General features: G+C 47.3%; 1 protein-coding gene across 3 annotated transcripts; it reads right to left on the minus strand.

Moving 5' to 3' along the window:
- Positions 1-33,247: 33,247 nt before the first annotated feature.
- Positions 33,248-60,676, minus strand: TNS4 (tensin 4). Of its 3 annotated transcripts, XM_019550358.1 has the most exons (14): positions 60,460-60,676; positions 59,089-59,229; positions 49,774-50,445; positions 43,232-43,682; positions 42,339-42,769; positions 41,032-41,118; positions 39,633-39,752; positions 39,098-39,190; positions 38,573-38,650; positions 37,758-37,829; positions 36,417-36,585; positions 35,523-35,591; positions 35,143-35,169; positions 33,248-34,565 (listed from the first exon to the last, which is right to left on the minus strand). In XM_019550358.1, exons 3-14 carry the CDS (start codon positions 50,297-50,299, stop codon positions 34,436-34,438), a joined length of 2,253 nt encoding a protein of 750 aa, XP_019405903.1. In that variant the 5' UTR covers positions 50,300-50,445; positions 59,089-59,229; positions 60,460-60,676; the 3' UTR covers positions 33,248-34,435. The 3 variants fall into 3 exon arrangements, with proteins under 3 accessions (XP_019405903.1, XP_019405904.1, XP_019405902.1); XM_019550359.1 differs by lacking the exon at positions 60,460-60,676 and having other exon boundaries at positions 59,089-59,815; XM_019550357.1 differs by lacking the exons at positions 59,089-59,229; positions 60,460-60,676 and adding an exon at positions 58,122-58,539.
- Between the last annotated feature and the right edge of the window lie 5,961 nt (positions 60,677-66,637).

Below are 66,637 nucleotides of genomic sequence, written 5' to 3' on the forward strand. Positions count from 1 at the left end.
AATGGTGAATTAATCAAGTCCTTCTACAGTAGCAAAATGCTAGTCATTTTTTAAAACCATAGTTTTCTGGGGAGGCTTGTCACTGACACAAGGATAATTACAGAGCTGTTTGACTTTAGAGAACATGCTTATAATGTTCCATGGGCATTTAATCACAAATAAACCCCATGTTCCATAAAGATTAAAAAGGTATCAGAGCTGTTGAAATGGATGCATAACAAAGAAGCCACAAGGCTTTGTTTATTTATTTATTTTTATTTTTCCCAGACAAGGGAGCATATCCTCTTGACAATACGGTAATCTGGGTTTGGATGGGCTTCTGGGGAAGCATGCCCACCTCGAATGTCAATCTGGCAGAGTTTCCAAAGGACAAGGCGTCTCTTTGAGAAATTACGGCCTGCTGTTGTTTTCCAGATGCTCAAACCACAGAAGGTTTTGCAGAGTTCAGTAAGGCAGCCAAATCAGTTCCATACTTCTTGTGGCAGGCTGTAAAAATGCAGAAAGGAGCCCTCGCCTGACCTTCTCCATAGGGATCTGATTGCCTGAGAGGAGATTGAGTGGGAACAATAATCCGCTGGATGGGTAGGCTATCAGGCCACTGCAGCCTGGAGCCATCTGCCTCTCCTTCCCCAGATTACTGCATTCCCCCCAGTTTTGCTTTTTCTGTTGGAACCAGAAACCAGGAGAGTTCCTGGGCCGACAGGCTTGGCTGCTTTATTGTGCTGGACTTGGCCCAGGGAGCAGCTGAGAGCAGATGAGTTTGGGATGGCAACTCCTGTCCAGGAAAAGAGGGTGCATGAAGATGGGAGAGTAGCCCTAGGGGCAACATGTTATTCCCTGAGTCCTCTCCACTCCCACTCATTTTATTTACCTGAACAACTGGGTTTTTTTTTTTTTTTTACAAAATCTATTGGGAATGATATGGTGCCAGGTCTGTCACTTTTTGCCCCCATGGCTCCAGCTTGGCATTTCACAATTAGGACACAGTCAGGGAAGTCATCCACAGGGCACAGATCACTCAGGTTTGGTTTGGCTTGGGCATATGGATGCTTGAGAAACCAAAGAGCATTTTTTTCAGCAAATAAAAGGCCAGCCCTCCCTAGTGCAATGGCAGAATGGCTTTTGCTGCTATCCCTTTAGAAGGCTTCTGTGCTCAGAAGGAGTTAGCGAATGCGGGTGACCAGAGAAGGGCCTGGTTTGCCTTTCATGCTCTCCATTTAAGGGTTTTGGATTTCCCAAACTTGAAGCTTTTCTGATCACTAATAGGCACTTCTGAATGTGAATACCAAATGAGCTTTCCCCCCTACCCATTGCTGAAAGTCAATCCCTTTTGGAGAGTAATGTAGCAGCTGTTTAACCGCGCAGATTAAGACAGGAAGTAAAGATAGTCAGGATGTTGAACTTTGGCCAGCATATGGGAGCTCATGTTCTTGCAAAGAAAGCCATATAGTAACGAGCGACCTAAACTTGCTTTCAAGCCTCATCCAAAATACAGCACCTCCAGCCACAGCTGCACCCCCCCCACTCTCTAGATCCAAACTGGTGTGCTGGGTTCAGTCCCAACTCAGAGGTAAGGGTACCCTACGAGCCAAGTGACCAACTCCATCTTTTGCAGCACCTAGGGATACCAGCACCCGAGGAATGACCTAGCTGAGTAAGAGACGTCAAGCAGGGTTCTAGTATAAGGTGGCGGGGTCAGTCGCATTGGCGAGCTTCTAGTTATATCTTGGTTACAGTGACACTGGTAGAGGGTGGGGAAGGCTGCTAGTCTCACATGCACCTCTCTTGCCCCAGCGTCTATCCCGTTTGCTGAAATCCTGCAACTAGAACGGGAATGGAACAGAGGTGCTCAGGGGCAGAAACCTGTCACGGTGCTGCACCAGTATGTTAGGTTATTTGAAGTTTTATGCTATAGCAGTACCTCCCCCCCATGCTGCCTCTCCTATATCCCTTAGCTACCCATGTCAGACTGACCAATATGATCTCCTGACTTCTCTGTAGTTCCTTGTCTGTATTCATTTCTTGTCTGATCATTAGATTATGAAGACTTTGGGGCTAGAACTGTCTTTCCATCCTGTACCCAGACAGTGCTGGTGGGCTTCTGTTTCACACCAAGGGCTCCTAGATGTTACAATTATACAGACAGCAAACGATAAGAATAATCTCCCCCTTTACCTTGGAAGGAATTCTACACTGTGGGAATGTTAGGCTACTGATTGGAACCATATGGGCTTCCTTTAGAGCTGGCATGTGGCATTTATTATTTGTATTAGCTTAAAAACACAGCAGCCTCTTACCCTGGGGCAATAGATGGAAGAAAGCAGGTATGAAGAATGCCTGCAGGGAGAGATTTGTGGGAAGTTTATAGAATTATAGAAAATTAGGGTTGGAAGGAACCTCAGGAGGCCATTTAGTCCCACCCTCTGCTCAAAGCAGGACCATCCCCAGCTAGATCATCCTGCCCAAGGCTTTGTCTAGCTGGGTCTTAGAAGTCTCCAAGGATTCTGCAACCTCTCTGGGTAACCTGTTTCACTGCTTTACTATCCTTCAAGGAGAAACCTTTTCCTAATATCTAAACTAAACTTCCCCTGCTGCAACTTGAGAGCATTGCACCTTGTTCTGTCATCTGCCACCAGTGAGAACAGTCTAGCTCAATCTTTCTTGGAACCACCATTCAGGCAGTTGAAGGCTATTATTATTAAATCCCCTCTCAATCTTCTCTTCTCTAGACTACATACCCTCAGCCTGTTCTCATAAGTCATGTGCCCCAGCCCCCTCACCATTTTCATTGCCTTCTGCTGGACTCTCCAACTTGTCCACATCCTTTCCATAGCATGTGTGTGTGTGTGTGTGTGGGGGGGGGTGCCATACAGGACACAATACTCCAGATGTGGCCTGATCAGTGCTGAATAGAGGGGAAGAATCATTTGACTCGATCTGCTGGCAACACTCCTACTAATGTAGCTCAGTATGCAGTTAATCTTCTTGGCAAGATTCCTGTTGGCTCATATTCAACTTATTGTCCACTATGACCCCCAGGTCCTTTTCTGCAGAACTGCTGCTTAGCCAGTTGGTCCCCAGCCTATACCAGTGCAAGGGATTGGTCCATCCTAAGTGCAGGACTTTGCACTTGTCTTTATTGGATCTTATGAGATTTCTTTTGTTCCAGTCCTCCAATCTGTTGAGGTCTTTCTGAATTCTCCTAGCCCTGTTCTCCAGTGTATCTACTACTCCCCACAGCTTGGTGTCACTTGCAGACTTCCTGAGGGTGCACTCCATTCCATTTTCCAGGTTGTTGATGAAGGTATTGAACAAAATCGGCCTCAGGACCAACCTCTGGGGCACTCCACTTGATACATGTTGCCAAACAGACATTGAGACATTGATTACAGGTTACAAGTTGTTGGCTGGAAAAGGGACAGCCAAAGGCACAGATACCCATGGATAGGGGACCACAGGCCTGAATGCAATGGGAAAAACAATTAACTGGACACTGGAACCATGGGTGGATCTAGGATTTTGAAAAGGAGGGGTGCAGGTCATGTGGTGCATTACATGTACCACAAGGCAGGCAAGATTCTTTGGGTTGACGTGATATCTTTTCTTAGACCAACTAAAATGTTGGAAAAGTTATTTGCAAGTTTTCAGGAACAAACACCCTTCCTCAGGCATAGGAAGTCTCTGCAAAGAACTTTTTCCCAACTTTTTAGTTGATCTAAGAAAAGATACCACATCTACTCAAAGAACCTCGCCTGCCTGTGTCCTTAGACCAACACAGCTACAATCAACAATCCTGCATATAACACAACACATTTTTCTCCAGGTAAAAAGAAACCAGAAGCTTTACACTAGAGGCCTAGGGCTGGATTATTCCATTTAAAACCAAAACCAAAACCAAATATAGCTGTATTGGAATGTGCATTCATTTGTTAGATTATATATTATATATTAAAAAGGACAACAAATTGACTCAGCAAAAATAATCAAAAGATGTTGTTTCTTTAGTCCCGTATAGTTTAGTCCTGTACTCATTTGAACTAAATATACATCTCTCTCAGATTCCTGTAACACAATCAAGCCTTCTTGAGCATCTTGACAATGCATCCCATACCTCACCAAAATTTATTTCCTTACCTGAGTTAATGCTTCTACACCTGATTTAATGTTTTTAGCTAAATTTAAAACAGTCCACAGGGCTGTGAAATAGGAGCTACATTACCAGGAGTAGCTAACAGACCGGAGAATTGCAGAAGAAAGAACAGTTTGATTAATGGGGCATTAAGACCATTAAAAAAAGGAGAGAGGGTCTAGAATGAGGAGTTTAAAAGAAATCAGGTAGATTATAATGAGCCATGGAGTCAAGTGACTCTCTCACTGCTGCTTGAATAGAAATGATGCTGCAACTGCCAGGCAGTTTGCTGGGTGGCCCAGGAATCAAAGTAGGGGGAGTTACAACTGCACCACTGCACTGCCCTTCCCCGCTCTTCCCTGGCCCACCCTGGGTCTATCCCTAACTGAAGCTAGAGACATGCCTAAAGGAACATCTGATGGATTCAGTGTTGTGTGGCCTCAAGTTGTCTGATGGGAAGCGATACTAGAATGACTGGGCAGCGTTAACAGATTTCATAGGGGGGTTAAACCCCTGTGCTGTGCTGTGTATTAGAGAAAGGCTAAGGACATCCTGCCCTTTGAAGCACAATAAGCATTGGCGATGTGTAGGGGGTGCACGCAGGTGGACGTGCACCCCCTGAGATTGGTGGTGCACCCCCTGCAAAAATTGCTGCCAACGCTGCTGGTGGTGCTTGAGGGCGGTCACCACTTTTCCACCCCCATCCCCCATCATCGCTGACACTGCTGGGGGCTGTCCACATTACTGGTGGCATCTGCGGGTGGTCACTGACCACTGATTGGCGCTTGCCACCCCCCGCCCCCACAGCCAACAGCACTGTGGCTGCCTGTGGGAGCTCGCCACTCGCCGCTGCCACGCTCCTGCCACTGACAGTGCCACCACCACCTGCGGGAGCCCTCCTTGCCCCCCCAGCCTCCAGGGGCACGCGGCGTTCATGAGAGTAAGAGTTTTCTCACAGCCAAACTCCATCACAGTATGCTGGTGCATGGCTCACTATGGGAGGACAGCTCTCTTGCTTGTACAGTGACCTCTGTTGTGGGATTGCTCATGGCAGATCGATTCCTTCCCATCCTCCCCACGCGGCAGAGGTGGGATTTTTTTCCCCCTAGTCCTGACTCTCGCAGGCGAATTCAACCACCTCACTTAGACCGTGCCTGGGGTCCTTCATGAATGTCCTCAGGCCCTGGGTTAGGGAGAGAAGGCCAGGCTCTGATGAGGGGCTCATGGCTTGGCTTAACACTGCCCTGTGTCAGGCGAGGCTGGTGGGCCCTGCCACATTCAAGAGCAGGGCCAGGAAGAGCCCCAGCTGTCCTGGGGAGTGGAGCTGTCAAAGGATGATGAAGGAGACTGGGAGGAGTGCAGACAAGTCAATTACATAGCTCCTTGATGAGCCAAGTCAGAACAAATTAGGGAGCTGCAGTAGCCCATTCCCTAATTAGCAGCTTCTAGGAGCCAGTAATTGGCCTGCCTCCAGCCTGCATGTCCTCAGTGAAGGGGGCAGGCTGAGGCAGGGCCTTGATTGCTGGCTGGGAGGCAGAGGAACAATCTGGGCAGTACTTGTGGGCTGCAGAAATGTCTGTATCAGACAAAGGTCCTGGGGAGGCACTCCTGTCTTTGTATGTGGGGGCCAAGTCCTCAGCTGGTATAAAACAGCACGGTTCTGCTTTACGCTTCATAGATCACACCTGTATAGTTTAGAATAGGGGTTTTCACCTTTTTGGGTCAGTGTACTCCTGGCAGCTGGTGGAGAAGGAGGAGTCCCCCAGTGGCCAGTTGGCGAGCTGGGGACGGGGGGCCCCAGCAGCCGATCAGTGACTGTGGATGGGGGGGATCTCCTGTGGCTGATCAGCAAGTGTGCTGGTGGTGGAAGTGGCGGCGGCGACGCCCATTGCCGAGTACCACCTGAGGCCATCCAAAGTACCCCCAGGGGTACACATACCCCCTGTTGAAAACCTCTGGCTTTGAACATCTTCCTTTGCCTAGTGCTGGTTTTGGGCCGGAGCCTGCATGTGGAGTGAAAACCCGGTGTGGGGTGGGCGCAGGGCTGAAGGGGTCCACCCAGGCCTGAGACAAGGGTGGGCGACACCGGCAGCTAGCTGGCAGAAAGGAAGTCAGATCTTCTAGCTCCCAATTCAGGGAAGGCTAACCACCAGACCACACCCCAGTTATCTTCCTTTTCTCAGCATGCGAGACCACAGGCCACACACAAGCCTGCTAAGCATAATTGCCCCTAAACCTTTGGTCACCAGAGGCCCCCCACAACTCTACAATCTCACACTGATGAGAAACAGTGGCCTGTAGGGCTTTGAGGCTCAGGCACAAGCTGGTTCTCTGGGGATACTTGATGAATGGTAACCCAGGGGGTCCAGCGGCCAGGCTGATAAAGGCTTTATCTCAAGGTGGATCGAGGTATTTCTTCCTGAAAACCATGCTCAGGGTCTGTTTGCTGTAGTTACAGGAGGCTGGCAACAAAGTGGCTGCAGATGGCTCGGGCGCTGGAGCAGCCAGCAAAAATATTTTACAGTTTATTTCCATTTGGTGATGACTATCTGTGCTGGAGGGAGCCGCGTCTCACAGAAGAGCCTCACACATGTGTGCACACGCCAGGGTTGTAACACGCTGCAGATGGAGTGGAGCTGCTTGGCAGCTGGAGGAAGATTTTCCACGGGACCCTTTCCCTTTCCTATGAGATTCTCAGCCCAGTCTGGGGCAAAGGCTTCATGAATGATTCCTGTGCACTCCAGCTGAGAATAGGCTGGGAGCTGGACCACAGAGTCAGGACCACCCTCCCCTCCCCACATCTCTTCCTGAGCAGTTCGGGTCAGCCGCTGAGCCCTTCAGCTCCAGTTTTTCTGACTCACTTTTGCAATGTGTGGAGAGGCCAGAAGCTGTGATTTGAAACAAAAGCTCCTTGCCACAGATTTTGGGGCACCAGATCCTGGTCCAAATTCACTTGCTTTGGGTTTTGCGGAACACAAAGCTTCCCGCTGAGGTTAGCTGAAGCCAAATGCACCCCTCTTTTCACCACCTGAGCCCTCCAAGCTCTGTGTCAAGCATTCATTAATGGAGCTCTGTCAGGGCAAGCACTACACCAAGGCAGAGCCACCGCAGCCCTCCCTGAAGTCTCACTGGCCAGGAAGTTATCCAGTAGTGGGGGGTATTGGGACAGATACCCACGCTGGGCTGAGAGCGTGTAGCAGAATGAGAGCTTTACAAGGAGTAAAGACTTAAACCCCAAAGAGAGAACCACCCGATAGGACCATGCATCCACCCTGCCACGGCTGAAGGAAGAGATGGAACGGTGAGGGAGCACCTGATGGGGTCAGAGTTATGGGCTCCTTGCTTGGAGCTGAAGTACCCTGGATGGTTCTTGCTGTGAGGCACTGCTGCTGGGGCCATTACCTTCCCTATACTTTGGCCCACTTGAAAGAAGCTGATGAACATCAAAGAAAACAGGAATGTCAAGCTAGATCTTCATTGGGGCTTCTAGTGTCAGGACTTGCGCTCCTCTAAACAGCAGAGGAGTCCAGGGGCTATCAGGGAGCTGGCCCCATGGAGGGGCAGGGTAGGGTGGCAGCATGTCCTTTGTCACTTCTAAACCTGCTGCAGTGCACGTCTCCAGAGCTTCCTGGTATCTCCTGGCTCGGCCCAAATGGCATCAGCCACAGTGGGCAGGGTGTAAGCATCTGTGAGGAGGATAAGTGACAGCAGAGGACGGGAGCTGGGGGGAAGGGGGAGCCAGCTCAAGGCAGCTTAGGAGTGGAAAAAATGCTTGAAATGAAAAAGTGTCTACTCTGTAGATCCTGGGACTAGGCTGCAGGGAGCTGAGCCAGGACCTGCCTTTGTCTGTGTGCAGGCAGATATTTGAAATGCCTTGGCCTTGGCTTGGTCCAATGCTTAGCACCCCTCCACTGGGAATGGGGCCATCCTCAGCAGTGTAATCCCCTCTCCCTGGCACAGTGTTTGGGGGCAGGGGCTCCTTTAAAGCCACATGCCCAGCTCTCTGCCCTGAAGCCAGCGTGGCTCCATTGACTCCCAGTTGACGCTAAGGGGACTGACTGGAGAACCAGGCTCAGGTAGCTCTGCCAGGGCTACAGATTCCAGCCCCAGGCCTGGCTCTGCAGCAAGGGGCAGTCTGAGTGCTGAACGGCCAACTGGAATGTGCTCAGGTAGCCTGTGTGCTGAAGGACCAGGCCCTAATCTATGTCCAACAGCAGTGACATGAGGTACTGGCTGCAATGCTGGCAACCACTGTGGACAGAGATAAATGCATGAACCTTCTTGTGCAAAGAGCCAAAGCCACAACTTTTTGTTCACCCCATCCTCTGTGGACTAGGCACTGAAAAGAGATAGGTAACACTGTCTGAGCAGTGGGGCATGATCAGGTAGAGATTGGAGCTCTCCTGGGGAGACACTTTAGCTCAGAGTCTCAGCCTCTTGTGGGCTCAGATCAAGTGTAATACCTTTGCTAGTCTGCACTGGTTTGTCCAGGCCAAGATCACCTTTGAATGGCATTGTGTAGCAGAGGGTGGAGACCTGTCCAATGCACTGTGGATATGACTCCCTACTAGAGTCTACTATAGCCTCCCAATGGGAGGGTCTTGGTTACACACCTGTTTTTAGGGAGGAGGGATTTGTGCCTAGCTTGCTCCTTTGGCCTTTGGGCTAAGGGCAAACAAGACTTGGGGGCATCTGAACTCCAAGACCTTGAGGCTTGAGGCCTCCACGTAGGATGCCTGCCATGGATTTGGGAGTATCTGAAGCCCCAGGCCAAAGAGTCTGGGAGGGAGGATACTTGCCAGTGGTAGCACCACACAGACTTGATGACTGATTTCTGTTCAGTAGATAGAATTCGGAACTGATTTGGCTAATTTGGCTTGAGACATGAAACTGAAAAAAAAAAAAGATGTCCCAAGACGTCTTCTCTACCTTTTCTTTCCTGTTTCTTCCACACAGAGGTCAGGCTGAGTCGAGGCCTCCCTCTGGCTTCAGTCCTGAGCCTGAGAGAGCTCACACAACATAGAGCAAGAACGTTTTGCACTTACATAGAACTTTCCATCCCTGGGTCTCAATGCACATTGCAAACATTATATGAGGAAGCTTCACAAACCCTCCCTTTATAACCCTTCTGCAGCTGGGGAAAGCTGAGCCACAGAGGAATGACAGGGAGTCAATGACAAAGCCAAGCCTAGAACCCAGGCATCCTGACTCCAAGATCCCTTTTCAGACTACTAGTCCCCACACTCCTGCCAATGCTAGGAACAAAATCCAGGAATCCTGGCTCCCAGCTCCCTGCTTGGAATCTTATACCAGGCTCCAGAAATACTTAGTTTTTAGCGGCAATGATAGCATTTGAAAACAAAAGGGAATGCTAAAGGGGAAGAGGGTTTTTTCTGACCAGTTCCAAATTGATGCCCATCTAAATTCTTGTAAGTTGTAACAAAAGAGAGAGGGAAAATATATACTTGGGGCTAAGTGGAAAAACAGTGAAGAAGTTAAAGCAGGCAGCACAGCAAAGATGACAGGAATGCTAAAGCCACAGCTAATTGTTGCCAACCTGAGGCTCAGACCTTTTAATTTGGAATGGATTCAGGCCAACTAGGAAATGTGAAGAGTGAGGGGGTGGGGAAATGAAAACTAATAAAACTCACACAGACAAAACTCCTGGTCCTTCAGAATGGCAGATTAGAGTCAAAGCCGTTAGCCATAATGAAACATTAGTAACTCTAGATTTCCTGCAGATGTTTGTTCTCTGCACGGTTTACATGGGGCTGCTTGTGTTGGAATTATCCCATGGAGAAGGCTGGTTTGCCATCAGCAAAGGAGTGTTAGCTCTGCGGGGCTGCTGCTCTGAGCAGCACCATGCTCCCTGAGCAGCTTGGAGTCTAATGTAGAATGTTTAAATCTCTGCCTCTGCCCTTTTGTACCTACCTGCAGATTAGTAACAAAGACATGCAGCACCAAATTAATGAAGCCTGGAATTCGTCAACAGGCATTCTGAGGCTATTAGCCCTGTTAACCAACTCAACACGGGGCTGCCAGTGGTAGACAGACAGTGTAACAGCATGAGAGATGAGGCTTGCCACTGCTCCTAACTGCACTGAGGCCAAATTCAGTGGATGCAGGGGTGTAAACTGCATTGATTCACCACACTCAGCAATAAAGGTACTGGTTGGTCGCTGAAAGTGACCCTGTGCTGCCTGCTTGTCAGAGGTCTGCAAAGCATTTGCAACTCCCATTCAAGTCAGGCCATAAAGAACTCCAATGAAAAGCGATGATGAGTTAAAACACATTTTTGCCTGACAGATGCAATGCATTATATACATTGCTACTTGGCTACCAGCAGAGCGTGCAGGTTAAATCCACCCATCCCTCCCTACTAAGCTGTACTGGAGTGATGGTTAGACCAGTGGTTCTCAACCTTTTTTCATTTGTGGACCCATAAAAATTTCAGTTGGAGCTGTTGCAGACCCCTTTGAATTGTAAATGTGGTTGTTCACATACTTTTGATTGATTGAAGTCATCTTCTGCGGCCCCCTTAGGCATAGTCTGCGGACCCCTAGGGGTCTGCACACCACAGGTTGAAAACCACTGGCTTAGACTGATGACAAACAATGTTGTCATTGACTGAGGCCGTGTTCAACTTCCACTGACTTTGAAGGGTTTTGGATGGGGACCCAGTAAAACATACTAAACCTCAAATAGCCACAATTCTTTCATCTCAGGGAGACAAGCGTATGTTTGTCAAGTGGAAAGAGTCAGGGGCAGGCAAGATAAGGAATGCTGGTTTCTAGCACTTTAGAGTGTTTCACAGACAATGGGGGAGGGAAGAAAAAGCACCATATTAAAATATGCCTGGCAAGTCCCTGTATATATTTTTACTGAATGTCACTTAAAGTGCAGCATGTGACCCAAAATACTGACACAGCACTAGGCTGCAAGAGGAGGATTTCTGAGCTGAGATGGTTGCAGGCCAGGAAAAGATACTGGGACAGGCTTCAGAGTTCAGCTGAGGACAGTTAGACAGAGAGGGAGGAATGAGGCATTAGCCAAAATAAATGATTCATGGCCAGACAGTGCTGCTTTGCTGAGCATGCCATGCGTGTGTACGCGCGTGATCATGCATGTGCACGCTTCCCAGCTTCTTGGGAGGAATTTCAGACAGGTTTTTGGGTCAGCAAGATGCTAGTAGAATGGCCACATTTTAGAAGACAGCAGTCTTGGAAGATGCCCCATGTAATAAGGACAGTTGGAAACCCTGTGTCAGAGCCTTGTGAAACCACATTGACTGCTCAGGCTCCAGTGTCTCCCAGTTGGTACCCGTTCTGTAGTCTGAGGATTTGAATAAAACCATTCAGCTTTCATGGAGATGCTTTCCATTCCCCAATTTCCACCTTAAAGAGAATGCACCATTGGCTTCAGTTTACAAATGCACAATCCTGCCCACAGTCCCATAACAAAGGGCAGTAAAATCCCTGGTTTCCACAAGTCTGAGGCTGTGTTGCTTCCTATGGTATCATCTCCTGGGCATTATCCACTGTAGACAGGGGGCTTGTCTCACTGGAGGAACACAAGCCTAAGCACTCTTTACTTGTAGTTCTGCCATGCTTAAAGGACCCATTGCACTGGAAACACGCAGAGACAGTCTCTATACCACTGATTCTCAACCAGGATGCTCGGGCACCCAGGGTACCTTGAAATCCTTTCAAGGGTATTGCAAGATGCCACACAAGGCTAGCATTATTAGGTGTGCAAACAGGATTCACAAAATAAACCCAGGGATTTCAAATAGGAACCCAAAGTGTTAAAAGCATTCTGCCCTGCTGTGGGCTTCCTGAATTCTTTGCAACAGAAGAATTGCTCTAGTATTTTTCCAGACTCAAACAACAAGTGAAAATTAAAAGCTGGTATTTTTTGTGGATTGCTTTACATCTAGAAAGAGTGAGAGCCACTGCATTATAGTGGAGTGCTTACAGCCTAAACAGGCAAGCCATGTGGCTTGCTTACACAGCAGGTGATTAGTGGAGCTGAAGGTAGAAGAACCCAGGTGTCCTAGCCCCCTGTAACTACTTTCTCTAGACTTCACTACCTCCAATGGCCACATGCTCTGGGAACCTGGGCAAGTCCTGCTGCTGCTGCTGGGTTCTTCTGTAAGATGAGGACAGTAACTAGGACCTACTTCCCAAGTGGTCTCAATATTAAATGAGGAACCATTCCTCCTTGTGTTAAGTTTTGCTCTTGCCTTGCTAAAACTACAAAACATATTGTGTGCCCTTCAAAGAATGAGAAGTTTCTCTTAAATGCAAGGCTCAGCGGGCCTTTCACTTTTGCAGGGCTTTTCTGAGCTGTGCATTCTAACACACTCAAGCTCTGTGACCCAGGTCCTCTATTCACAGCCAAAAGCTTCAGGGACCCCCCCCCCCACCTCTTTTTTCCCCTTAAATTGCATTCAATCTGGTCTTGCTCAAGTTGTTTACAAGAACAGGGTCACAGTTTGTTCATCTCTTGTCTTGAGAAATGTATTTGTGAAAGAATGGCCTGTATTTTTTAGAAGGAAAATGACAGCTGGCAGGTTGGCTTATAACCTGGCTCACGCATACAAGTGTTCTCCAAAGGGAAAGAGATCTACTGAGGACATTGAGGCAGGGCTCATGGGTTCCCTTCCGGCCTCTGTCATGGAATTGGTGTGAGCAGTGAAGTAGCAAGGGGGGTGAGCGGGGTGACCTCCCAGGGTGCCGAAGTGAAGGGGTGGCAACAGGCACTGCTCAGCTGGGGCAGGGTGCAGGACAGAGCTGTGAGTGTCTCATTTAGGGGGGGTGAGGGGACAGGGGGGAGGGTGGCTCCTGCTGCTGCGTGTGCTCTTGGGCAAGTATGGGGGAGCATGTGCCCCCCAGATCTGTGCACAGGGAGATCGTGGGGTGCTGCTACAGGCTTTGCCCCCAATGCCAAGCTTCCTTGCCATGGTACTGGGTGTGGGAGCGTAAGTCATTTCCTTGTGGCTGCAGAATGTGAATAATCACATTGACTAGTCTCACTGGTTAATAGCTGGGATGTCCTTTGAGATCTATGGGTGGAGCTGAGGTCACACTGTCAATCATTGCTGTGCCAGCACATGGCTTTAAGAGTCCATCCCTGATACTGCTGTGTTCTTAGACTGGACAGCCTCAAGGGCTGCTGTTATTTTCCTCCTGTATGTTTGTACAGAGCCTGGTATGGTGGGATGCAAATGCCCTTGTTTTGTATATAACTGACTCACCCCAGATCACAAAAGAAGTCTGTGGCACAGAAGGAAAATTGAGTCAGCACATCGCACCTGACCCACAGCACCATCCTTCCTCTCTAATGAACTATCACCAATCAACAAAGGTTTCTTCCCAGATAGAAACTGTCCTATGAGGACCTGACATAATCCTAGGTTTATAAAATGGTGCATCTTTCTCAGTAAGGATGAGCTGGCAACTCTTTGTTTAATTACAACAGCAAAGAGCTAATGTGAAGGGAGATCATGAAGCATTAACATGCAGCTCCCCTTAAAACACAATCTCACAGCCCTTGAGGTCACCCTTTGGTGGAGGCAGATCTGGCTGAATGAGTCCAGCAGCTCTCAGAGTGCAACAGCTGGAGGCGATTTCCTTCATCCCTCCCCCAAACATCTGGCCAGCCAAAGTCAAAACACCTGCAGAACAGACGCGCACAACAGCCACATGAGCTACTGTAGAGCCAGATCCTGGATGGAACATACGCAGCACATGCCAGTGACTCTGGAGGGGCAGCTTGGGAAGGCAGGAAGAGAGGGGAACTCCCATCCTGCTGGGGCACTCGTAGTTTAAAGTGGTGTCAGGGGAAAGGACTCAGACTCCCAGGCCTCTTGTGAGTGGCAGCAGAGAGCGCTCAACCCAATGTACAGGGTTCAGTGGCTGTTCCCCTTTCATGACATCCTTGAATCACCTCTCTCGAGGGCATTAACATTACACTGCCAAATGCTGAGGACAGGCCAAGCCCTTGCACCAAGGCACCTGCCATGCAGCTCAGACAAGTCCAGCTTTTTTGGGCAATTCCATCAGCTCCTCAGTCAATGGAGTGAGTGGTCTAACAGCTGTCTCCATGGGCAGAGACCCCATCTTTTTTTCACAGCTGGGGGGAACAGAGGCACTTGGCAAAGGCCAACAGTTTTATGAGGCTGTTGCTGATATTTTGGCACCGGGGATGATACACCTGTATCATGGTGTTCTGAGGGAATGAGCACCCTACAGTTCCCGCAGACTATACATGGAGTCTGGGGTATTCAGCAACTTCCAGAAATCAAGCCGTGTAGATGCTTGGTTGGTCCTTTACAGGGCTTTCCAGTCCTGCTGCTTTTAAGAATAGTTAAATTCTATATTCTGGGATCACTAGAAAATCTCCCAGGATGCTCTGCTCCACTCCCAGAGTGCTTTGCAAACAGAGTACTGGCCACTCTGCACGCTGTCTTCGCCTCCAGTCTCCGACGACTGAGCCAGCTCCTCCGATGGGCAGAGCAGATGTGCGGGGCAGGGTGTTGGTCTCAGAAACATTCAGCATTGGCTGTGCCAGCAAACAATGCTGCTGATGGACATCCAGGAGCATGCTGTAGTCATCAGTTTTTAACAGTGATCTGAGGAACTGATCACCAAAGTGCTTCGCAAAAAGCCATGGTGATTAAGGCCTAGCTAGCTACAGATGCAATAGCATCTTCTTGCCAGGCCTGGGATTTATGGATACAAAAGGGTAGATGCCAAAGGCCTTGGCTGTTAGCCTGGGGAAAATGTCAAATCTGCCTCCAGTCCAAGAGCTAAGGCTGTGGATCAAGCCCCCTAAATTAGCTCAGATTCCTCAGCTCTGGCTTTGTTATTAGAAAAGTATAGCAAGTTTATTTACACAGGTCCTCCAAGGGCTGAACACTCAAGGAGGAAGGGGAGCAGATGCAGACTGCAGTGGTACGGTGCCATCCATTCCTTTCACGGCTAATGCCTCGCCTGCACTGAAAGCAGTTTCTCCTAGTCAAATTTATGCTCAGAATTTTACCCTGCTCCACTTCCCCTCTGGCACATAAACACACACTTTCAGGAGCCCAGCCCCCGACACACTGAGCTCTTCCAATTCTCTGGTTCAAGCTGAGGCTGGTCCTCAGCCGTCTAGAAATGTTGGCCCAGAGACATCTCAGCTAACCACCCCGTTCTTGGCCCTGGTTCCTTTGATTTCTCTTGCAATGTGCTTTCCCTAACAATCTGACCTAGGTTCTCCTGTGCTCCAGACTTGAGAAGGTTAGGGGGCACCTGGATTACTTAGCTGCAATATTGATGCAGCATTATTTAGGTAAGTCCATTTGGTTTCACTAAAACCAGAAAACGACCTCCTCCTTTCCCTCCTCTCTGAGATGCTCTTTCTGGACTATCTCTTTCAGCCTGTTCCTTTTCAATGACTGGCCACAGCAGAATCCCAGGTGTTTCCCATTATCCCCTGCACTGCCAGTTATTCTGGTGCCAGGAATTGCCCATATTTTATGGGAGGCAAATTAAGGATCCTGAGCTGCAGCTTGAGTAGCCCTTAATCAGGTGAGTAGGGCCTCAACAGTGAATGAAACAGATATCGGGAGTAGAGCCTGTGGAGCTAGCTGCTTGGAGGGTGTGCCAAGTGCGTGCTTCACTGCAATTACAGCGATCTGACAACGGTGTGGGATTCAGTCAGCAATACTTGCCTGAAATCTATCTAGTGTGATACCTGGAATTTATTACCCACAGGCACAAAGCAATCCAGAAATAGTTTACGGAGTCACCACTAATCTGAACAGTCCTGTACATCTGAATACGCAGAACCTAGGCTCCAAGCAAAGCAGCTGCCAGTATTTTTAAACAGGTTCTCTGCAGACTATTTCCACTCCTCCCCCAGCCCAACTGAGGCCACATTAAACCCAAGTGAACTCCCGCAATGGGTGTGGAGCCTCAGAGCTCAAAGTGCTGCATAGAAATTAAGCAGGCAGGAAGCGAGCAGACAACTCCATTTTACAGGCAGGGAAACTGAGATACAGAGAAGAAATGGCTTGCTGGAGATCATGCAGCCAGGGCCTTCTGCAGAATCCATCATAGTACCCATGTATCCTGGTTCCCAGTTCCCCCACTCCCTCCTCTTTTACCTCTGCAGATCCCACGCAACACCCAGAGCAGGGGACAGCATGCAGAAGTCCTGATTCCCAGCCCCACCCCAACCACCAGCCACAGGCTTAACTGGCTGAAATTTTGGAAATGCCCCTCCATCCTCATCCTGCCCACCTGTTTTGTTTTGCATCAGCAGCTTTTGCCATGACTGAAACAGGCACACTTTTCCCACTGCGATTCCCTTCGCCTGTTACTTGGGGCTGCTTTGACGACACACAGCAATAGAACTGCTGGCAGGTACATGCAGGAGGAATGTGTCTGCACCAAGCCAACTGGCATAGCCCTTTCCCTGGCACAGGCCTGAGCTGGAACCTGTAGCACTGCAGGGAACAGCCAGTCATCTAGCTTGTTAGCAGAATCCAGCAGGATGTTGTTTCCATCTCTGAATGCTCCTGGGGGGTGACTGGGGAAGAGGTCAGACTAAAGCCTCAGTCGTGGTCCCTGTGGGACGTGAACGGCTCTCCACGTGTTCATTCATGGTGCCCTGTGGTGGGACAATTCAGGCTCCAGCATACTTGGAACTCAGTGTTGGCTTCCTGTGGGCTCATTCAAGGACCTACCAGTAGACCTGTAGCAAAAGGCGGGCATCTTTGGAAGAGTTTGGGGGCAGGGGAGAGGGAGAGGAGCAGAAATACCCTGTGATGGAAGTTGAAGATACAGACCCCCTCATTATCTGGCTCACTCTTGGGCAGTAGGGAGGGGGCTGCCTGTTCATAGTCAAGTGCAGGGAAGATTCCCATGGCTAACAGTACTCCAGCACTGCCTAAAAAATGCATTGAGGTGCCTAACCTTGAACAGCCACATTTGCAACCCTTGGCTAACACACCTTGGGAGCAGATCAGCCTTGGGGGGATGGCTGAGCCAGACATGTTGTGGCTGGTTGTATCATGGTTACCAGCCAAAGCACTGGCTAGAGTCAATATTGCCCTCAGTCAGACAGAGAATCCTACCCCTGGGGTTGGTGAAATGTTGTTTGGGAAAGGGCCTGCTCAGGGCAAGTGGGATTTGACTCTCTGATATATTCCCTCTCATTTGAATATTCTCTCCCCATTTTACAATCTCTTTGGGGTACGCTGAAGCCTCCATCATGGGGGCTGCATCTGATCCAAACCTGGCAACAGCGTAGAAAGAGACTAAAGACACTAGATTACAGCAGGCTTAGTTTCCACACTGATGTCATTTATATCATTTAGGGGGAAGGTGCTTTTTGCCAAGAGGGGCCATGACCAGGAGTCTGCAGTAAGAGCAGCTAGAGGAGGGGGGACTCGCATTCCACTGGAGAAACCAACTGGGGAGGAAAAGAGAGACCTGGGCATGTTAGTCCATCGTGGGGTGACTGGGCTGCCGAAGTGATGCAGCTGTGTGGTTCTAGGATGCTAGTCCTTAGTTTTCATTCATTTTTTGACAATGGAAAAATAATAGTAGTTTTTCTTTTGCAAAGAAGTAAAAAAAACCCCACAACAGGTCATTATATTTTTAACACTCTGGATTCCTCTTTCAAATTTCTGGGTTTATCTTGTGAATCATGTTTGTAGTCCTACTAGTGCTAACATTGTGTAGCAGCCAGAGGCACCCTTGAAAGGATCTCAACGTACTCCAGCGCGTTGCGACACCCTGGTTGAGAATCACCAGTCGAAGCACTTGTGGGGCTGGGACTCTCTCTTCTCATGCAGTGCAGAACCCAAGGCAATAGGCCTCAACTTCTACCATGACCACAGAGCACTACTGTAATATCCATAAAAATAAGGTCACGTTACTTAGAAGATCCCAAATTAGAAATGAAAAGCCTCCAAGAATGACGAATACAGCAGACGGCTTGTAAATTGTAACTCACTCGGATAAAGCAGTGGGTGCTGGTGACCTGTCACTGCATGGCATCCTTGCACATAGCAATGGTCCTTAAGCAATAAAACTTGAATCAGCCTCAGGAGCTCAGCTTTGCCCAGGCTCCTGGCTGATCGGAACGGGAGTCCTGGTTGCAAAGCTAAGACCCAACTCATCACCATAGACGTTGCATGGTTGCAAAAGGTTTTAGCAGTAACTGCCATGAGGTTTGGATGAATGTGTCTACAAATGCCTGTGCATTAGCTGAAGGCTCCTGAAATAACCTCACCATTTCAATCAGTACAGGGTGTCTTTGCAGCCTTCTCTAACAGAAGCATGTGGGGACAATGGCAGTCAGGTAGGCACAGGCAGCACCCCTCACTGTGTGTTTCTACAGGGATAATGGGTTCAGGAAATGCTCCTTTCTCACCACCATGCAGAAAGTTTCTACAGTTTCCTACAGGCTGGGCGCATCTACATATTCATTAATGCGCTTTTGGTAACACACATTAAATTTAATACCTTTCGGTATCTATACACATTCTCCAGGGTGGAGGTGCAGGCACTTTAATTAGAACCACTCAAATTAAAGTGCCCACAGTGTCATGTGTATTCAGCAACCCAAAACGGTGGTGGGGGTGCTTGAACTAAAGCTTGTTCAATGACCTTTAGTTAAAGCATTCTTGCCGCCATTTTGAAGTGCAGGGATGCTGAATAGATGTGACATGGAAGCTGCTGGAGCACATTAATTAACATACTCCAGCAGACTCGATTAGGCAGCCTATAAGTATATAAGGGGTGTGTATCAGGAACTGGGGGAGAATGTCTGTTCACCAGGGCACCCCAAGTGATGCCAAAGTCTAATGGTCATAAACTGCTGGAAGACCGTTTTAGACTGGACATAAGGAAAAACTTCTTTACCATCCAAGTCTACAGAGCCTGGAATAGATTCCCTAGAGGTGGTGCAAGCATCTACTCTGGATACCTTTAAGGAGCACTTGGATGCTTATCTTGCTGGGGTGATCTGATTCCAGCTGACTTCTTGCCCCTTGGGCAGGGTGCTGGACCCAATGATCTCACGGGGTCCCTTTCAGCCCTAATATCTATGAAGCTATGAATTTAGTACCTCCATTGTGAGGTACTAGAAAAAGGTGCATTAGCCTATTTTAATGTGCATTAGTGAAAGCACACATTTTTGTGATGCTTTAATGTGCATTAAAATAGGCTAATATACTTTAAAGTACACATGTAAACATGCCTGCCAGGTAGTAACAGGAGACAGCTCTCTGTTGTGACTGTAACTAAACTGGCTCTTTATTAAGAGACCTGTTCACAGAGGTGCTGGAACTCAGCATGTACACATAGACATCCTCCAAATTCTTCCCCCTGGCCTCTATGCCCTGCCCTGCAAGTTACATGCACGTCATGACTTCCCAACCCTCCCATGTGGCAATAGAACAGATTCTGGTCCCCACACACATTGCATCTCCCAGGAAGTGCCTGGACAAAGCATCACAGGGAAGCTGGGTTTTGGCTTCTCCAGGAGCCAGAGAGAAAACTGAAGGTGGAAAACCCAGACAGGCTTAGCAGTGGATTTTACTTCCTGTGAGGTTAAATCATCCAAACTGACCACTGTGCACGCATCACATGTTAAGGGGAGCCGGTCTTTCATTTAGAGGAGAGCAGTGGGCAAGAGGTGCTCTGAGCTGGGACCACAGCAACCCAGCTGCCTCCTCCTCCTGCTGTTATAAATCCAGGAATGTGGCTTGCTACAGGCCTAATTTAATTCCCCTTGGCTTCAGACAGCTCCCCATTCCACAAGAACTTTATTGTGTTGGTCATCACACACACTTATGATTCCCCTCCCTCCCTTTGGTTTTGCATTCCTGGTGGCGTGAGAACATTTTCTCCCTGTTGTGGGCAGTGGAGCAGGTTCCACGCTGCTATGAGGCTAATGCTGTCATGCTTTCAGCCCTCCACGAGGGGCTGAAGCCTCCCACTCTGTTCTCCTTCCCTGTGCCTGGCTCCCATGAGTGCTAACTGGAGACAGACAGGCACATGCATCCCTGCTGAACAGTGGGGTTGCTCTGTTGGAAAAAAAAGTCTAAGAGGGTTTGTTCAATGGATTCTTGCCCCAGCCGGTCACTTCAGGAGACCTGCCGTTAAATTGGGCTGAGGTCACTCATTTACGAGGCTGAGTCTAGGCTCCTTGAAGAGTCGTCCCCAGCAGGTATTTCACAATAAACAGCACGTATGGGTAGTCTGTCATCAGGTCTGGAACAGTGGGGGAGAGAGAAGGTCAAGGCTAAGGGGCAATACAGGAGCTGCCTGCAAGGGAGAGCAAAGGGTTGGAATAGCAGCTGGACCATGTGCTTGTGCTGTGGGTTGGGACTGAGGGCATCAGCAGAACCAAGGGGGGGGAGTGTGCAGGAAGCAAAGGACTGGGGTAACAGGGGTGGGGTGAAGCTGCAGGCCAGGGTGTCAGCACTGTAGCTGAGGGATAGGGTTCAGGAGGGCACACTCAGAACAGGGAGGCATTGCAAGACTCGAGTTGTTCAGTCCTGGCCTGGAAATGGCAGGTCGGAGGTAAAGGGGGTGCTGCAGGTCAGGACTGAAGTGCCTCAGCATGTTACCTTTGTGCTGTCTGCAGTCTGACTTGCTGTAGGGGTGAAAATAGCCTCCAAATTAGGTTGGAAAAGGCAGGGGAGGAGAAGTGCTTGGGGTCATTCAGTAAACTCCCATAGCCTTGAACCCTGGCAGTGCTGAGCGCCATAGGCCCTGCCCCATCTCCTATGCTGGTGCCTGCATAGGGTGCATATGGGTGCAGCATAGGGGTGTTTACACCAGCCCTGGCCAGAGATGGGGTAAACAGCCCTCCTCTCTCCTTCTCCCAGCTTGTTTGCCTCTTGTTTGGAAACTATTATTCACACAGTGACTGGGAAGTTAAGTCACTAACTTGTTTCCTTTCCCCAAGAGGTGGACTCTTGGGTCAAGACCCAAGACCCAAGAAATTCCCTTTCCTAGTCAGGTGAATCACCTGCCCATTAGGGGAGCTGACTGCAACACAGCTCCTCAGGGAGGGTTTCCATCCTCCAACCTCAATGCATTATAGATCCCCAAAGAACCACCCACCTATCTTCAATATGATGTGCTCTTGGGGTCCCTCTGCTGGGATATCAGCCTTACAGCTTCACATACAGAAAGGAAGTGAGCCCAAAACAACTGCATTCACATCAGCCCTGTGTAGGGCTGGATTTCATACAGCTGCTGTAGATCAGCCAAGCTCCTCTGAAGCCTGGCAGGTTTGACATCCCTTGTATAAAACATGGGCAGGCACGATCCCAATCCTGATCCCCATCTCACTGCCATTGCTGTAGCTTCATGGACTCTAATGGGATCATTATTATCCATCATATTGAGGTGGAGCCTTAAGAATGGACCAGAAGTCTGTCCTGCAGGACTCTGCACAGCCAGAATAGAAAGACCTGGGTTTCCCAGACACCTGACAAGGGCTGCCCCTGAGTGACATCTCAGAGCTAAGGATGCTTTAGTTCCAACAGTATGGGACAAAACCAGTAGGGAAAGCATCTGGATAAGTATTTGTCATACTTCTGAAAGGTTTAAACAAACAATAAAGAAATAAGATGCGGGTGGGGAGCAATAAAAGCTGCACCATGAAATAAAAAAGCAGCCCTTGGAAATGGAGCCCTGTAATCAGATATGCCAAGGCCACAATCTTCCCCCTTATGGCATTTCTCATATGTTTGCAGAGCAGGCTTTTGTGACAGGCGATAATGGATTGGGACACCGTGCTGCTTCCCACTGTCAGTGGGTTGAACTCCAGATCCATTTTAAGCTGCTTTCCTTTCATTTAAAAACTTGTTTTAAGCAATTAAAGCAGAGAAAGCAAACGTTTCAGCCAGTGAACCTTTGGACTTCTGTTAAAAATCAAAAGCTTTGGAGGCTTTGTCATCCTTCTTAAATTAAACTGAGCACAAGGGAGCCCCTGCTCAATCTATTGCTTGGCACTGACTTCCCTTTCTCTCAATTTGTATTGGATGAGGACATTGCTGTTAAATAAATCACCCCTGGCAATGATGCTGTTTGCTTTCCCTCTGCCCCTCCTTACAAGAGAAATTTTCTTGCCTCATGCAGCATCACCCGGAGGGGGTGTCCTGTGTGTATGGGAATGGGTGGGTTTGAGCATGCATAGACATGTGTGCAGTTGGGACTCAGTGTACAGGCATGTATGCAAATGGATGTGTGTATGTGTCTGCATATGTACAAGCAGGCATGGGCATGTTTTTTTTAGAGGAACGAGGATGTGATGCAGGAGGCATGTGCAGTTATGAGACAGGGAGACAGAAGCCATCTCCTGATTAGGGATCATGCAAGGGCATCTCCCATGGGATGTTGAGAAGCCTTGGACTTGGTCACCAAGCACAAGACTGTCCAGCTGGTAGCCCATGGGCTGCATGTGGCTGGTGAGGGGTTAAATTGCAGTAGAGGAGCTTCTGCCTAGCTACCACTCCCATCATCACTCCAGCTGCCTCACTCCCCTCCAGCATTTCCTGCCTAGCTCTACTTCAGAGGGCATGGCAGTGAGACTGGGGGAGCTGAGGGTGAGCCTGGAGTTGCATGGTGCAGTGGTTGGAGGGTGGAGAGTGGTGCACAGTGCAGTGGTGGAGGGGCTGTCTGCATGACAAGCAGCCCAGGAAACCTATGGCTTGCCTTGGAGCAGCCTGCAGGTGTGCAGCCTTTGCTGGTGTGTCCATGAAGCATTCACAGAATCATAGAAAGTTAGGGTTGGAAGGGACCTCAGGAGGTCATCTAGTCTAGTGTTTCTCAACCTGTGAGTTGTGATCCAAAAGCGGGCTGTGGGAATATACGAAAGGGTCACAAACAATCTTTAAACATGGATCAACAAACTTTAAAGATGGATTCTCCTTTAAAGAAGGGAAAAGTGGGTAACCGTGGGTTTTCCCTTGTGGGCTGGAAGAGTTCCAGCCTGCAAGGGGCTGCTTGGAGCTGCTTGGCTCCCTGCCAAGCCCCACACACAATCGCCCCTGCCAACCTTATATACCCAGCCCCTACCCTACACACTGGAGGGCTGGAGCTAGGGGCAGGGGGCAGCAGGTTGGGAGTGAAGGGTACTGGCAGGGCCAGGGGGCTGTTTTCTACTTAAACTATTTACTGGGTTGGGACTGGCCATCAATGTTTACAAATGGGTCCTGGTATAAAAAAGGTTGAGAACCACTGATTTAGTCCAAGCCTCTGCTCAAAGCAGGACCATCCCCAACTAGATCACCCCAGCCAAGGTTTTGTCTACCCAGGTTTTAAAAAACACCAAGGATGGAGCTTCCACAGCCTCTTTGGGTAAACTGTTCCAGTGCTTTACTACTCTCCTAGTGTGACATTTTTCCTAGTATCTAACCTAAACTTTCCTTACTGCAACTTGAGACCATTCCTATTTGTTCATCTTCTGACCTCTTAGAGTTGGACAGCCCTGCCCTAGAACCTGGCTAAGAATGTTTGAAGGTTTAATTCAATAACTGATGACAACTATCCACCACTCAGTGGCCCACAGTTCCTTCAGAATTGTTACTCTGAACTAGGATTTAGAAACAGCCCAATGGCAAGGGCCTGAGATATCAAGGGAGAACAAATCATTTAGGAACCTAAAGGCTAGGGACAGACATTCAAAAAGCCTGAGCCTGAATTGATTCAATTTTTGCAGGTTTGTCTAACCTGGCTAGGCTGAACCAGTTTGCAAGTATACAGACATTCCCTCTGGACTGAGAAAATGCAGGCATATGCCTTCAGTGGCTCAGGCTAGAAGTGTGTGTGTGTGGGGGGGCACTAGAGCAGCCCTCCCTTCTCTTCTACAGTGCTGAGCTGAGGGGCAGTGGGGTGTGGCCAGGCTGTGGTAGGATCCTCAAATTATTGAGGGAGAAGAGCAAAGGGCATTGCATCCTCAAGCTGGCATCAGCAGCTGTGGCAGGACAGGGCAAGAGCTGGGGAGCAATGACTATTGGGTGCGAGGTTTGTAGCACAGGGTTGTTGTCAGGGAGCCTCCATCAGACCCATCTCTGTCCAGGGGTTGGTGCTGGCCAGCAGTCATAGGGTGCAAGAGCACTCATGCAGAGATGCTTATGGGGAGACGAGTTGGGTTTGTTCAGGCTCAGGCCCAGGCTGGGAATTGTGGGCAGCTTGTCTGCATCCTGGGGTTTGCAATGTCCTAGCACAGGTTCTGTTCAATGGAAGAATGGCAGCTTTCTCGGGAGAAAGATGGCAGCTCCTCCTCTTTATGCTCCAAATGCCTTACTCAGACAGATGCCTTCTGTCCCCTCTGGAGCCTTCCTTGCAAAAGGGAGTGTTCCTTACAGAAACCTGGCACGGATGCTGCAGGAAGAGACTCCAAGGACCCAATTTACAGAAAAAGTGGATCTGGCTGTTCTGTGTTCCCTGGAACCCAACCAGTCATTTGCCTAAACAAACATGTGCTGGCAATTGCATGTGGGTACCAAACTAATGCAAAGGCCATGGAGCCTTGGAATTGACATGCACCCCCTTCATTACTGAAGGTGACTGATTGCCCTCCTAGCACCTCAGCCTTGTCTACAGCTAGTTTCCTATTTAACTTTCCCCATCTCTTCTGGGGTCATGTATGAATCTAGAATCATAAAAAAGTAGGATTGGAAAGGACCTCCACAGGTCATCTAGTCCAACCCCTAGTCCAAAGTATTCCATATAAATCCATAATCTAACCTTTTAGTAAAACTACTGTCGACCCTGGTACAAATCATAACACCCTAACCTGCTACAGGTAAAGCAGGGGAACCACGGCAACTAACTCCCTGTTTTTACAAAAGGTTGTTAATATACACTCAAGAGATCCCAAGTAGAGGGCCACCTCACCCCCTAACTGGAAAGAAAGGCAAAACCCCGCACAGTCCATACCAATCTGACTGTGGGGTAGCCTGACCTCAAATATGGCAATTGGTCTGACCATCAAGCCAGTGAAAGAAAGGGTACAACCTATGTTTTGCTGTTCTTTGCTGGTTCAAAGGTCCATCTAGCCCAGTGACAAGTACCGATTGTAAGAACCAGGATATGTATGTGAGCCATCCTTTGGCATACCCTCCAGTGACTAGCCAGTGTAGGGTTAAGTGTGTCCTGGGCCCCAGGTTGCCTCTGTGGCTGTTGTGTTTAAAGCCCCTGATGGACCTCCATAAATGTGTTTATTTCCATCTGGAATCTGGTTGTGCTATTGGCCTCCACAGCTTCCAATGGCCAGGGGTTTCCCAAGTCAGTGTTTTGCATAAAAAGGCAGTACTCCTCTGATTTGTTTTAAACCTGACACCTAACATGTCCATTGGGCTCTCCTTGTTCTCATACTACGGGACACAGCTATTGCTAGTTCCTCCCCATTCACATTTTCCAGCTGGTTCATGATTTTATAGATCTCTGTCCTCTCACAGAACATGAGCCAGCCATTTTCTTGTTCTGCACAACACCTGGACACACTGAGTGCCAGGCTAGCACCAGGAAGGGCAATCCCATGTTGGGCTGAACACAACCACGGATGGCAAGCACGGAGGTCAGTTTAGGAGGATCTTACTACTTTCTCACCTCACACAGCAATGATTTGCTGGCAGCGGGGAATGGGTGCCAGGGAAATTTGAACTGCAGATTCCCACCCAAGCAGAACTGATTCCAGATGACAGTGTGTTTGTTGTAGCTGGGAAGGAGGCAGGGATCTCTGCTTTCTGGGTCTGCCAGACTCTCCTACTCTTTTACAGCCTGGGTGAGAATAACAGTTCTGGGCAGCTGGCAGCAGGGGGGCCCGGAGCGAGTCTTAGACGGCATGAGGTATGGTGAACTCAGCACAGTGGGAACACAGACTTCATCTCCTTTGCTGGAAGCTTGGTGGACAAGGTGCCAGGCTTATAAATTACAGAGATGTGTCAGCTGAGGGCATCTGGGGTCTCTGAACAGCTTAGCAAGTTGGCAGGGTCATAGCCAGCCCTGGCCTCATTAGAGCTGTAGGGTGGGAAGGGGGAGACTCCACTGGAAAGTGGGGCAAGATAAGTGACGCTAGTGGGAAAGAAACTCATCCAAGATAAGAAAGGGGACCTCTGTTATGAGACTTTGTAAGTTCCTAGCACCCGGTCCTGTGTCAGGCAATCACAGACTAGGCCTTGGAAGCATCTCTGTGGCTGGGGACAGACATTACACATAAACTGTTTTAAGTGATCAGAAACTGTTTAAACCTGTAACAGAACAAATGTTCAGTGCACATAGACCAGTTTGAAAATGACTGAAACCGGTTTGCGGTAGTTTAATAGTTTCTAGGGTCAGAAGGGACCTGAACAGATCATCAAGTCTGATCCCCTGCCCTGGGCAGGAACAAGTGCTGGGATCATAATACCCCAGCCAGATATCTATTCAACCTCCTCTTGAAGACCCTCAAGGTAGGGGTGAGCACCACCTCCCTTGGGAGGCTATTCCAGAGCCTGGCAGCCCAAACCATAAAGTAATGCCTCTTGATATCTAGCCTGAACCTGCTCTCCATCAGCTTGTGGATATTATTCCTTGTTATCCCAGGTGGTGCCTGGGGGAACAGAGTCTCACCTATTTTCCGCTGGTCCCCCCTGGTGAGTTTATAGATGGCCACCAGATCCCCTCTCAAATAAACCTGGTTGAATGTAGTATCAGACAACTGATTTGGGTCAAACCAGTTTATGCAATGTCTGTCCCAGGCCCCTTGATGTTTTAAACCAGACCCCCCACATCCCAGCATGCTCTCTGGGCTGGGCAGGGCTCTCTGCTCCACAGCAGAGCTGGCCCCTCTCCTCTGCTCCCTGGCTGGAGCTTGGCACAGACTGCAGGCATCTGCCTGGCTTCCCCTGGCTCCCCCCCCTCACCCCCCCCACTCCCTGCTAGGCAGGAATTTCTCCCTCCCCTCTGCCTTACAGACACCTCTCAGCATTAGCTAGCAGACCACATGCTGGCTACCGTTCATGCTGTGGCAGATGGAACAAAGGCAGAATCAACAGGGAGCTGGTAGTGTCCCACTTAATGGAGTGGTAAACACTGAGTTAGGGGTGATAAACACTGTGTTATCAATTCCCTGTCAGGCTGGTCAGAAGGGGTGTGTTTGTGGGGGGGTCCCTAATCAGAGTGTCTTGCTGGGGCCTGGCTCTGCCCCACTTAGTTCAGCACTGTAGAAGAGAAGGAAGGGCTGCTGCGGCACCCACGGCTTCCAGCCTGAGCCACTGCAGGCATGTGCCTACATTTTTGGGATGTCTTTACAGTTACAAACTGATTCAGTCTAGCCAGGTTAGACTAACCTGCAAAGATTGAATCAATTCAGGCTCAGGCTTTTTGAATGTCTGTCCCTAGCCTGTGTGTGTTTGCTGCTTTGAAGGGGAGTGGTGGGGAACTGTAAAACTATAAGCCAGTTAGCCTCACCTCTATCCTTGGGAAAACTCTGGAAAATATCATTAAGGATCACATTTGTGGGAGTCCAGCAGGGGAAATAATGCTGAAAGGAAAACAGCATGGGTTCATTGCAGGTAGATCCTGCGTGACTAACCATGTTTCTTTTTACGACCAGGTCACAAAATGCTTAGATGCAGGAGTTGAGGTAGATGTCATCTACCTAGACTTTAAGAAGGCCTTTGGTACGGTATCTCATTCTTTTCTCATAAATAAACTGACAGGCTGTGATGTAGATGATTACACGGTCAGGTGGGTGACAAAATGGCTTAGGGGTCGCACCTAGAGAGTGGTGGTGGATGGGTTGATATCGACCTGTAAAGATGTGGGCAGTGGGGTCCTGCAAGGCTTGGTCCTTGGACCATACCAAATTATGGGGCAAACTTAATACACCAGGGGGTAGGGAATGGATCCAGAATGAAATAGGATGCAGTTCAATAAAGACAAGTACAAAGTGCTGCACTGGGGCAAAAAGAACCATCAACACACTTACAGACTGGGGGATGACCTTTTCAGTAGCACAGCAGTGGAAAGGGATCTTGGAGTCATAGCCGACTACAAGATGAACATGAGTTGTCAATGTGATGAAGTGATCAACAAGCCTAACCACACTTCATCATGCATTAGCAGATGCATGATGAACAGGTTCAGGGAGGTGATGCTCCCCCCCATGTGACACTGGTCAGGCCACAGATGGAGCACTGCATCCAGTTTTGGGTGCTGCACTTCAAGAGGGATGCAGAGAATCTTGAGAGGGTTCAGAGGAGGCCACTCGTATGGTCAGAGGCCTGCAGGCAAGGCCCTAGGAGGAGAAGGACCTAGATCTCTTCAGCCTTTGCAAGAGAAGACTGAGAGGTGATCTTGTGGCTGCCTATAAATTCATCAGGGGAGGGCAGCAGGGAATAGGAGATGGTCTATTGACTAGGGCACCCCCTGGAGTAATTAGGAACAATGGCCACAAAGTGACAGAGAGCAGATTTAAGTTAGACATTAGAAAGAACTTCACAGTAAGGGTTGCCAGAATCTGGAAGGGGCTTCCAAGGCGAGTGGTGCTCTCCCTACCCTGGAGGTCTTCAAGAGGAGACTGGACAAACACCTAGCTGGGGTCATCTGACCTCAGCGGTCTTCCTGCCTAGGACAGGGGGCTGGACTCGATGACCTACTGAGATCCCTTCCAACTCTAACATCTATGACTCTATGAATTAGAACATGGTCCTGGCTGAGTATTTGTCTCCTAAAGCAGTCAGGATGATGGGAAGTGGGCACAGCACAATCTCTACCTAACCATTAGGGAGTTACCTGTAGGAGTCAGCATACGGAATGAAATAAGAGGAGGCCTGGGTGCTGCTAGAAGGACTGAGGGGCATGGGGGTAGAAGCAGAGCTGTGGGAGGAGGCTGCAGGGTCCAGCAGTGCTGGGGCTGGTAAAGGTAAATGCCTGAGACCAGCTCAGTCTGGGTTTGGGCAGGGAAATTTGCAGCTGAAACTCAGCCTGGCTTTGCCCAGGACACAGTGGGCAAAGGGTTCAGAGGAAGCCCACTTGCATGATTGGGGGCAGCAGGGCAGACCTTACGAGGAGAGGCTATGGGACCTGAACCTGTTCAGCCTCCACAAGAGAAGGCTGAGGGGGGATCTAGTGGCTGTTTACAAACTAGTCAGGGGGGACCAGCCGGCATTGGAGGAGTCCCTGTTTCCCCAAGTGCTACCAGGAGTGACTAGAAATAACGGTCACAAGCTGGCAGAGGGTAGATTTAGGCTAGATATCAGGAGGCGCTACTTCACGATCAGGGCAGCTAGGATCTGGAACCAACTTCCAAGAGAAGTCGTGCTGGCTACTACCCTGGGGAGTCTTTAAGAGGAGGCTAGATGAACACCTTGCTGGGGGTCGTTTCACCCCAGTACTCTTTCCTGCCATGGCAGGGGGTTGGACTTAATGGTCTGCTCAGGTCCCTTCTGACCCTACCTACTATGAAACTATGAAACAGTGCATGGGCAACTGGTGCCTTCTGAATTGGGGTGGGGGCACATGCCCCGCCAGTGGCCAGTCAGTGACTCTAGGGTGTCCCCCCATGGCTGATTTCACCAACGGGGGGGGGTGGGGGGAGGGGTCTTCCCATGGCTGATTGCACTAACCTGGAAGCGTGAGCGGGGCACCCAGAAGTGCTAGTGGAGCTTCTGCTGGCACCCCACTCCACAGCCAGCACTTGCACAGGGGGGCGGGACCGGCACTCCCGCCTGTCCCACCTGCCTGTCACCTAAGTGCGGAGTGTTGGCTGTCAGGGGGTGCACCAGCACCCTCAGGGGGTGCACGCGCACTCCGTGTACCCCCTATGCCGCCACTGACACAGTGATTGTGAGACTGTCTCCATAGAAATCCTTTAGGTCTGCTCAGGGGAGGAGATTCCAGCGCATTAGAACTTCTTAGAGGTGATTCCATAGTTGCATGTATTTCCCCCAGCCCAGACAGGCTGGCTTTTTTGAGCAGCTACTTCTTACTGTGGGCATAGCTGGAGGAGTGCCCAGGTTGCATCCATAGTGCCATGCCCAGACCCTCCATAAGAACCCATCTCTTGCTGAGGATGTGCGAGTGAAGGCCAGTGCAGCATCTTCAAAATGCTTCTGCTCTGATGGATCCAGTAGAAACACTGCAGCTTCGCTGGAGAAAGATCCTCTGCAGAGTCTGTTGCCAGGCAGAGATTTTTAGGTGTTTTGAGGAGCCTGTGATATCTTGATTAAGCCAGACCTCAAACCAGAATGGCGGTGATGACATGAGGCATTTGTCGGGCTGCTGCTAGAAGTTATTGTCATAAAACCACAGGCTGGGCAAGGAAAGGATCAGGGTCATTAAAAAATGGCTGGAACCAAACCAAAAAACCCAAACCATGAAGCTGAGCTTCCAGGAAGCCTGGGCCAAAATATGGAAACCACAAGGAGCTTGGAGAGAGCTGCTGGTTTCTTCCTGGTTTTGGCTTAGTTTCCCTCAGAGCAGTTGGATTGAAGCGTTGACCAGGTTTCACAGGAAGAGGGATCTTTACTGAAACAAAAATTCCTGTTGCAAAACTTTCAAGGATTTGGTTGAAAATTGGTCCTGTTTCCTGTTCTAATTCTGGTCTTGATTTGAAAGGCAAAGAACAAACAGCTTTCCTTCGGGTCACTTTGTTGGGAGCTTTGCAAAGTGGAAGTATGCTGGCAACACTTTGTAATGACAAGCAGGGTGGGAGGAAAAAAAATCAGATTTCATTGGGGAATATTTTGCAAACTCCCAAGACTGAAGGAAGGAAGGAAGGAGAACGCAAGCGAGCAAGAGCACGTATATACACATGTGAGAGACGTTGTATAAGCAGCTGAGTCCTTAGTGCTGTCATCTGAAGAGCCAGAGGACTGGAATCTTCATATTCCCTTTGTGCGTATAAATGTTTGCATGAAAACATTGTAATAAATACAACGAATTAACGTACTGCTTGCTCACAGGTTGCGTAAGAAAAATCAGAATCCCAGAGGCTGGGATCTTACAGGCCATGAGCAGAGGATTGAAACTCGCAGAAGTAATTAAATTTTGTTTAATCAAAACAGCTTTACAATAACTACCAAAGCTGTGAGAGAGACTTTCCTATTTATTTATAACTCCCAGCTGATACATGAGGACTGGGGGTGGAAGCTGACAAGCTGGAGCCCCCTAGTGGTCAAAACTAGCACTACATGCCCATCTCTGACCTCAGCTCCAGCAGCAAAACTTTCCAACCGTGCTAACTGGCCCCTTCGTAAGCACCCTCAGCATTAAGGACAAGTGTGCAATAGGCAATTGTTATTTCTGTGTATACGTTTCTCTACCAACAGAGTTGGGCTAATAAAAGATATCAGATTTACCCAAAGAACCTTGTCTGCCTGCCGTCAGAAAACACTCTCTATAAGAAGGCCAAGCTGGGATGTACCTTAGGGAGGAGCAGGGGATAACGGGGCTGTCAGAAGAAGCTTAGTTAACTTATTCCCTGTGAGTGCCATTCACTCCTGTGGGGAGAAACACCCCAAGACCTAGACAGAGGTGAAGACCCACTTGCAGGGGTGGGGAGAATGTGGGTAAGACAAGGGTTTGGTGGTAGAGGGGTGTGATAGGAAAGATGTCCAGCAGGTATGAAAAGGTAGCTCAGTGGTCAGAAGGAATTCAACTGCCCGCTCGGCTGTAGATTGCGTGTATGAGACTGGGCAAATCACTTAGTCTCTATGCTTTGGTTTCTCCATTTGGACAATGGACCATTGTGAGGATAAATGTACTTAGTGAGGTGCATTTGTGAGGTGCTCAGAGATTTGGTGATCAGGATATTGTAAGTAACTACACTGAGAAGCCAGGACAAGAGCAAAGTAAGGTATTGCTCTTACAATCTCTATACAGTGAGCTGAGAGCCTGGAAGAACCAACCAAGGCCTGAGGTCAGCCCTTGGGCAGAGTCTGTTACTAAAATGGCAACAAAATGTCTTGAGTTTGTAATGGAAACAAGTACAGGGGTTCAGAATCTTTCTTGCTGGACCACTAATGCCCCAGTCCCATTTTATACTCCTTTGCATGTGATTTACTAGCTGTGTAACAGTAATTCAGCAATAGGACTTCTCTTTCTTTGTTGGGGATGAACCTCCATGGTGCTGGGCACTGTATAAAGGGAGAGAGAACAGCCTGAAGAAATCCTTCTGTTCCAAATGCTGCCCATGGTCAGAACAGCCAAAGAACAAAGAGTTACAAAGGTCCTGGGGTTGTGCAACCTCTGACTCCTACCATAAACATATTTGGAAATGCTGACAAAATACAGCAGCTAGTGGACAAGGAGAGACCAACAAATGACATGCCAAATATGATTTCACAGGTTCATACTAGCTTGTTTAATTTTTTTCTAATAGCTTTATGCACAGAGAGGTGGAGACAGCCTAGTACTCTCTTCTGTAGATGCCTGTTACCTGAAATTCAGGAAGTGAACCCAGGTGTCCTGGGTCCTACTCCCATGCCTAACCCAGGTAAGTGTCTATCTTATCCAGTGGATTCATCTTTTTCTTTAAGGGAGACAGTGGGTGTGAAACATCCGCCCCAACCTAATGAAGGGGCAGATCTAGGGAAAGGCTATTCTTTTACTTGGGGGTGCATATTTTTTCTTCAATTCTATAAACGGATCCTTATGTAAGTGTGCAGAATCCGACAACATAACAGACAAGGCATTTTCAGGCACCCAGCAATGCTGTGGACATCTGCTTCTGGCTTGCAGTCAGTTAAACACATGGAAACAAAGAACGTGTCAAAAATCACACACCTGAGGCTGATAAAATCTTTTAAACATTTATTTTGTTCTTCCTAGGATACTTGTTTTTAGATGTGTACACACACACACACACACACAAAACAGATGTAGTGGGTAGTTTATACTATACTACTACACATAGTAACATAGTTGAGTTGTTAATGGCCCTGCTGTAGTTTTTGTGATGAATTAAGTGATCCACCCATGGGCGACTGGTGCAGCTTAAGTCTGGGAGGGCACCCACAGAAGCCGGTGGTGGCAGCAGCAGTGGGAATGGGGCTGGTGAGTACCTGCAGAAGCCTCTGTCTGCATTGGCGGCAGGGACAGGGCTGGCAAGCACTGGCAGAAGCTGCTGGTGGCATCGGCAGTGGGGATGGCCTTGTTGGGAGTGGGGCATGTGCCCCCTACCAGTCGCCTATGGATCCACCACTCTAACCTTAAAATACCATTTTATAAGACTTGTTAATACCCTGGGCAAATGAGCTGCAAATAGGATCAGTATACTGGTATGACGGGAGTTTTTAAAAAGGGTGGAAACAAACTGTGTTTTGAGAACAGCCTTATTCTACTTTAATATTATAGCAAGACTCAAATCCTCAGCTAATATAAAGCAGAGTACAACTGATTTTCATGGAACTACGCCAATTTACGTCATTCAAGTCAGCCCAGACTTATGCAAGTTCCTTCCAAAGACTGAGTATGTTATAGTCATGAAAATATCAACAATTATTTCTCAAGCTCATCACAACCTTTATAAATTTAATTAAGTGTAATCCATCTTTGTGAAAATGGCATAAAAATTGACCAGCTTTGGTAAAAACCTGCTTGCTTAACTTTTCTTTCTTAATGCACTAAAATAGCCATCATGGGACCAACGTTTTCCCGAAGGGGCTAGTGACTTCAGGTGCCTCTATGTTCAGAGTACCCACTCTTATTCCCCCCATCTCTATAATATCCAAGATCCTGACGGTCTTCAATGTATTTGTCTCATAAAACACCTGCAAGATAAGGAAGCATGAAACTTGATTTTTGGAAGATAGCTGCTCTAATCTCTTTGAAATGTCTCTAGTTGAACGTCCCAAAATCGAAGCACTTATAGTTGCTATTAAAAGTCTTAGCCACGGTATTTGACATGCTATTAAGAAAGCAAAATGATGCATCCCAGGTTAGTGAGCAAATAATTCTGCATGGCAAGTCCAACTCCTGTAACATTTACCCATCCCAGGCTAGGCCTGGCATCCTGCTTGCTGCATTATGTATACCAGGTCCATTTGCCATATAAAAGAAGTTCCCACGTGATTCCTCATCAAAGATCCTGAAATAAGAACTGTTTCCATCAGAGGCTTCCAGGAATTGAGCAGTGGGTGTAAAACCTTTAGCAGAAACTCTTGATATCAAAGTACATAACAAAAAATATAAATAAGAACTATTGCCAGAATGCAACCAGGTAGCAATAAAATGTTAGGAACCAGCTCAGCGGTATCTCTAGATGGCTGCCAGCTTTGGGTTATACAAAGGTTTCTATCTTCTATGGCTCTGGTAGGAGTTTGCTGACAAAGTCAATGACAAGAGAAGCTGGCTGAACTGTGTCGTACTCTGCGAACAGGTGACAGACATTCTCAGAATCTGTCTGGCTTTTGGCTACAAAACCAAAGATCCTTTGAAAAGAGACAGAGAGAGACAAGAACTCACTATTAGACTGCATTCAGAAATTAATAAGAAAAACTTAAACAAGCCCCAGGCACAGAGAGCACTTCTGACTAACAGTTCCACCTTGGCCCATTCCCCAATCACGTTTGCATGAAAGAAAAACAGTCAGGATTAAGCATTTCTGGCAATAACCTTCCCGACTATGAGAAAAAAAGTTTCTCAAACACAAGGAAAAGCCAGATATAAACTCACGTCCTGAGTTCTGAGCAAACAAGTCAGCGATGCCGGGAAGATTAGGAGAATTCCACTAGGCACTTTCCACGCTGGTTTATTCACTAGTGAAGCCCTAACATCTGGGATGGCTACAGTGCAGGCCTGGCATGGCACCAACAAACTGTCCCAAATTTCTTTTTAATATGAATTTTCCCACCCATTATCAGCTTTTTAAAAACTTAATCTCCTTATTCCCTCTGTTGCCTTTGAAATATGACCTTTCAAATGCCCAATAAAAATATACCACTTTCTTTTTTCCTTGGTTCTTATAGAGCATGGTATGTGTTTCAGGTCTCTTTATAAGGGTCATACCTTGAAGATTTGCAGTATTTTTGCCACCTGAAAAAAAAAAGAAGTGAATAAGATCACAATGGAAAAGATGTTTAACTTATCTCTATGCTTTGAATATACTTATATATTTATATATTTATATTTAGTGAAAAAAATGCTACTTTTAGTGTAGGGGAGGAATGACCTTTTTTTTATAGCATATTTGAAATTTTGACTGATTCCATCTAATTTTAACATTCATTTCAATGCCAACTCCTTTGTTCCATTCAAGCCAGTCTGCCACTCTGTAGTGTTGGACATACTGCACTTATTGTCCAGCTCCAGAAAAAAGCACACTACCACACTATAGGCACTTCCTCACTTAATTGTGCCAATTCACAGAGCAGTTACTTGAAACTTACTTTCTGTTGTCAGGGTCCGTGCTGCAGAAGCTGATGATAGCAAGTGGGTAGTGTCGCCTGAAGAATACCCTGAAGGCAAGGAAAAGGAAGAAGACATAGATTTAAAAGAGGAGGAGTCAGAGCAAATCAGTGGGAGACTATGTTGATGAAATCTAGGGACCTCTGAATAAATAGATCAGGCTATCACTTCCCAAGGGATGGCTTCAAATCTATATCAGCTGAAATTGGTGACGCATAGGGGGTGCATGTGGGTGCACGTGTACTCCCTGAGATCGGCTGTGCACCCCCTGGAAATGCCAGCTGCAAAATCAGAAGTGCTGGTCATTTTGGGCTCGGCTATTGGATGCTGGGGGACTCCCCCCCATCCTGGTCAGCGATTGGCTGCTGAGGTATCCCCTGCCCCCGGTCAGTGATCTGGTGGCCCCGCAGAGGTGGGAGGCACCAGTTGTCCATGTCAGCTGATGAGAGGAACAAATTCAGCCTGGTTCTAGCTCCCATCATTGAAGAGCCACTGTCTTCATAGCAGAATCATGCCCAGTACTCCTAAACATATTACTGGGATCAGGTGCATGCCTGGTGAAAAGCCTTGCTGATGACAGCAGGGATTAGTTTGTCCTGACAGGCCAGTTTACCCTGTGAGTTAGTTATGCAGGTGCAAATCAGCATGGTTGCCATATTGTAATTAAGAAGAGGTTTTGGCCCATCTTTGAGTAGCGACACAGGATTAAAGAAAGTAATAAGCTGCATGTTAAGTTTTCCCTGTGTTTGTTCTTGATGGGACCTAGCCCCAGCGCTGGCCCTGAACATTCATCTGAGGCACCTTCCTACACCTGGCAAAGTCCAATGTCAACATCTTGAGAGGTACATCAAGAAATCACAAATTAGTATCCTTACTTCCTCTGGACATCTGTCAGGGTTATTCCTTGCTCTGTTGCTTTGAAGTGCACAATGGTGGGCATGGGGGGTGTCTCCAGTTCCAGGGTACAGGTAACAGCTTTCTGAATAGCTGGAGCACCAGTGAGTGTCTCCATGCTCACAGAGTTGAGGTACAAGACGTTGCACACTGTAAGACCACAGCACAGAGCCAAGATTAGTACAGAGTAGTGAGCAGGGGTGCTGTTGTTGGTGCCTGCCTGTCTCTCCTGCATTTGTTCAGAGCCCAGTGCTGTGAGGTCCAGGACAGGAGCTCCTAGGTCCTACTGCACAGAACAGGGCCATATGTTTCAGGTGAAACTTTTTCAGTGAAAACTGCAGATTCTGCCAAAAAATGCTTTACAAATTCATCTTTGATTTGTTAATTATTCAGATACAAAAATAATTCTTGAACAAATCAAGTGCGCAATATTGACATTTTCTAAAGAGACATCTTGATCTTTTCTGATTAAAAGTGGCTTAATTTAAAATGTCCTTAAACATTTTTTAATGAAAAAAACCTTGCATTTCTGGTTGACCCCACTTTAGTTTGACTCAAAACTTCTCCCACCCCTCTCGCCTCATAAAGCTTTTCAGTTCACCAGCTTTATTTTATCTCCTAAAAAAATTCTCAGTAAAATTGAAAGATCAGTTCTTTCATGCTGTTTTACCACAGCAATACAAGACATAATACCAGTCTGTGGTTGCTCCTTTGCTTTCACTCAGAGCTTCCATAGCTTAATTCACACAATGGACAGGTGAAAGTCTAAAATCAGATGACATTCAACTCCAGGCATCTAAAAGGTAAACTACGGCAGTACTGCAAACTCCAAGTATTCAAAAATCATGTCCTGATATCATAAGATAGATCTTAAAAATCAGGAGACTTTAAAGCGTGATAAAAAGTTGAGGCTTTTTTATTTCTTCCTGAGGTTTGAGACTATATGAGTCAGGTTTTCTCCTTAGTCATAAGGATTCTGAATTTTCTTTTTTAATGAAAATTCTGATTTTCAGGAAATCCCATGACTCCAGGAGTTGAAGATTTTAAGCAAAACACCAGATATCATGACACTTGTGACAAAACTGTGAGAATAAGCAACACTATCCTATCCTGAGTTTCTAGGTTAGGCCTGCCATTATGATGAGGTCCTACTCCCAGCAGCTGTTTCTCAGCTCCTGCCATGAATTGCGACAGAAACATTGGTATCTGGTGAGATAGGAGGTAAAACACAGGTGGTGGAAGTCCAGAGAGTTGACAGCAGTTGGCAATCCCTCCAGCACACAGTACGAGGCCCAGAAATATGGTTGTTTTTCTGTGCTCACCTGCAGCTTTCTTCAGTGCAGCGAGTACAGATTCTGGAGTGGTATCAGGGCTGCTGTCTCCATCAGCTAGATCTGCGAAAACAACAAATGAGGGCACAAGGCACTCGCTAACAAGCACTTCACTGCTTTGCCATGGCTGAAATTTGCCTCCTGCCAGGAGACCCATAAGGCCCAGGATCTTTTAAAACCTCAAACTGTTCAGCACAATGGTGACTTTAACACCCTATCAATGGGTCATTTTTAAGGATCAAGATATGTTAACCAGCATTACCCTTTCCCAAGCTCTTCTTGGGTACAGCCCATGTCCACTTCCCAGGATCTCACTACTCCTGGCCTTCATCTGTTCTGCTTATTGGTCCCATTTCCTCTGGAAAACTTAATAGGGTTTTGCTCCCTGGAACACTCTGTCCACCACACATGAAGAGGATAAACCCCTTCCCGACCCACACGCTTCAGCAGAACACACTCACTGCTTCTCTGTCAGGGGTGACGTGCCATGGCCATCCCAGTACTATCACTTCAAATGCAGGTTCACACCTAATTTTCTTGCTTTCCTGCAACCAGTCAGGTTCTTTCCTCACCTTTCACCCCAGTGGGACTTACTACTACCATCCATTCAAGCCTCTCTTTCCCCTTAGTCTCCCCTTCTCTTGATCGGATTGACTTTGCAAATGAGTCACATGAGCCCTGCCTTGCAAATAAGTCACTTGCATCCATATGCCAAGGAGGACAGAAGCTCAGTCTCTAAGGAACTGCTTTGGTCGACTAGTCTGCCCAGACGCCTTCCCACCATTTTTTCTGATTCACAAACGTACCTTGTGAAGGTATGATCAGCTTGCTGGGCAAGGAGAGCGGCATGATGGCATGCTGATACACAAAAGCTGACAGACTCCCTGCAGCAGGGAAGGGAGAGAGGTTACAAAACTGCTTTGAGTGAATGAAACCCAGGACTTTAAACTATTATTGAATGCACTCCCAGAGTTTTGAGAACACTCCTACTGACATCAGTGTCAGCAGAGACTGCAGGATCTGCCTAATATCTAGCTTGGGTAACATTGTAAGTGTGTGTGTGTATTCACATACATACATTTATACATATTATCTATATTGTATGTGTAGGTATATGTATATTCTCACAAACATTGTTAACAGCTCTGATTGGCCAGGAGGAAAAATATGTTGGGAGATAATTAGGGATCAAACACCTAGGTGGAAAGCTCGAGGCAGGAACCACTGTATACATCTGTGCGGCACTCAGCCCACTACAGCCTCAAGACACTGCTTTAACAGGCATAATAAAAACAGCCAAAGACACAATCTGCAGGATCATATACTCTTACCAAAATACGGCTCCTCGTTTGCCCCTTTAAGGTGCACTCCCTTGGCGGATGACTCAATGAGGAAGTGCCGGACAAGGTCGCAGTTGTCATCACCTGTAAGCAAAAGGCCAGACAACATTTATCAATACTACAGTGATATGGCTCAAAATATGTTCCACCCTCCCTTCCTCCACATTTTCAGCATGCCACCTGACTGGTGTTTTAGGAGGATTTATTGCAATCGTGTACAATATCGAGTTTGAGTGCACATGCAGGGTAAGGTGGTCGACGTGTTACTTCAGTGGGATGGATGCTATCAGATTACTCAAGGACTTCTGAAAATCCTTTCCAACCACAACTGGGATCCAGCCCTTATGTCCTGTTGAAGCCCTGACTTTGTAGGTACATAGACCTTGCACTGGCTGATCTGAACTCTGGGATCTTTCACTGAGCAAAGCTCCCATTGCTTTTTAGTTCACTTATGAACTGCAGAAGGGAGCTGACAGAGACAAATTCCCCGAGGAAAATCCCGTGTGCTTGAGGGTCATTTCTATACCTGTCCTGCTGCTGGATGGTGATACGAGAACCTTCATTGCCAGTCCAAACGACCCGCGGTATGATGTGCTGTCACGCATAACAAAAGTGCCAGGCTCCTTGTCCTTCAGCAGCTCAATTGCTGTCAAAACACAAGGGGGATTAGACAAGCAAACACGGTGGGCAGCACTTGCCCATTGCTAAACCCTCCCTGGTGGCAGGGAAATGAAAGAGTGGAAAGTCTGTTGTGTGTAAAAGAGCCTTCCCTGCAGTTAAAAGCCACAGGAACAGAGTGGCATTTTGTCTCCCTCTAGTGGCATATCTGCATAGAGAGGCTGAATGAGTGTCTTCTAGTTCACTAAGCTGGAAGTCATGTCCCTTTCTCAGCTACCTTGGGTAGCAGAGCTTCCTGCTTTTAGATGCAGACTTTCTTAATTTCCCTCTTGCATGTGATCTGCCCAGGGGTGTGCCACTGCAGACAAGTGACTGAAGAGGCCCTTGACTTCAGCCAGGACTTGGATTTTGGGACCTGGAACCTAAAGTCAATCCTTTTCAAACAAAAGTTGGCTAAGCTCATTGTCAGAAGGTTTCTTGTCCTTGTCACAAGGGAAGTCATTATTCCCCTCTATTCAGCACTGGTGAGGCCACATCTGGAGTACTGAGCTCAGTTTTGGGCCCCTTACTACAGAAAGGACTTGACAATATTGGAGAGAGACCAGCAGAGGGCAACAAAAATGGTGAGGGGGCTGGGGGGCATGAGTTAGGAGATAAGACTGAGGGAACTGGGCTTATTTAGTCTAGAGAAGAGGAGACTAAGAAGGGACTTAATAGCAGCCTTCAACTACCTGAAAGGAGGTTGAAAGGAGGATGGAGCTAAACTGTTCTCATTGGTGGCAGATGACAGAACAAGGAGCAATGGTCTCAAGTTGCAGCAAGGGAAGTTTAGATTAGATATTAAAAAGAATTTTATCACTAGGAGGGTAGTAAAACACTGGAACAGGTTACCCATGGGGGCTGGGGAAGCTCCATCCTTGGAGGTTTTCAAGACCTGGCTGGACAAAACTTTAGCTGGGATGATCTAGTTGGGGACAGTCCTGCTTTGGGCAGGGGGTTTGACTAGATGACCTCCTGAGGTCCCTTCCAGCCCTGACTTTCTATGAGTCTATGATTCTAAGGTGGAGCACATCCTTCTTGACTCAGTACAGGGAGAATGATGACTCAATGTATTCTTGTGATCCACCCCCTCTAGGCTGATGAGTGAACCTTTTCATTTCCATCCCAGGTGCTTCTATGGGATGGTATGCAGTCAGAAAGTAAGTCAACAGGGGACTTGTGTGATGCAAAAGGCTTCATCTGGCTCACTGCAGCGGTATGAATTCCAAAGAAATCAGCACAGGGCAGGTTTGGTAATGTGCAATTACCTTGCTCTCTGGTAATGCTTGGCTTGAACCAGTATTTTGATGTGTCCATCACAAACTTCATGGTAGGCTGACCGTCTTTGGAGGTACCTACAAGAGATTACACAGTTTCCTCAAGGTGGGCACATGACACTGAACTTTGCCTCTAGAGAGAGGCAGACTTATGGGCTGCAGGTATAAAAGTCCCAGGGATTCTCACCACAGGCATCTCTAATGGGAAAAGAGCCCTAACAAAGACCATTGACTTTTTAAACTAAACTTGGGCTGAATTGTTTATTTAAGCTGTTTAATCGGAACTTCCTCTCTGGTTCTCAGCAAAATTCACTTTCTACTCAATCATCTTCTTGGCAAACCACAGTCAAGATCAGAAAGATAAAAGGCTAACTCCTCAGCTGGGGTAAATCGACAGAGCTCCACAAGAGCCAGAGCTATGCTGATTTACAAAAAATGAAAATCTGACCTGATACCTCCCCTCCTTCTTTCCCATGAGAATCCTGGGTCATGAGTTCCCCCCACTAGATTATTCCAGAGAACAATGGACCTATTATTTACTCTTGAACTTGGAACCTTGTAAACTTGTGATATCTTCAGATGTCCTTCAAAACACACAGGGGGAAAAAACACTTGCATGTTTAGCACCCAAATAAGAGTAAAATTAGAACATGTGGAGCTGTATCTTCAACTGAAGTAAATAAGTCTAGCTACTTCTGATTCAGTGGAACTACCAGGATGACATCATGTGAAATTATGACCTTATTGCTTTAAAGGACATCATATTGACTAGATGTTTTTGAAAGCAACTGTTTTTAGTGACTAGACAATTTCTGCACAAGATTTTCTGCAGCAGGGTGTGTGTGTGTGTTCATTTATAAACCGCATTGGCCATACTTTACATTAGGGTTCCATTTATAAAAGGTCACTTCAAATAACGAGACATGCCAATCAACAGCCAGTCAATTGTTATAGATCAAGGAAAACAACAGGTGAGCCGGTTGCTTATAATCATAGTGCATAGCCAACTCTAGGATCCTGTATAGATGTGCTTAATGCACAAGAGCATCTTGCATAAACTAGTTATGCCTCTGACGTATTAATTATTTCTTAATTATTTATAAATGAAGCCGTAATAAAGAGTGGAATCATAGTCTCCAGTTTTGTCATATGATTTCATTTCCAAATCCTGCATCTGTTCAGGGAACTAGATGATCCTTGTATTCCTTTCAATACTATGATACAAAGCTGGTTCCCTTGTCCTAGATGGCTTCACAAATCACACAGTGGTTACTATACAAGGCAGAGAGACAACTTACTGTCCATGGAGGAGAAGAGGGAAGAGTCAGAAGAGGCGTTTATCAAACTGCTGAGCCCTGAGGTTGGGCTGGAATTGGGTGGAACGGCTTTCTTGGTGGAATCATGATGGCCTTTGGTCAACTTGGGAGAAGACTTGCTGTGCTCCAGACACCCATTTACCAGTAGTATGGGGATATCTGACATGGAATTAATGATTGATGGGGGACAACTGCTGGCCTGCCCTTTCTGGAGCAGGGTGGAAGGGGTGACATTCACTGTTTGTGATTGGTTTCCATTGGGTTGGTAGGAACCTGGACTGAAGCCTTCTCCTAAATGATCCACTTTGACAGTAGGGGAGGCTGAGTACGGGCTGCCGAGGGATCCCACAGACCAGGAGCTATCAGTTGAGAAGTGAGTTTCGGAGTCGTCATTGAGAAGCGAAGGAGTGCTGCTGCAGGAGGAAACAGAGGAGAGGGGGAAATTAGAGGGCTAGCTCTCTAGCCAGCGAGCCATGTAGCAAGCCAACCACAAGACTACAGTAGGGGCATCATGCCTGCTAAGGTCACTCTAAACCAAAAACTTCCTTGAATTTTTTGTGGGGAGGGGGAAAACATCTTGGCACTGGGAAACTTGAAGTAGCTGGCTCCATTTCCTGCCACACTCCTGTTTTCCCTCTCTGCTTCTCCTACCTGAACAGCTCATTGCTGAAGGGCAGGAAGAAAGTAGAAGTGGCTAAATTGGAATTCTACTAGGCCTTACATTTTCCAAGTTGTCATTGCTCATCCAGAACTGGTCAGCTTAATATACAGTACACATAAAATTAAGAAGGTGGAGGAATATCAGTGCCTCTGCTTTGTCTCATTTATTGGGCAACTATGTTACAGACCTGCACACAACATAAAGCTGCATTTACCTTCCAAGCATGTAACTGGTATCCGAACCTGGGCTAGCGGAGAGCTGAGACACTGCGCTGGTTCTCTGCTGACCTCTCCCAGCATGTAAAGTCTTCCGCAAATTGTCAAAGCCTGGAGATGTGGACAGCAGAGAAGTTGGCCCGTAGGAGATGCAGTCCCTCTGACCTCGCTGTGGGATGGAGATGCATTCTGATGCTTTGTTGCTGGTCTTGGAGTAACTCCCTAGGGAAGAGTTGTTTTGGAGAACTGCCCGGGCACTGTCAGACGCAGATGGACTTGAGAAGACAACACTGCCATTTGGGCTGCAGTTGGGTTGGGGTGTCCTTCTTTGGAGCAGGAGGCAATGGCCTTGAGGAGACCTGGAGAGTGGAGTCATGGAAGGGCTCCCTGAACCCTGCACTGATTCGTGACACTTGGCTCTGGTGGGGGTCATTTCAATGTACTTTATGTCTGAAACAAGACAGGTGGAGTTAAGGATAAAAGGTGCTGGGCAGGTTCATTTGCTGATCACAGCATGAGATTTCTCTCCATTTTTATTTTATATTGAGGTTACAGTCTTCAAGACCTGGGAGATTTCAGTGTACAGTACATATTAGCAGGACATGCAGTCACTTAGGCCAAAGTTCCAAAAGCTGTCCTACACCCTCACAACACCTAGAGGCCTTGTCAAGGATCAGGCTCCCGTGGCATTTGCTCATACATAGATATAAGGTGACACAGTCCCTGCCCTGAGGGATGGAGACAAATGAGCAGAGCCAACAGCTGTGATTTCAAAGAACTTGTGCCTGAGGGGACTGTGCAGTCATCCCTTGGCACCACATGCAACAAGCCCTGCAGAAAGGCTTATCTTGCACTGATGCCCAGATGTAGCCTGGACTCTCCTGGAGATTTTGTCTGTGACCGGTTCCAATTCCAAGACTTCAATCTATCATGTGCCTTCTGTCTGACCTTGTGCAGAACACCCCTCTATTTCTGTTGCCTACATGACACCAAAGCAAGAGGTCCTGCAGGACTGGTAAAACAAAAAGGTCTTGAGGAAAGCACTGTTTGTCTGAACTCTGCTTTATGGGAAAGGTTCACAGTGACCTAAACAGGCTTGAGCTGAGACCCTATAAGGTTTGCTTTCTCCACTGATAGCAAGCCCCAGTGGCCCAACCCCAATTCTTGGCAGGCTCTAAGGAAAGATAGGTTATGTACGGTCATCTCTGACACCGCAGAACCTTTTGCAAGCCTGTTGGTACCTGCAGCAAAAGGGCGGCTGCTTCTATTTCTCTTCTGTAACAAGCAACTCTGTTTGTACCTGACTAAAGATAAAGACATCTGGCTACTCCCACATAAGCAATTACATCAGATGCAAGGGGAAAGGGATATGCTTTCTAGATGAAATTCATGCCCCTTACAGCCATTTATGGATCTAAAGCTCACTGGGTGTGGAGGCTGCAGGCCAACTCTACATGCTGGGGTGAATTTTGTCTGTTCTTAGGTGTGGCTGGAGGTTTTTAGCACTGGTAACTGTGCACAGAACTGGTATTGTGCGGTTTGGGGCAGAGCAAGGTGACTGGTTTAAAAATGCCTCCACTTTTCCAGTTAAACAGATTGTGGGCTGAGTATTCTGCTAACAAATGCAGACAGATAATTGCATTTTCCCAATGTGGGCAATTTGATGATAGGAATCATTCCTAGGGCAATTCAAGCATGTGCACTTTACAGTCTGTTTCCTCTTCCTATACTAGTGGTATTTTCCGTTCCAGCAAGGCAGAACCCACTATCCTTCACTTGCCTTCTCTTTCAGAGTTCACGGGACCAAGCTCAGGTGGCTGGTAGGGGGGCATGTGCCCCTCCTGAGATTGGCTCCCAACTCAGCACCACTCAGGACAGGGCAGTTATTTGCCACATGGGTTGGCGGCATGTTGTGGGGGCACTAAGCCGCAGCAGAGAAGCATAGAAGTGGATATGGGGCTTTTGGCCTGGCCCTGGGCCCGCCCACAAATTATGCCCCCACTCCCTCCAGACTTGGAGGCACCAGTCACCCCTGGGATCAGGCAAAAAAGCAGGTACAAATATTGGCCTGTTTGTCCACATGCCTGAAGCGATAAAAGGATTGTTTCTAAGCACACCTTAGACACACCTAGAATTAAAAAAAAAAGTGCCTCCAGGTCTGCACGCTCACACTAAACAGCTCACATGCTCTGAGGGTTAGAGATGAGTTCTGAGATATTAGGTCTCTGGGTTCTAACTCCCTGCTTTTGGGAGCGTTGCAGGGTCTAGTGACTACAGCAGGGAGCGGTGAACCAGGACTCCTCAATTCTGTTTCTATTTCTCATTTCTGTCAGACATCAGTGAACTGCAGCGTACCTTTGCTCAACCACCTGTAAATCAGGAAATAGCTCATGTCTACTGGGATCACAATCTTAATTAGTAAATTCTTGTAACTTGCTCTGAGATCCTCAAGTGAGAGGTACGGGAGAAGTGCCACATACATTGAGACATTTAGCTACTGGATACTGATTTCCAGTGGCTGGATCTCTGTGCCTGCAAGTCATAGGATATTCCAGAGGGGTTCCTTCATTCAGTAATGCCAGCTGATGCCTGTAGCCCACTCCCATTGTACTAAGTGCCAATGTTCAAGGCGATGCTGCGTATTGGATACTGCTTCCACCCTGCAGTGAGCTGTCTCCTCAGACATTTGGGCTGATTCAGACTTTTGAGGGGCAGGTGCCCCAGGAAAACTATAGGGAGTGGTGCAGCCAGTATAACAAGTTACTTCTCCCCAAGAAAGGGCTATTTGTCTCCTATAGTAAAACAGTGTAATGCAGTGGATTTAAATCCCAGACACAAAACCAGCAGGGGAGGAACATTACTCAGATGATTTGGTCACTGAGTTAAGACCTCCTGAAAGGAGACTAGAGAATTTTCCTCAGTGGTTTCTGAACCAGATCTACCAGTTCTGGGTGAGCTGGAAGGCAAGAGGGACATCCCAGCCTTGATTCTTCAAGGATGTAAATGATGGAGGATCCATCAGTTCCCTGGAGAAGTTGTTCCAACAGTTGATTACTCTCCCTGTTAAATATGTGCACCATGTTTCTGTTCTGAATGTAGCTAGCATTCCCTTTCCAGCTGCCAGATCTGGCTATGTCTTTGAGTCCACAAAGGGCCCTCGCTTTTTTTTTTAAAGGCATCTGTAGGATGGAACTTTTTTTTTTGCTGTAGCAATGAGAAAATGCTCTTAAAAAGTCTTGAGTTTCCCTTACACTTAATTTTACACTGATTACCATCTTATAACTCGTGGTTAGTGACTGCATTGCTTTGGGAGGACAGTTAAATTCCAGATAGCCAAGGACTGCGGTAACTGTTTATTGTAAGGAACAACTAGGCCTTGGAGGCATCAAGTTCTATGATTAGTATAAGTGCAAGCCTGTACAAAAGTTACTCATCAGGCATCATCTTGATGCCAAGTTCCTAGGCTAATCACAAGGAGATGCTTGGTTTAATTGGCATGGTGAATCTGTCTACTGTTGAGGAAATAATATTTAGACAAAGCACTTCAGATTCATGACAAACCAGAACCAGCAAAGAGAGCATATACAAACTTTTATTTGTATATAGTAACCCCCAGTCTTGCTTCAGTGCATCATACTAGCTGTGCGGCCCCTGGGTTTCATCAAGGGCTTGAACTGCTTCTACCCTGTCAGTCAGTGCAACTCAGATCTAACAGAGGAACATAGCTGAGTGTGAGATCAACCCCAGCTCCTTTCCACATAGTTATTGCAAGTGGAACAGAGGAGGAGAAAGGGAAATATAAATGGCACTAAGCGACAGGGCTTTAGGAATCCTTTTAGAAGCTTTTAAATAGTTTTTTTCTTAAAAAAAAAAAGATAAAAACCCTCTCTTGCTTCAAAACCTTTTCCAAAACTCTCTGTTTCCCCCTTGTCATAGCTAAAATGCAACCATAATACCATCAGAGTCGATCCTTGCTGAAGCTCAGTAATTAATTAGTTCCAGTGTCAGCTAATCAGTATGTAAAGCTCTTTTAACAAGCCCCTCACTGGATATGGTTTGTCCAGGTCTTCTTCATCTTCAGAAGAAGAGATTGTTGTAACTCTTTTAAGATCCCCTTTAGAGAAATAATTGAATGGTTCTGTGTAAAAAGGTTAACAAAGCCCTTTGCTATTGAAAAGCTCACGTTTATCAGACATGTTTAATCCTTAAATATTTGCTTATGGTCCTCGCTATTTTTCAGCATTGACAAGCAGTAGGAGTGACTGCAAAATGACAGCCCAGTTGCCACAAGTGCTGAAAGCACTGCAGAGCAGAGGGGACCAATCTACTGTTCTCCAAAACAACTATCAGAGATAATTAGCCTGTGTTATGAATTTGTCTTCTATAAAAACAGTGCCTATTATGCAATCTCTCCCTAAGTGGAAGGTTAAAAAGCACATATCATGTTTTCCATTAGACAGGAACAACAACAAAAACCCTCTAGTGTACCCAGGGCCATTGTAGAAACATTTCTCCAGTGCCAATGTGTCCCTAACAGCCTTCAAGCAACATGGTGCAGTTTGTAAGTAACTCTCAGCCCTGAATAGCCCCTGCTCCCCAGTGCTGTTTCTTTAAAAGTGATTTCCAGCAAGAAAATGGACTTGGAACCCAAAAGGGAAAAAGAAAAAACCATAAAAGATGTCATTCTCATAAATTCTCTATTGTTCTTTGGAAGGATGCTAGTGCTTTCCAGTGCATGCAGTTATCTCCACAGGCAGAGTCCATCACCTGGGAGTTTCTTGCAACACCTGAGAGTTTCTTGCGAGCAGCATTATCCTTATTAACTCTCATAAGATAAAGGTAAAGTAAACTGGGTTTTACAGATGGAGAAACTGAGATACAGAAGCCTTATGTACATTAAACTTGTTTTTCTAATAAGGAACAACAACCCTACCTTGTGGCAACACGGTGGGGCAGTCTGCACCAACATGCATAGTGCTCTTACTGAACCTGATCAGAGGGACATGGTGGCCAAACTTTGCTCATCTCCCTGCTGCTAACCAGGGGCAGAGTGGCCAAAAAGGCAGATTTGGATAAGAATAAATAAGAATAAAGCTCCCCCTCTCCCCTTCGTATTCCCACTGCAGCACCTTAACTACACTTGTTAAAGCCCCTCCAACCAGGTCATCATGGCTGCTCACCAGCAATGACTGCAGAACACACAAGTAACACTGATACGTGCTCACATTGCTCTAACCTCTATGTTCACTCACCCAGGCTCATTGCCCCCTGCACGCTACATCTGATCATCTGCCTCCCCTGCTAGCACATCATTAAACCACACACCTGCTGTGGCTCTGACTTTAGTTCACTGTACTTCATCCATTCACCTTTTCCTCCCTTCAATCCATGCTTCTCATGAACAAAGGTTGACTGGGGCTCATATGCCTTTCGTTTGGCCAACAGAGCAGGAGAACAGTGTTTCATTATACACCTCTGAAATTCCATCATTTGGTAGCTCCTGGACTGTGGGACCCAGAGCCAGATTTTCAAAGGCATTTTTAGGTCCCTACATACCTTTAAAAACTCAGCCCCCAGTGAATAGCTGAGAGTAATGGATACTAGGCAAATTATGGATTAACTGGTGCATAGTAACCACCTAAATGGCTTGGAGACAGAAATACAAATGGAAGAAAAAGCCTGGTCACATCCTTAAGATGAGACATATACAGCAGCTGGGCACAGCATAGATTCTGAATGAGCAGAAGACAATTAGTTGTGTGTTACGAGTTAAAACATTCAGATCACCCTAGTGGTCATAGTGAGAGGGCTTTTGCAATGCTTTGTTTATGTTCTAAAACTGAGATCACCTTTAGTATATTTGTAATGAAGGTGTTTTGCCAGGCTAGGTATGATGGCAGACAGGATCCTTTACAAAGCATGCAGAAATAACCTTTCTACAGTTAACTAGGCCTTGTAAAACAGGTTGAAAATTTAGAGAAGAGAAAGGCAGTAGACAGGTAAGAACATTATCTTGGGGTTTGGGACACCTGAGTCCAGTCCTTACTATGCCACAAGCTCCCATGATGACCTCAGACAGGTCACTTAGTCCTGCTGTGCCTCAGCTGCCCATTTATAATGGGGATGACTGCATTTCCCTACATCACAGGGGAGCTACAAAGAGAAAAACATTGCGGCTTGAGGCTTCCATATACTAAGTATACATACTTCAGTGAGATAGAAAGCTCACCAGCTCAGAGACAAGTGCCTGCCCCTTCCTCCCAATCAATGATATGACAGACAAGTAATGTCTCACATACAGAACAACACAGGTTGTACCCAGGTAATATTTATGACTTATTTGCATTGATGCCCCAATTTAAGGACTTAAGCAATGCTTGGTTCTTGGGTTGGCACATTGCAAAGGGCTGAATTTCCAGGGCTTGCAACTGGCACAAGCCATACATTAAGACAATGATGGACTCTGCTTCTGCTCCTTTATGAGCAGCCTTTGAGCTTGCTCAGCATTGGGTCCATTGCACTTTGATGAACTTTGTCTTACCTAATGCTTCTGATTCTTGTTGTTTGGTAACAGACTTGTTGCTGAGAGCACTGGCTTGGACAGCATCCTTCTTGCCATTGACTGCCTGGAATGCAAGTGGCTGAAAGGTAGGATCAATCTCTAAGATCAGTTGGTTCAGGCTTTCTATTGACACATCCAGGGTAGGAGATACTGGACTGGCTTCGGGATTTGCATCAGTTTCATCATCTCTTTTTGACTGATGGGCAAGGCTGGGTCTTTCCATAAAGATGACCTGATGCTCTTTCCCTTGAGCTTGGGAGGTCATGTGTTTAAACACTGCATTAGAGTTAGTACCATGGAGTCCCCCTTTTGGATGCAGATAAGTTTTGGTTGGGGTCATTGTGGGTTGGCCAACCCAGCCCTCTGTTGAATAATAGGAGCATTTTGCAGATCTGGTAGGGCAGCAAGGGCACCCGGCTGGGTGTAAGCTTTGGCTTTCTTCCTGTGATGTCACACATATTGTCTGTCCAACCTGTAACACATGATTTGTTAGAACCTGAGACATTGTTTTGTTTTTCTGCCTTCAGACTTGGTCTCCAAGAGTTCTCCTTGTTGTCCTTTAAGTGGATTTTTAAAGGTATGTGCCTTTGACTTTCAAGGACAACAAACTTGTGGGGCCACTCTCTCAAGTGGGAGGCACTCCAATGGAATCTAAAGAATGCAAATAAAGGAATGGTTAGAGACGAGGAACAAATGGACCAGGAATGCACTTCAGCAGAACCCTGTGAAATTAAATTTGAAAGGGAAAAGCAATCATGCTGCATTTTTTTTACATGTGATGCTGCCTGCAAGTTACAAATCTTAGAATGTCTTTAGGCGGGTTGTAGGTTACTCCTCATTGCAAAAGTTTTTTGGCATTCAATTGCCTCTTCTCTTACCCCAATAAACTGCTAAATTCTCTCAGCTCCATTTGAGCTGTAACTTTGGTTTCCAAAAAAGAACCAGAGTCATGTCAAAGAAGACAGTGATAGACAACTTACCCTGAACAATGCAACTAAGTCTTGTGAGAAACTGGAAGGATTGAGCTGATTGCTAGCATAGTGATTTTTCATGTGGGACTGAACTGTCTTCAACCTATGTTACTTTACTGCTTCAGAATGTACCAAGCCCAAGACACTAACCAATATGGCTACATATTAGCCTGAAGCAATGTTTTTGGAACCTGACGTGTTAAATATTGAATACGAGTCCAAATCAAACACACCTGGGTGGGGGGTGCAGAAATTGGAGGATCACTACTTGAACAATCCCCTCTCCACAACACAGACTGCCTTGAAGTTTCTGGGTATTATTCACATGGATGCAAAGTCTCATGACATTGCCTGGAAACAATAGTAATCCTGCTGTGTTTCTTTTCTTAGTTTTGGAAACAAGTTAAATTTCTAACAACTTACAACATCCCTCACATTCTGCTTGCACAAACACAGCAGATAACTGCCATGAAATAAAATACATAAGCATCAAACATCTTGTGGGAAATTACCCATTAAAATCATACTTCTATACAGGTGAAAAAGTAAGTTCAGCTTCATTCTTCATGTTCCAATCCAATGTCTCACAAAATCCAGGAGCTAACATTAGGTGTTCAACAAAATAATACATGAATGAGTTCATTATATCTTTGTTGGAAGGCCTTTATGAGAAATGGGCCAGGATCTACATCTCAGATCTGGACCCTGCCCAGAACTTTGGGAAAGTTTAGACCTAGATAATAGATTTGTAATCTTTGTAGATGTATATGAGATGACTTGCCATCTTGGCTGTAATTGGAAGAGACCTCCAGAGCTGAAGCATCAGAAGAATGACTAAGTTCTGTAGCTGGAAGCTATAACACTTTCATATCCTGTGTGGATCAGACTGTGTAATACACCCTGAACACTGGATTATATGTGTTGTTTTAATAAAAAACTGTCCAACCTTGCTTCACCCAAGAATGCATTCATTTACATGAATTTACTTGGCTATCTTAGATTTTATTAACTATGGAGTCAAAGAATTAGAAAAGCCACATGTTGACTGTAGACAGAGTTTATAACACGAGGTTTGGGTGGAGGAGCAAAAGTATTAAGGCTGGCTTGGTACGTCATGTCTGGTAAGCAATGACTAATTGCCTTGTAGGCTTTGCAATCTATTAGTGAGATGACAGACATACCTTGAAAACAGCCAGCATTTACCCTCTACAAAATTATATAATCTTAAAGCAAACATACACCTTCAAGACTCACCTTCAAGACTCACTGTATCAGAGACACCCTGGAATAAGAAAAACTAACCTTGACTTGTGAATAATAGCAAACACTCAACTGTTGTCTATTAGCCACTCATGCAGTTCTGCGGCAGTCAGGCTATAAGATCATGAATTGCATCCATTTCATTTCCAAAAGGGCCAGTTTTAATATGGAATGAAAAATGAATAAATATTTTAAGTTCATTTAGCTACTTTACAACCAGGGACCCTACTGCGTTTCTTGTAGCTATTGTGCAGCCATGAAAATAAAATATAATATAAAGCTGGCAGGCAGGGAAGCCAGTAATAAAAGGTTCGGGAGCTATGTTTAATCCTTTGACAGGAAATGTGCTGCAAAAAAGGGAAATCACCATTGAGACAGCAGCTATTATGCCTGTAATTGGAAATTAGATGGGCACATGGTGCCTCTGAACTGTAACGAACACTGATTTATGCTACAAATAGGGGGAAGATGCAGACTCTGCCTTTTCCAGTTGTTACTGTTAAATGTTCAAATCTAGCTCACGTTGCTTGGAGCAGGTTGTGTTTATCAAAAACACAGCCTGTTCCATCACTAATATGCCATGGGCTCTGGTCTAATTACAGCATTGGGAGCGGTTCCTTATTAGTGATATTTTTAAAAAAAAAAAGCCACTAGGAAGCTGTTTTGAGGAATAAAAAGAGGAAAGAGTCTGTCTAGGTGTGATACTTCATATGACCCCCCACCCTTGCACTGTGGTTCCTTCTGTCTCACAGCCATTAACAAATTCATCCCCACAACAGTCTGGGTGTGGGGAACACCCATTCTACACCTCACTGACTTGCTTGAGGTCATATAGGGAGTCTATGGCAAAAACCCCAGTATATTCAAATCTACTATGTCCTAATCCACTACTCTGACCACTGCACCACAATTTCTTTAGCAGCAGGCAAGTGCTGTAGGTGCTGTAAGGTAGTGTTAAATGAACAACTAGTGGTAACTTCCTGACAAATGATTTCATTTTAAATTATACTCCTGTGCTCATCAGCAGGTCATGGCCTGACTTGCAAGACGGCAAAAGCTGTAATACTTTCATTCCATTTCCCAAAAGGCCAGCAACGCAGGCATCCTTATCTATCTGCTCTGTGGACAAACAGCTTCCCTCTCCCTCCCCGCCGCAACAAGCCCCTTTGTGGTCCGACAATGCTTAACACAGTTGTGCTCAGAAGGATACTATGATACAGCAGTATCATAGTATAACATCATTATACTATGTTAACATCGTTTCAGACTCAAATGGGAGGGGAACAAGGAAAAGAATTGAAACTAGATTCTCTTCTTTGGGAGGACTGGCTAGCTCAGATCCGCATCAGCAAAAAAAGAGGTGCTTCTTAAATTAAAGTAGGTATGCAGGAATATGCACTACCCATAGAACATGGTTAGGATGGGTGTTGCAAATTTTCACATATCTAGTATTCCCAGAGGATTTTCTACCTTTTTTTGTATCTTTAGCGCTACATCTATTTTTAATGTAACTGGAATCTACTTCGTGTCTCTTCCTCCTTTCCAGTTAAAGATGGAGATCATGCCAGACTAATCATCAAGAATTTCAGCCTATAAATTAGGGACTGGTCAACTGGAGGCTTCAGAGAAGGAGAAAGATCTGGGGAGATCAGCAGATCACAGGGTAGTTATATCAGCCAACAGCCTGATGCAGCTATGAAAAAAAAAGGCAAATGCAATCCTAGGATGTATTCTATCAGGTATTTCCCAATAAAGACAGGGAAGTATTAATACCATTTTATGAGGATCTGGTAAGACTTCACATGGAATAGTGTGTATGGTTCTGGTCACCCATGTTCATGAAAAATGAATTTGAACTGCATTGGGTACAGAGAAGGGCAACTAGGTTGATCAGAGGAATGGAAAAATTAGAAGAGCTTGGCTTGTTTAATGTAGCAACTTAAAGATGGATAGGACTGCTTTGGATAAATACGTAAGGGAAGCAAACACTGGAGGGGGAAAAGTGCTATTTAGTCCAAACCACAATGTCAGCACAAGAACAAATGGGTATAAACTAGCTGTGAATAAACTAAGAATGTAAGAGTATAAAATGGGAGGGAAGGGTAGGAGGAGGTTTCTCACCTTCAGAGCTACGAGGTTCTGGAACAGACGTGCATAAGGAGCTATGGGCAAAAACCTGACTAGTCTGAAGATGAAATGTGCCAAGGGTATGAATGGGACTCTGTGGTGATGTTACCTATGATAGCGGGGACTGGAATCATTGATCTAGGAGGTCCTTATCCCCATTCCAGATCCCTTGTCCCTAGCCTCTGCCAACTAAGAAGCCCAACACAGTGAACACAGCTTCTAATTGCTGTGCAATGTGATGCCCTTGAATGGGAGTGGAAATTGCATGTCAGGACCTCCAGCCATTGCTGCCTAAATTAAAAAAGTTTACTTCTGGCAGCTCAAAGCTAGGAATAAACGGAGATCTCTGTTTGGTCCAGTCACCAGACAGGCACAAATAATGTCACTAAATTGCAGTAGCAGCTGCCATGTTGAGTTCAGTGCAGCTGTAGCCTTGGTCAGAGGAGGTGTGCACTGTTGTGTGCTTGCTCCCAAACAAACACAAGTCCCCTTTTCATTCTTTGACATTCTGCTGATTCCCCTAACACAGGGGTAGGCAATTATTTTGGGCGGAGGTCCGCTTACTGAGTTTCGGCAAGCCATCGAGGGCCTCATGACAGGCAGCCAGGGGCAGATAACTATTAATTTTCTCAATTTTTTAGGAGCCCCCTGGGCCAGGTAGAATGGCCTGGAGGGCCACATCTGGCCCGCAGGCCGCATTTTGCCCACCTCTGGCCTAACACAACAGCATGGTGCTCATAATGGTGCTCAGCCATATGTCACCATGTAGCTAAGCAATTGCTCCCCCTTCCCCATGGCCTTCAACTTTAAAGCTTGCTTTGTTGCAACGAAGACATGGTCATTTCACCCTTATTCTAATGGAAGACCCAAAACAGTAAAACCCAGATAGTTTTCAGCTGCGGAGTCTGTCTTATTTCTCTGTAAATGAGTGCCCTCAAGCACCTTTGAGGACAGGCCCGTTAAACCTCCACTGGCCCGAAAGCGGTGGACAAATCTTGAGATTCCCCAGTTCCCCAGAAGGCTGCAGAACTGATTATGCTCCCCTTAATCATCAAGAGGACAATTCTTTGACTTGCTCAGATTACCAGGGTGTGTCAATGAGGTAGAGAAAAAGGGGTTGCTATGGTTATGCTGGCTATGTTTTGATTGCAGAATGTGCAACAGCAGTATCAAGTAACAAACTATTAATATTCCTCCAGCTATTATGGAGGAAGCAGCCTCAAGAGGTAGCCGGCTGATGTCAGCAAAGGGACAAAAAGCTGCTTCCCTGAAGCTCTCACAACATGATCATCGTGTGTGGGTCTGGGGGTGTGCCTATCTGTATCTACCCTCTCTCCTCAATTGCTGACAATAAGGATGAGTAAACATTCAGGAGCAGCAAGGGATTTTTTTCAGAAACAGCAGACAGCTTTGCTAGCTCTCACCAGTTTAAACAGGAGTCTCTTATTTGGCCATTTTCCTAAAGCCTCTAGCCTCTGGATGCATGCGACTACAACAGAATCTCAGCTTTCATTTAATTTTCCAGCCCTTGTGGTTGCCAAGAAAAGCTTGTTAACATAATCCCTCAAATTTTCAAAAACCAGAAGGCAGAGAAGATCCTCCCACAAAAATAACCCTAAACTATTTGAATTAAAATCCTTGAAATTTTAGCAAATGTCAGGAATTTGATCTTGACTCACGAGTTTTGCACGCTTGGGGTTAGCAATGCTCAAATTGCTGTTATTTCTCTCTCTGCCCAGTGCAAACCTCCCTTCTTCCACCAGTGAGGATGGATTCATCCTATTATATGGACATCTCTTGCCATCATACTTCAACTAAACCCATTATAAACCTTGGCACAGCTGCGTTGTGCACACTTGAGTGCTCTGCCTGGAACTCAGCAGGTGGTGGCTGTTCCCTCATCTGTTCCTAGGACAAAATTTAAAGTGGGTTTAAGTTTTCAGGCCCTGCACTACCATTCACCAATTGGGGGGAAAACAGCTGAAAACTCTGGAAAAAATGTGAGTCCTCTGAATGGGATGCCAGTCCAAATAACAGATTAGATTTGATCTCAGATTTGTCTGAAAGAGGTCACCTGACTTGGGGGCTTTCCATCCCAAACATACAGTCAGGCACGTTAGATATGGGTCTTGTTTTTCTCTCTGTGCCACTGACCTGCTGAGAGACTTTGGCAGGTTGCATCCCCTTTCTGTGCCTCAGTTTCCTACTTGTAAAGTAGGAACAGTAGTACCACTATATTCCCAAACGAAGGTCATCTCTGGGGGAGTGGTGTTCTTTCATAGGAAGCATCTGATTTGAAGAACATGGGACTGAAAGGGACCTCTGGGTCATGGAGTCCAGTCACCTGCTACCCTGCAACACCAACGTCACCTTGTTTCTTTTATACAGCTCTGCATTACAACTTGTTCGGTGTTAGATGATGCCAGTGTTAAGGCAACGGCTCCTTACCAGCTACAGGATAGGGGCTTGGGCCTTTAAGGTAGCTCTACCTGACCTTTAAAACACTTGGGGCTGGATCTCATATGGAGTTGAGCATCCTTCTTTCCCACTGAAGTCACTGAGATCTTGGTGGTGTGGAGTTCATGTCCTCCCTGGATTGGTCCCACATACTTTTCTCTCAGATTCTGCCCTCCCGCACCACAACTCGTTTTTCCTTGGGGGCCAGGTCCCAGGAAGCCCCGTCTAGAGACTGCAATCTTGCAAAAGCACCACACAGAGTGCAGGGTCCTCTGACCTGGGCTTGTCATGGACTGTTCATAGCACTGCTGTGAAAGTTTACCAGGGAAGGGGGGAGCACTTCTAATTTATAAATATCTGACTGTGGAAACAATCCCTGGTGACTAGTGCAGTGGGTCCCTGGAACGGTGGATTCTGTTCCTAACTCAGCATTGTTGTATGATCTGGTGTGAGTCTTTTCTTCTCTCTGGGCCTGTATCCCATCCCACATTTTGTCTGTCTGTTCTATTTAGACTGTTAGCTCTCCCAGGCTTGTATAGTGCCCAACAGCATGTTCACAACTGGGACTTCTAGGTGCTACCATAACATAAAGGTTAAATCCTGAAGCCATGTTACTAAAGCAAGATCCTCAGTCCCCAACCACCCCCTCCTTTCTATTTTAACAGCTTCTCTCTAGATGGGCTTGCCATACCTGAATCCTGATGTATAGTTCATCCTTGCTGACTTTCAGTGGCTTAATGAAGAGGTTGCAATCTTACCTTAGCCTGACTAACACGCGATTCATTTTCCTCCTGAGTCCCATAGAATGCATCGCCTACAGCTAGTTAGATTTCTCGCTACAGTGTTATATTTCTATTGTCCTAACTTTCAACACTTTGTCACAATAAAAGGCTGCCACTGAAGAAGGGAAGGGAGGAGAGGGAGAAACCCCTCACTGTTTCATTTCTGCAGGCTAAGCAGATTTCATTGGGGGTGGATTAAGCATTTTACAGCACTGATGCAAGTATGCAAGCCATGTGCATCCCAGAAAGGCTAAACACGCTGTATGAACCCTGACCGAACAGGGAAAATTACAACTACTTTAAAGCATAAAGCTAAAAAACAGCCATTCCTTGGCCCTCACAATAAATATAAAGCCTTGTAATTTCAAACAGAGCATACAACACCTCTTCTCACCCAGAGTAAATACTGTTGGATTCTTTGCCAGCTTGTTGCATTGATCAGAGAAGAACCACCATGTCCTGGCTTATTTGATGTCTCTGTGGGATATATGGTATTTTCTCAGGAAAAATAAAATGAAATTAATCACTAGCCAAAACCAAGCAGCACAGGAAGGAGGAATATGATGGAAGAGGGGGGAAAAGAGAGACCAAATTGTAAGTTTACAGAAGACAAGTTTAAGAGGAAGAGAGAATTCAAAAAGAGGAAGAGAGAATTCAAAAAGACTTCTAAGATGAAGGAAAATGCATGAATGATACTTGAAATAGATTCTGGTGCAACCAAAGCAGGTACCTGGGCTGTAAGTTGACCGGTCCTTCCTGCTGTCACGGCTCCTGCTCCTTTAAGATTCGTGCTTTTTATGAAATAAGCCCAGGGGAGAATGTATGCAGGGACTCAACTCTGTGGGTGCCTTTGTTTTAATACTAGCCCACTCCCACCCACAGGGCTGAGCTTGTAGGAACCATGCCTGCCCACCCCCATTCCACATTGCAAGGTGTGGCACAGTCTAGGTATGATGCAAGAGGGAAGGTCCAAAGACTGTAAGTAGAGGGAGGAGCTGAACACAGCTGGCAGCAGATCAGATCCTGTCCAAAATGCATACCTAGGTAGTTGCACAGGAAATGAATGAGGACAGAGAATTCAGAGAGTGACATGCTCCTCATTGAGCAGCTCAGAGCTGCAAAAGATTGTGTCCCTACCATACTAGCACCAACCTCGAAAAGTGGCAGTATGCCCCTGCACCATGATAATATTATCACAACCAGACACTAGTAATAACTCCTGGAGGAGTTACAAAACATTTTGAGATCTTTAGTAGGAAAAATCCACATGGGCAAAATACTGTATTAATTACTGTTATTGTAATCAAGAGGTTAATGACACCAAACCTAGGAAATAATATTTTAAAAAACTAAATCCTGCTGGCATTTCACAACTTGCCATATGTTGCCCCTCAAAGTGACTGAGAACTTCCTGGGGACAGCAAAGATAGAACTCAATTCTTGTTCCAAAAGTCAAGTACTGTACTGAATTCTACAGGGCACTCTCTGTTAGGTGGTCAGCAGCATAAGACTTATGACACACAAGTGATCAGTACTGATCCCTTCCCACCTTGAAACATTCAATGATATTTTTTCTTCCTGGGGCTTTTCAGGATCAGCAAGGGGCAGATTAGCTGCACTGGGATAAGTAGATGCACAGGGAACTCCGCTGCAATTGCTAGTGGGACACAGAGAAAGGTCTTTTATAAAGTAAGTACCAAATATCATTTAAACTGCAAGTGGGTGGCAAAGCTCAAAGATCAGGATCCTCAGGTGGTGTGTGTTGATGTACCTCCACTGGAATTGGCTGAAGAGCTGACATTATGGCTTTCTGGGTTCCAGAGCTGCACTGTATCATCCTGTTGGGACAAGACTATTAGTACTGAGTGGGATATACACAGGCAAAAAGTAGCATCCCTGGAGGCTGACCTTCTGCCATACATACAGATCATTGGCGGTGATGTGGGGGAGGTGGGGGACACAGTGCAGCAGCAATGACTCAGACCTGCTTTTGAATGTAGTTTTTAAACTGAGATTTTAAAAGAAGTAGAGAGTCTGGAAAAGGCTACAACTAACTTTGCTCCCCAGGATGCACATCTTTAATTCCTTTTTTTGCCAACTCCTCTATCCTGGGCATGTCTACATATGCATTTGACCTGGCCTGTGTTTACACTGGTATAAGCTACTCTGGTGTAAGTGCTTTTGGGCAGGGATCTACACATTTGGGGATTAGGGAGCAGAATTGCTGCTCTTTGCACCAAGTTTCCTGCAGCCCTGCAATGGGCCCCTGTTGCCACTGGGACCTCCCCACTTAGCACACAGAGCCTCACTCCCACAATTAACAGAGCCTCTCCATCAACCAACCCACTCACCAACAATAAAAAACCTTCCCTGTGCAAACTTTTTACAACAATGTCCTTTTTGGGCCATCCTGGGGTGGGGTGGAGGGCATAGGGTAGGGGTGCCTAGGGGGAAAAGCCCAGGGGCAGGCAGCCAGCACCCTGGCCTCTGGCAGTTCTCCTGCAGGTCCTGATGCCGCAGTGAGTGTGGCAAGTGCAGGCGGCTCCCCCTCTGGCAGGTAGAGTCTAGGCCCAGCAGGGCCAGTGTGCGGTCCTGGTGCTGCTGCAGGCAGCTCTGGTTCCGTGCCCATGTGGAGCCAGGGCAAGTGGCAGGACGGGGCCCAGGTGGGGTGGCAGGGTAGCTGTGTGGCGGAGCATCTGGGGCATGGCCAGGGAATCCTGGCAGCTGGACCTGCAGGACCTCCTCCCAGGCCTAGGAGGGGGCCTACTGTAGGGTGATGGGTGTCTGCCAGGGAGCGTGCAGGGTTAGTCGGGGGCTGGGCAGTGGGTGGCATGAACGTGACCACCAGGGCCAGAATGATGTCCAGGAACTGACAGTTGTCATCTGTGACCTGCACTGGCCAGCCCAGGATGGCATTCTGTTCCTGCAGCACCTGGAGCCGCTTGCACTTGAGGGCCAGGGGCTCAGCCCAGAACTAGTGGTCCACCTGCTCCCATGCCTTCTTGGTCCAGTCCCCCACCTCCTCGCACCAGTCCTATGCATCCTTGTGGGCAACTTTTTCCACCCACCAGGCCCATGAGACCTCCAGCCAGTCCTGCAATGTTGTCACTGTCTGCTCCATGATGAAGGTCCTGTCCTGGGTCTCCTTCTGGTGGAGCCGGTGCATCCACAGGGACTGGATGTGGGAGGCAGCGACCCTGAGGCCACATCCCAGTTTCCAGGAGCAGCCTCTCCCCTGTGTGCAGCTGCAGGTCCTGTAGAGCCATGAGACAGAAGTTGTTTGTGAGAGTTCACAACATTCCTGAGATAAAATGCTCTGTTGCTCTGTACCAGAGACTGTGTGCTGCCCTGTCTCACATCAGGGGTTGGGTGTGCATGGGTGCCCAGGGACCGTAATAAGTCAGGCTGACATGCTGAGGCCCAGGCAGTCACTGACTGAACCCCCCATCCCCACTCGCTCCCCAGGGGCCGGTGGGCCACTGGGTGCTGGCCGCAGGCAGCCTGCCTCCCCCACACTGTTCCCAGGGCAGGCTCCTGGAAGCAACTGCTGCTGCAGCTCCAGACCCCACTCCCTACTTCTCCCCAACCTCCTGCAGGCTGGCTAGCCTACCTCCTGTGCTGCCATCAGCCCCCAGTGCCCAGCTTCAGGGGGCATGGTGCTCCCAGACACCTGGGACAAGGAGATGCCCATGCCCAGGCCCTCCCCACATGGGGCCTATCTGGGCTGCTGGCCCAGGGCCAGCTCCTCAGTGTGCTGGTGCTATGCTCTGAGCATGCCTATGGTGTGCGTGTCATGGGCAGTGTGTGAGAAGCTGTTTGAGCAGGCCAAGGGGTGCCTGACCCACTATGTCCTGCTGCTACTGATTGCCATGGTGTCCTGGGTGCACCTGTGCACCTGGTATAGGACCCTGAGCTATGATGACATAGGGGACAGGCCTAGACTGCTCTGCAACCTCTGCTGCTGCCTGGAGGGTTACCTGTGGTTGTGCTACATGTCCCTGCCTCCTGCTGCTGAGGAGGACATCAACAAAGTTTGGCACTGTCTCCCCACTCCCTGTGTGCTGTGACAGGGGGAACCTGGGGCCAAGGGAGTGTGGGCAGGCCAGGCGGGGAAGGGAGGCAGGGGAAGAGACCGGGGCCAGGGGCAGGAAGGGCCCTCCCCTCAGTGCAGGCCTTACCACATGGCTGGGGTGGTGTGGCCAGTGCCTCTGCTCAGATATGGCTGGCAGCAATGGCATCTGGCTCCAGTCAGTGTCCTCTGATGGAGGAATGCACCATGCAGGTGCCCAGCCAGAGCCCTGTCACAGGGAGGAGCTGGCTCTGCTGGCGGCCAGCAGTGTCATGCCTGGCCACATTTTGTGGCTGGCCCTGGGGATGCAGAACTGGTGAGGTAGGCCCTGAACAGGGTTCCCTGAGCTGCTGGCGGAAGCTGCAGCTGGGGAGCTTCAGCAAGATGAGGCATTGTAGACCTGAAGGGCCCTCCTCTGGTAATGTGTCACTGGAGGTGCCAGGCTGGGGCAGGGACCTGGGCAGGCCACCTGTGTTGCTGAAGAGATGCATAAGAATGGTCATCAGTTGCCACATAAAGGCCATGGACTTACAGGCATGGCCAGATCAATGATTGTGGTCAGTCACGGCAACCCACTGTGCCTGCGGTGTCTTGACTTTTATGCAGCACTACTGCGCTGACTAGTTGTCTGGCCTCCCAGGGCCTCAGAAATGTGGGCGTTGGACTGCCTGCCTTGTTCAAACAGGTGCTGCACTTCTGCTTTGCCCCACAGTGCTATGAGATTACCAGTCTCTTCCTTGGTCCAGTTGAAGGCCGGGATGGAGGACATGAGCGTGGGTACAGATGTGGGCAGGGGGCCTGGGTGAGGAGGAGGATGCCATGGTGGGTCCTGTGCCAGCTCTCTGGGCCCCTGTGCAGCTGTCTTGGTACTACGAGGCCTGGGTAGCTGCCTGCAGCACCCAGTGCAGGGCCACGACCCAGAACTGGCAGCTGCATGGCAGTGGCAATGCCCCACAGCACTTGCAGGTGCAGGGCAGGCTGCTGGAGGTGTGTTGTAGGGAGGTGGCACTGGTACTGCTGGTCAGTGCCTCACCCTGCAGCACCCTGCTGGCCTGGATGGCACTGTCCTGGCAGCCACACAGCAGTGTTGTGCCAGGCAGCAGTACTGGGGTGCTGGCAGGCAGGCACAGCTATGATATGACCTACCCAGGGGGACACAGGGGCCTGCAGTGCCCTCAGGCTCCCTGTCTGTTTGGCCCAGGGCTCAAAATGTCCACAGACTTTTAAAGCCTGCAGACAGGGGCTGCTATAGAGGTAGCCCAGACCTGGGTCAGGAGAGGCTGCTAGCCTCCAGCCCTGGGAATAGCTTCAGGCTGGCCCGCTAGTGGCTGGGCAGTCCTGGGTTGCGTGTACACATGCACTACTGTGCAGTAACTAATTCCGCTTAAATTTGTTACTTGCATTTACATATAGCAAATTCAAGTGGGATTAAAGGTTTTTACTGCACAGTAAACGCGCACATATGTAAACGTGCGTGCTTACTGTGCAGTAAACTGCACAAATACGCACTACCACATGTCATGTAGATATACTCCTAGGGTTGTAAATTGTTCCCTTACTCCTGGACAATCATTTAACTTGAACAATAGGTAGAGATTTTCCAAGGCACAAAGGACAACTGTACAAACTTTCTTCCATTTGTGTCTAGTACAATGACAGCAAATTTGGGTTTTGCTTATAGGTACAACCATAAAACAAGTTACTTTTAATAATAAATGTGTGCCATGGAAAAATCTCCATAGACAAGCACATGATTTAATTGTAACTGTTGTACTGTTTTAAGACTATACTGTGGATTTCAGTAAAGCATTCTGTGACATGTTTATGATCAATACTATACAGAGTTTATTGTTTATCCAGAATCTTTATAAAACAGATTTTACTTGAGAGATTTGATATTTTTTATGACAGAATCACTATAAAATCATTGGAATTATGGGATTCTCTTTAAAAGAGCTAGAGGGTCAGAGCCTGCAGCTTTTACACATACAAAACTCTCACAGAGGTTGTCAGCCACAACTGGGTATTCTTTGCTGCCTTCCCAAAATGCCCCCAATATTTTTTTTTCTTGCAGTTACAGATTTTGGGCCACTGAAATAAAGAGGGAGTTTTGCCAGCAGTTTCAGTGAGAGCAGGAGTATTCTCTTAAAAATTATATTTTTTCATTCATTCAGGAGAATCAGCCCATTTATGGGTACCCATTTATTCTGTACACCCATATTCTGTATACCCATAAATGCTTTTTAGATTATCCCTAACATTCTTGCATTGTTAGCTAACTCTTTTGAAATATCCAACTGTATAAGGAAATCCATTTGTTCACCATATAAACTTCCTTTCTTATTGCTCCTTAATCTCTACAATCTTCTTGCAGTTCATTTATCATCAGTCACTGGGGTTTTATGCCCCTCCTTTCACATTCCTGTGTAAACGGTGTTTTGCACTGTACATTCATTGGGATGTAACCAACTGCCAGCACAGGTCACCTTTTTCCCATAAAAGCTGCTGTATTCTATTAGAAAGTAATTTCTTGTCAAAACTTATTTCCCTTTAATGGCAAAATTCACCACAATTTGTTGACATGCTCAAAAGCCAGAATTTTTTACTACACTCAAGATACTTATTATGACTCTTAATTTATATTACAGTTGCACTAAGAAGTTCCCATTGAGATTAGGGCTCTTTTGTGCTTGGTGATATATGCTTACACAGTAAGATACATTGCCTGCCCCAAACAAATTACATTCTAAACAGACAAAGGAAGTATTATTGTCATTTCATAGTTAAGGAATTGAAACATAGAGGTTAAGTAACTAGCCTGAGGCTACATAGGACATCTAAACTAGGCTTGTCGTGGGAAGGGGAAGATGAGGGAGGAGGAAGCCTTGGACCGCTAAACCAAGCAGCACTCACAAGTACAGCCCAGCCTAGACTGACGAGTGGAACATATACACAGGTAAGCAACAGGGGGCCAGTGCACACATCCACAGGAAGCCTCAAATGCCTCTACACAAACGCTCATAGTATGGGAAACAAGCAGGAGAGACTTACCCTCCTGCTAGCTGACACCAACCCAGACATAGTGGGGCTCACTGAAATGTGGTGGGATCTAACACATAACTGGGCGGTGAATATCAAGGGCTATAGGCTGTACAGGAGGGACAGGATAGGAAGGAGAGGTGGGGGCGTGGCGCTCTACATTAAGGAGGAATACACATCCTCATCAGGTAGCACAGAGTCAGAGGAGGGGTACACGGAAGTGCTCTGGGTTAGAATACAAGGCAGCTGAGAGGAAAGAGACTTAATGGCAGGGGACTACTACAGACCACCCAACCAAGGGGAAGAGCTAGACCAGGAATTCTTAAGTCAGCTCACGGAGGTAGTTAGGTCAAAGGACGTGGGTGACCTGAACTTTCCAGACATCTTCTGGGAAAAGCAGTCAGCCAGGTCTGACCGCTCACATAGGTTCCTAGCCCAAATGCAGGACCTCTATCTAACCCAGGAGGTGCACAGCCCCACCAGGGGAGACACCTTGTTGGACCTGGTGCTGTCCATGGGTGACGACCTGGTGAGGGAGCTGCAGGTGCTCGACCACCTGGGCGACAGCGATCATCGCCTGCTGGAATTCACCATCCAGCATCAGGTGGCCAAGGCCTGCAGCAAGGCAGCAGCCCTAGATTTCAGGAGGGTGGACTTCAATGAGCTAAGGAGAATAGTTGGGGAGGCACTTAGGTCGCGGAGGGGAGGGGAGCCAGGTGTCCAAGAAGAGTGGTTGCTCCTTAAGGAGACGATCCTCCAAGCCCAGAGGGAGGTAATCCCAACACGGATCAAAGGGAGCAGGAGGGCACATAAGCCCCCATGGCTCACCAAAAGCATCCAGGAACATCTCCTAGCTAAAAGGGAGGCATGCACCCAATGGAAGGGAGGGGCCGTCACCAGTAAGGACTATATTGTGGTTGCTTGGGGATGCAGGGGGGCAGTCAGGAAGGCCAAGATGGAGATGGAACTGGGACTAGCTTCCTGGATCAAGGACAACAAGAAGTCCTTTTTTAAATACACAGCGGGCAAAAAGAAGGTACCGGGTAACATGGGGTCCCTGCAAGACACACTAGGAAATCTGGTTGTCACACCAGATGACAAAGCTAACCTATTTAACGATTTCTTTGCCTCCATTTTCCTGAGCAGGGATGAGACCAGCTCCCCCAACGGGCCCCCCTCAGGCCTCAGGGGAGGCGCACGTAGGCCAAGGGTCAGGGAGGATCTAGTCAGGGAACTTCTGGAGGAATCGAACTTATTTAAATCAGCAGGTACGGATGATCTCCACCCCAGAGTGCTGAGGGAATTAGCTGAGGTCATTGTGGGACCCCTGGCACGGCTTTATGAGCACTTGTGATGCTCTAGTGTGGTGCCAGAGGACTGGAAGAGGGCCAATGTGGTCCCTATCTTCAAAAAGGGAAAAAAAGAGGACCCGGGAAATTACAGGCCAGTTAGCCTTACCTCAATCCCGGGCAAGCTTTTTGAGAGAATTATTCTGGCACATGTCCACACGAGGCCAGTGGGGGAGGTTATGTTTAGGGGCAACCAACATGGGTTCATTAGAGGCAGGTCCTGTCAGACCAACCTGGTGGCCTTCTACGACCAGGTCACCAAATCCTTAAATGCAGGGGTAGCAGTGGACATAGTCTTCCTGGACTTTTGGAAGGCCTTCAACACTGTCTCTCACCCTGTTCTCATTAAGAAACTGGGGGACTGTGGTGTCAACACCTACACAGTCAAATGGGTTGCCAACTGGCTGGAGGGCTGCACCCAGAGAGTGGTAGTGGATGGGTCATTTTCAACCTGGAGGGATGTGGGCAGTAGGGTCCCGCAGGGCTCGGTCCTCGGGCCTGCACTGTTCAACATCTTCATCGGTGACTTGGATGAGGGGCTAAATAGCACCCTGTTCAAATTTGCTGATGACACTAAGATGTGGGGGGATGTGGGCACGTTAGAAGGAAGGAATAGGCTACAATCGGCCCTAGACAGGTTACAGGGGTGGACGAATGAGAATAGGATAGGATTCAACACTGACAAGTGCAAGGTGATGCACTGGGTAGGAAGAACCAGCAGCATACCTACAGACTGGGGAACTCCCTTTCCGTCAGTGCAGAGGCAGAAAAGGATCTTGGAGTCATCAT

The sequence above is a fragment of the Crocodylus porosus genome, unplaced genomic scaffold, assembly GCF_001723895.1.
Source record: "Crocodylus porosus isolate Cpor-Errol unplaced genomic scaffold, CroPor_comp1, whole genome shotgun sequence".
NCBI classification, from domain to species: Eukaryota; Metazoa; Chordata; order Crocodylia; family Crocodylidae; genus Crocodylus; species Crocodylus porosus.

Coding starts and splice junctions, on each gene's coding strand:
- TNS4 (XM_019550358.1), bottom strand. CDS start 50,299: ATGTCTCAGGTTCTAACAAATCATGTGTTACAGGTTGGACAGACAATA. Junction 39,753..41,031: donor AAGCATTACCAGAGAGCAAG/GTAATTGCACAT, acceptor GTGTTTTGACAG/CAATTGAGCTGCTGAAGGAC. Junction 35,170..35,522: donor ACGGACCCTGACAACAGAAA/GTAAGTTTCAAG, acceptor TTTTTTTTTCAG/GTGGCAAAAATACTGCAAAT.